Here is a 72,089-nt window from a genome sequence, read left to right as displayed (position 1 = left end):
GAATGTTGCCTGTGCTGATGAGATCATTTCCCAGGAACTGATAATTCATGCATGGATTAAAACATTTTGCAAGACTGAATATATATGCACAGGGGAAAATCATCAATGTGAAATGAGGAAAAACTGCATTGCCAACACTGTTTAGTCATGATGTATGAAAAATAACGATGACTAGTGCTTTATGCATATATAACCATAATTTCAAACCTTCATGACAAAATAGCAAGGTAAGAATGGCTTCTCACTTTAGCAAGGAAAAAGTTAAAAGTGGAAAAATCAGCAATGGAGACTGTGAAATATGCATGTTATTTATTTACCAGTGATCTCTTTGTTGCTAAGTACTGAGTCAGGATTAAAACCCTCATCCTTGATTGCCTTTTCTCACTGAGTCTGAGATTAAAGTTGAGCTTTTACAGGAAACTTCATCAGAAGCCCCTGGCAGAGTTAATCCTTCTCATCTGGATCCCCAAAATATTTTGAGAATGGTTCTATTAGCTAACTTTTACTATTCCTATGCCTAAGTCTTTTTTAAACAGGGCCAGCCCTTAAATGTAAGTATTAGATTCATTATAGTCTCTGCAGGCAGCAGTGTCTGGTACAGGCATAGTGGACAATACATGGCATTTTAAGTAAGGATTTACAAAAAGATACATATAACTGAACACTGAGGACTGTGTGATACAGGCGTGTTTACAGCTTACATAATGATATCAAAGAAAAGAAAATTAAAAACAATTAGGAAAACCTATACACTATAGCCACCATCCTAATTTTTGAAACATAACTATAGTCAGTAAATACTTTCAGTATTAATTCACAACAGTAAAATGTTTTCTTTGTAATATTAAGGGAATATTGCTGTGTAAATCATTACCTTTTGATAAAGTTTTTTTTTTTTTTTTACAAACAAACAAACAAACAAAAAAACGCAAAGGAGACTCATTTGAAGATGGTAGTTTTTGGGAAACTGACATCGTCCTACTGGACTAGATCCTGATTTTGTAAACATTAAATTTCAACAAAGTGTCTAAAATAAGACATCTTCCTAGAGATAAGCTGTTTCATTTTCTATTTAAGGAGGATGCAGCTCTGGGATTCAATTACATGGACAGTACTGCAGCAGCTTGAATTGGGATTCCAGCCATGACTGAGTTACAGTTAAGACTAGTAAACAGAGACATGGAAAGATAAGCAACAGTTTTTGAGTGCGTCATAGACTTTAAGGACTTAGCTGGCTGACAGAAGAGTCCCACCGCTACTCGGTTCTTCCTAGATCAGGGAAAAAATTTACAGTTATGGGAGAGAACTGCTCTAGCACGTAGCAGTTTTGCCGAGCTCTAGGGATGGAGATGAAAGCCCTGGAATAAAGGGCATTTGTGAAGATGAAACTATCAGAATGGGTGTGGGCAGATGTCATACAGTATTCAGATATGTGGAAGAGAATCTGATGCAGTCAAAGTAGTGTGTACAGAAGCTGGGGAAATCATCCTGAGAGTTACAGGCTGGCAGTTTCCGTAAGATTGGTGGAGGGTGGGGATAATAAGGGTTTAGAGGTGTTGCTAAATGGTAATCTGTGGAGCTTCAGTCCTGACAGGGTATGAATATAATATAACTAAGTTATTAACAACCCTGGAAATAAAATTCTGGCATAAAAGTAAGGTCACATTCTGGAGGAAGATTAAGTCTAATGCCATAGACCAAGCTTCACCATACCATAACGAGTTCCCTAGGTTAATAGCTGAGCACAGACCAAACTTAAACAATTCCATAACTTTTTCCCTTGTTCCCCAGGTTAACAGCTGAGCCCAGCCATATCAGAAAGTCTGGAGAAAAAGAAAATCAGAAGCTTCCACAAATTCATGAACAGTTGTAATGTTTAAAGCCAAGCCAACATTAAGACTAAACAGGATAGGCAGTAACTGAACTATCTGGTGAATAAGTAAAACATTTCATTTGCAATAACAGAAATCCACAGTTGCATCTGGATATCTGCCATCTACTGTGGCAAGTGATTAAAAATTATTCAACATGAGTGCATGAGAAATACTGTGTTAAAATAGAAACAATATTTATTAGAAGCTTATTAGATTAGACACTGAATAATAATTTAAAAAAAAGTATTATGCTTTGCATCTAACTGGAACTCCAAAAGTCATTCCCTACATGTTTCATTTCTAGTTGTTGACATGTTTGGGAAAAGTGGTTCAATCATAAAGACCCTCCCCTAATGAATGGATTGGTCAGTTTGATAGGCTATTGCAAGACAGAAACAAGCCTATCTGAATGGTGTAGGTCTTTAAAAACAGCATCTCACCCCAACCTTTCCTCTGCATCTATTCCCTTCCAGACTGTACTAGGTGAGTCCATTTGCTTTCTCATGGGTTTCTGCCATGATGCTTCCTCTCAATAATCTCTCTTAAAGGTGGAGTCAAGTCAGCATGGGTCCAAAGTCTCTGAACCTGTGAACCAAAGTAAAATATTCTTTCTTTTAAATTGTTTTGCTTGAGTATCCTGTCACTGTAGTAGATAGTTGGCTTAAAAACAAATGTTATCAGTGTGTTTAAGATATTAAAGTTAAAAAAAATGGAAAGGAATAAATCAATCCTGGACTCTCAGAAGAAAGAAATTATTTTTTCAAGTCTAGAAATACTAGACTATGAAATAAAACAACTGAATCAAAAACTTTCCTATAATATAGCACAGGTAGCAGAAAAAGAAACCTGTGGACATTAAGTCAAATTAATAAAAATGGTTTAATGCAGAGATAAGCAATGAAAAAATGCTATCTTTAAAATAATAGTCTTGTAACTATAATGTGGTAGTAATAATACAGTAATTAAATTCTGAGAAGAAAAGTGTAGGATTAAATCAGAAAGATATTTGAAGATATGATGGCTGATAACTTTGCAACTAATATGCAAATGCTGAATTACAGATCTAATTCAGTACAAAATTACAAACCTGAAAAGGACCATAAATAATCACTTCATCTTCAAGTCACTGGGTCATAATCTAAAATGTGATGGCTACAGAGAAACTGGAGAGAGACACAGAAGAATGCTGAAAGCTCTAAATGAGCAATCTGTGAAGCACTGAAGGAAAAATGTCACAAGTCAGCCCAGAACTGTATGCTCACAAGTACTGTGTATTCTTCAGGAACTCAGATAATAAAAACATTAAAATGAAAAGTGCTGGCTGATGATAACCCTGCACTACAAAAATGGTAAAAGATTCTTCAAAGGGAAAGTAAATGACATAAAATTAAAGATGCAGAGGTGGGGAATGAGGAATAGAGAGATGGACACAGACATCCACCTCAGAAACTTTGTCATTGATGCTCTGGTATAATAGGAGCGGTGCATAGTGGTAAGGACCTAGAACAATCAGAATTAGTAGATTTTCTGTTGTTTTTGCTTTTGTTTAATTCCAATGAATTTCCGTATGATTCTCAGACTAACAACAATCCTTTGTTTTTTAATGAGTGTGTGTGCACGTGTGTATGCATGTGTGTGTGTTTATTCATATGTGTGTGTATATTGTACTTGTTTGTGCTAGTGTGTGTGTGCACATGGATGCCCATAGGTCCCCCCCCCCAGTGCTGTGGATATAAGAATTCAGTGATACCCCTGGATTTTTCATGGATTCTGAGCATCCAAATTCAGGTTCTCACGTTTATGGGGCACATTCTACCACCTGAGCTATCTTCCCAAGCCTGTTGCTTTTAATAAGACAGTGTACCTATTTTTTTTCTGATTACACACTCTAGGATTAGAAAAACAAATTTACAACCAATGGCTGATGAGTAATATACCTGGCTTTCTTAATAGTAACTGTCTTGTTTTAAAATGTTAATTATCAAGTTAAAATATTATAGATGCCATGTGCTTTTTTTGTGGAGATGTCAAGATACTACTCTTCGAAATCAAGCAGAGAGCTAATCTTGAAATTGCATTAGATAGTATTAAACACAAATCTAAATGACTAATCCAACAGGCTATTAGAAATAAATAGCAGTAAATATGGATGATATACTAGAATTGTCACACACTGTTGGAAGGATATAAACGTTGGAATTACATTGTAAGATAATCAGAGTGGAGTTAATGGAAGTCATTTTATGCATGATATTGAAACAGAGCTTCTGCCAGAGATGGCAGCTTGACACAGGTATCAGCATAGAGCAGATGAACAATCCAGGTAGAAGTGTGACGGTCCTCTTTATTACTCCTCCAATAGATTAGGTTTTCAAAAGATTTCCCTTTAACAAACTAATTATAGCCTTGACGTTATTAAAACTCATAATATTAGTAGTTTATTATTTTGATCTTATGGATTTATGGTACATAAAAATTCATTTTAGCTTCTCTTCTTATTAATAAATGGTTCACTTTTATTGGCTTATGATGCTATTTAGAACCCAGGTGCCATTTCCAAGAACCTTCCCTTCTTTATCATGTCATCAAGCCTGCTATTATCAACTAAAAGTAGTAAGACTGGTAAAGACAAACATCTTTCTTACAGGATAGTGAGTTGACAAAAAAAACGTAAACTTTGCAGTAAAATTCATGGTATATCATGCTATACCTGGGTGCCATAGACTCTTACCATACCCTGAACTCTAAGTAGGGCACTGCTCATTAATTCAGAAACGAGTTTTGGTTTGGTTTGTTTTTGACTTCTGTTTACACTTTTAGTTGCAAAGTGGCCATCACGGTTCCTAGGAGACACAGTAAACATGAAAGTCAATGTTTCAATTTATAACAGAGGAGCCTTGGATGTTTCCAAGAATAAATTCCCAGAAGTCTCAGTATATAAAGATCATATTTTAAATACCAGACTGGGCAGAATGAAGAAATAAAATGTAAATTTAGTTTGTTTTGGTTAGTGGTGTATTTCTTCAGAAATTGTGATAGGTAGGTGAGGAGAGAGTGAAAGGGTAAAATTTCAAATCCATTCTTGTTCCAATTTCTCTAAAGTGCATACTTCATTGCGCAAGTAAAATGTGGATTAATCTCCCAACTGCACATCTGAGAGGAGATAACTGCCTTGAGTTATGAAAAGGGACTTCTGAGATTTCAGTCTGCGCTTACCTGTGCCACAGTGGGCTTGAGCCTGTGAGTATTGATTCAGCACATGCCAGAGGACAAGCTAGTGACGCCCTGGGATTGTCACTATGCCTAGCACCCGGAGAGCAGGAAAGCCCATAATCAATATCTCTTAAAAGCATGGAAAGAATTTCAAGGAAACAAGCCTTCAAGGATGTAAAAACCAAAGATTCTTAAAGGATCTTCAAATTATACTATTTGCCAATAGTAAATGAATTGGCCTTAAAGGGACTTCTGTATTTTCTGGATGCCACATCTCTACCACTGTGGCTTCAAATAGATTGGTATCACAGAATATAGGAAGCAATGGAAGGATTTTCGCTGTACAGCTGAATATATTCCGGATAGTACAGGGGCAGGACTGTGTGCCTAAATGGCAGAATGTTACACAGGATTTCTAAATGCCCCCCCAAGATAGCTAATCCTCATCCTTAGGATTGTGAAAATAATGAGATATCACGGTCAGAATCATCTTACTTTGCAAAGAAAGGGAATGTCTCTTTAGTTACTAATGTAACTAAATTAGTTACTGATCACTTTGTGTGTGTTTGTGTGTGTGTATGTGCTTGTGTGTGTACATATATGTAGATATCCAGTGTTCCGTGTGTGAGCGCATGTGTGTACATGCATGTGGATACATATATCAATATCAGATGTAGTTTGTCACAAGCTATTAATCTTGTTTTTGAGACAAAGTCTCTTTCTGGGACCTGGAGTTTACTGGATAGGCTGGTTGACTTACCAGTAAAATCCAAGGATCTACAGGCTTCTTCCCACCCCCTAAGAAACTGGTATTATGTCACCATGCAAGTCTTCTTTTAATGTATATATTTATTCCTTTATTTTTAATTATGCAAATGTATATTGGTATGTGCAATGCACTCAGAGTCCAGAAGAGACCATCGGTTCTAGGAACCACAGTTCTGTCCTCTCCAAGAGTAGAAAGCGCTCTGCACTCCCGACCCATTGCTCCAGCACCAATGCCTGCTTTTTCTTTTTCTGTGTGGATGATGGATATTAAACCCCAAACTTCACATTGCACATAGCAAGCATTTTTCTCATTGGTATCTTCCCACCCTCAACTAATCAGTCAACTCTGTGGTAATAAGATAATATGATCCAATCAACAATGAACCTTTATAAACAAGAGTTTTCTTCATCTAGTAGCAGAGAGTAGTACATCAGAGAGATTGAAAACAAACAAACACAAAACGAATCCATTTTGCTGGCCTGAATGCAGATGGATAAGGCTGCTTAAGGAAGGACTGGAAAGCGACTTTAGCAAAATAAAAAAACAGTCACCCTGCTCCCTCAGCTGGAAGGGATGAGCATCTGCCAACAAGCCAAGGGAACTTGGAAATAGATCATCTTCTGGGAACCCAAATATGTTCCCAGCTTCCCTGACATACTTACATGAGTTTTGTGAAACCTGTAAAGAAAATCCAATTGGCTTATAATCTATAAGGCTATGAGATAAGAGTAAGTGTTGTTTAAGATAGCCAAGTTCATAATAACTTTTAACATAGAAAACCAATACAGACACTTTGATGAACACTTTCTATATAGATGATAATTGTGGCCACATGAACCTGTGTCACTCTGATGCAAATGTGAAGAAAAATGAGATTCAGGAAAATCCCACAGTAACAAGGTCATACAAAACAAGAAAAAAATATAACCTGAATATACTATGCTCTTAGATTGAACTAAATTAATATTTTTATCATAAAACAGAATAGACCTTAAAATATACAATGACTTTTATTCAGGAAAACATAACAAAATTCTTCTCTTAGCATTAATGCAAAAGGATATCTTTGTGGCATACTGAATTTTTCAATTAACTATTTCATATTGCATATGTAATAGTAACAGTTGCTGTCTTAGTGTACTTTCTCTTGCTGTGACAAAACATCAAAATTACTCAAGGACGAAAGGGTTTAAGAATAGAAGACAGAAACCTGGAGGCAGGAGCTGAAGCAAAGACCATGGAGAAATACTGCTTTACTTGTTTCATGTGGCTTGCTCAGCCTGCTATATTATACCACTCAGAATGGTGTGCCCAGGGCTCTAGACTTGTCTACAGACAATAATGGAAGCATTCTCTCAATTTAGGTTACTCTTCCCAGATAACTCTATTCAAGAAAATGTAAAACCAACCATGACAGTCACTCTCCAGCCATTAAAATATATCTTTGTCAAAGGCTTGACATAATACCCTTTTGGAACACAATGGCAGATTGGTAATTACTGTTCCTAGTCGTATTAAACAAAATATAAATGTATAATATGAAAACATGTATCAATGTCCTTTTCTGTTATATATAAAATGCCCCATATTTTACATTGCTATGCCATTTCAGTAGTATTCTTGCTTGCAGGGACTTCTCCAATCACATTTATGGCAGAAAAGACATTGAAATAATAATATTTAGATGCAGATATTGACTTTTAAATAGTTCTCGGAATGCATAGTAATTCCCACTGCTTAGCACAACATATCCATTCACAGATTTTGCTTCTAAATAAGTCATTTAAATGAATTTGAGCACTTGCTTATGGATGGGGGATTTGGGTGAAGAGACAGTCACTCTTTTACTTTGCCTTTGGAATTGCACTGATGGAGTTGCTGAGTTAGAGGAGTCAGGGAAGTTTTGAGGTCTGGTAAGGGTTCATCGATTCAGAGGTGGAGATATGTGAGAGCCAAAAAAAAATCCTGGTTACAAATGAGACAAAGGAATACCAAACCTTGGATTGTCTGGCTTTTACATTTTTGATTAAATTAATATTTCTCCTGCAGAATAGAAGCCTGAAGTAGCTATCGAATTATGTTGAGGAAACAATGCAAAACAAGGCAGAGCAGTAGCCACCATTTTTTTGTGATAACATGGGGAAGCCAAGACAGTTAAGAGTCCTGAGAAGATGGCAGGGGTTAGTAAAAGTGATAGAGTGTAGCCTGGAGGCATGGGAATCCTGCAGCAATTCACTTGGTTCCTGTTAGACTTGTTTCCCTCACTATTTAACATGGTAAGAATAAGCTAGCTTTAGGTTAAGGCAGTATCCCTCCATGGGGGATGTGTTCACAAGGTCCTTTTGTGCACCAGGGATACATCCTGGTTCCACTGTCTGAGGTCCCTTAGACTGTTCAGTCCTAGATAGGAGAGAAGTTCTAGTCCCTACTTCAAATGACCTGACAGATCTACATGACCCCACCTGGATGGCATAGCCCTACCTGTGGAATTGGGGTGGGGGAATGGGAGGGGAGGGAGGTCAGGGTGCATGTAAGGGGGCAGAGAGGGTTAAAAAAAAGAAAAAGGAAAGAGAGAGAGAGAGAGAGAGAGAGAGAGAGAGAGAGAGAGAGAGAGAAATAAGCTAGCTTTGTGTCTGAAGGCCTCGTCAATTTTAACAATCTGCCACACAAGTTTAAAGATCAACTTAGTTATCTGCAGCCTATTTGTGTAATGAAAAATTCACCTTTTTCAGGGTTCCAAATATGTGTCTTTACATATATTTTGAGGGTTCAATGAAGCCAGCCTTACAGACCTGGAGCACAGTGTTGAAGAAATCCTGCTCCTTGAGGGATTTATTGAAACACTCTGGCATTTAAAAGATTAGAATTGAGGCTGGAGAGATAGCTAAGCATTTAAGAGTAATTGTTCTTCCAGAGGAATCAGATTACAGTCCAAGATCCATCACATCAGCCCACAACTGTCTATGACTCCATTTCTAGAGGAAATGTCACCCTCTTCCACACTGGTACCAGGAACACACACATGGCACATGGACATACATGCAGGTAAAATGACTATATATATAAAAATAATCAAGTAAATAAATCAAAGGGAAGAAGTAGAATTAATCCAACAGTGAACCTGCTTGTAGCACTCATAATAAGTGGTTTGAATGACGTAGATATTTAATACACTGCTGAACTGCAAGATACCACATTATAAAGAATCTTCAGGTACAATTTAAACTTCAAAACTACTCATGTCTATTTGCACAAGCATTCATTCTAGCCAATGGGTGGTATGATTCCCTAGTTTTTCTTTATCCTCCTAAGTGTGTAAGTAGACTTTTATCTTGGAAAGACTGAACACATAATGGATAGAGATTATTTGCTTTTTTGCATCATTAGGCCCATTTCTGTACTGCTGTGAGTCAGTGAACAGCTATGCTATCCACGTCCACTGAATAGGTTATCCAGTATAGGCCATCGGTTGCCACAATGAAAAGTCTATTAGTGTTTTGACTTTTTTCTCAGTTAGTAACAATGTACTTAATTCTATAATTATTCCATATGAGAAACACACACTGAAACCAATGAGTGTCTCAGAATAAATTTGATTACAAGATGTGGCCCATTGAGTAAATGAATGAAATTTGCCTTTTATTTATTTGGAATTTTTCAATTAGTACCTCAACTTTCCAAACAATATATATATTCTAATTGTATTTATTTGTATCCAAAATTGATAAGAAGAGTATTTTTTTCTACTCCTATGTAGTGTATTTGCTTCCCAAGATACTTACAAAAAAAAGCAAGTTTTCTGAAATGTTAATTGGAACTAAATTCTTAGACAAGAAAAAGGAATAAAATGACATTATTTCTCCCATTTCATATTAGTAAAATAGAAAACATTGTACACCTGCAAAGACTGTTCTGCGTTGTTGATGAGGCTTGTGATTATATTCTCCAGGTTTGGTTTGAAAAGCTAAGACATCTGTTTACCCAGTGCATACAGAATAACTCTCATGTCTCCTCATCTCTGAAGATTTCAAAGGCTTTCATTCTGGTTTAAATCCTTTGAAGAAGCAGTAATCAAAGACAAAAATTATCAGAGGTACATTTTTGTTTCCCAAACAATGAAAATAACAACACTCATCCTCCTTGGACTTTGGGTACCAGCAGAAAGCTTCAGAATTGGAGATTTGCCATTTAAATAAAAAAGTGATATGGATAAATAGCTGCCAAAAAAAAGCATACTGAAAGTGCATACTCTCTACTTCATTCTATTGCATAAATTTAAATTCAATATGTGAATAATTTAAAAAATACTATGAAGCACAACATCAAACAGCATATCCTAGCATGGTGTGACAGAATACATCTGGCTAGTTCGTTCGTGGGTTCAAAAAAAAATATTAGTTTGAGCACTAACACTTTTACCTCAGTGCATTTTGCAAGCTGCACTGATTAAAATAATAACGGTGAGAACCCAAGAATGTTAAGAAAGCAAGCTGGACCATACAATTAAAGTAAAAGGACCCAGAACAAGCTGTGGTTAGGGAATGGAGAAACAGGTATTTTAGCATCTAGGTTCTCCAGGCCTTTGTCAGCTTTGGAACATGTCATTTGACCTTCAAGATGAGTGAATTCATGCAGGATTTAAAGAGCTACATAATAATACATTTATCATCCTCTCTTCAAAGATGATGATATAGGAATAATACCTATTGCCTTTTTGACCCTTTTTCATTAAGAGTAAAGATTTTGAGCCCTAACCTCCTTCTGCATTAGGGAAATTGAAAGTAGCCCTTTAGGATAAGTGGCTGATATGACTTCCACGTGAGACAGAAGTGGAATCCATCTTGTTTCAAAGAGAAGACAAAGGAAGTTTGGAGAATAGTAGGAACAATCAGAGGCAGCCAGGTTTCCTTCCAATATTGTTACCTTCTCCAAGAAAGAGAGAGTAGTTTCACGTTGAGTGCCTCTGGGTGAGAGGTAGATTTTAGTCATGGAAGTAGCCATCAAGGTTTATGAGGCCAGAGAAAGATGTGGCCTCAAAAGAAATATGGACTGTTGGGAACTCTTCATTAATCTGGATAAGTGGGAGAAACACAGCTAGACTTGACCTCTGTGAGGTTGTAGATGAGGGACTTTAGAAGAGGGTTTCAACGTCCAACCACCAGAATGCTTTCATCAATCCCAGCTCTCAGGCTGTATGTCAGACAAACTAAATCAGAGCACTGGGTGTATATAATAGAGGCATCAGATTTAAATATATATTTAAATATATATATATATATATATATATATATATTTACTTCATGCTACGTTGGGCCATAATAGACATTTGAGATATGGTATGAACAAAGGGAATGAAACAGTAGTCCTGTCATTTCTATACTTCACTGGTACAGATGGGATCTTTAGCTGCACTCCTAGTTCTGACTCACCATAGCGTGGTCACCTGCAGGCTTAGAAGCAGGACAAAAGGTTCTAGCTTCTCACAAATGGTTCTCATTTTATATAGATCGACATGACAGATAACACCATGTTTCCACATTCTGCTTCTGGCTTTACCTTTCTCTATATTACATCATTCTGCATCCCTCTTTTATTCTAACTGTGTGACAGATGATTGCAAATTTCAAAGATATCAGACTGCTGCCTGAGTCCCACAGTCATATAAGGTAACATCTCTGGAACACACACACACACACACACACACACACACACACACCTACCTACCTGCTGTCTATATCTATAACTCTCTGTATCTTCCTGATTTTTGTTCTGGCCTTTGGCTAAACCCGAAGTAACACGATGTTAATTCAGCATACATTTTTCAGTCCTGTCCATTAAGAAGGTCTCAATTCTTCTGGGCCCTTGGAATTTTATTTTATAATGGGAAATAGTTTTTTTTTTTTTGCTTGAAGATTTGGAGGTTCTATTCCAAGAAGCTCTCTGGTTTTAGGCACTTGATGGTAGAAATAGAAGAGCATGAGTAGAAGTGTGTGGTGGAACAGTTCCAAGCACCGCAGAGTCAGAAAGAAGGAAAGAAAGAAGAGGCTCCCTCAGCCTGCTTTAAAGGCATGACCTAAGTGACTTAGACTGTGCTGACTCCTAAGTTCTCCAGTTCCTCTAACAGCATAATTCTGTGAACCAAGTATCTAAGACATGGGTGTTTAGGGGTTGCTCAGAATCCAAACTAAAGAATGCAACCACACTATTTTATGCAAGACAAATATTAAGGACACAAAGAATATATTGTTTCACCTATTTGCACACACACACACACACACACACACACACACACACACACACACACGTTTGAATTTTAAGGTTGTAGACGCCTATACATTTCAGCAGAGATACCCTGAGTTCTTTTGGTGTCAAGTTTTCTATAACATTGCTCACACTTTAACATGTGCATACATCTCACAAATGTGTAGTTTCTGATTTTGTAAGTCCAGGACATAGTCCAAGAGTTTAAACTTCCTTAAAGTTCCCTGGGATGCTGATATGGCTGTCACTGGAGCACACACTAGGTAGCAAAGGTCTAGGCATGAGTGTTACTCAGTTGAAATTCTCTAATAATATTTATAGTTTCCTGCATAAAGGTCTCATGCAATTTTTGTTCCTAGATATTAGAAAGTTTATAAATTATATCTGTTTTAAATTTTATGTTCCACTTATTGTTGATTTATAGCAATTCGATTAGTCTTAATATTACTTTATCTGGCTAAATCCACTTATTAACTCTAATAATTTATCCCTATATTCTTTTGGATTTCCTACAAATATAATAATCTTACAAAAGTAGTGACAATTTTATGTTCTTCTCTCAACATCATCTATACTTTATTTCTTTTCCTGGTTCAACTTCCCTGATAAAATTCTCTTTGGTTGAAGAGAGATGACAGACATTGCTTTGTTCCATGACAAATATTTCAAACAGAAATCTCTCTATTTTCTGTCATGGAGTTCAGTAGCTGTAGGGTTACTCTTATTTTTAGCCTACATTTTCAATCTTTGATTTTGTTCTTTGGATTGATTTGCTGGAGAGGCAATGATGACTAAACCAAGGGCCTCATACATCCTGTGCAGATGTCATGTCCCGACCTACCATCTCAGCTCCACTTTAAGACTATTATTGCTTAATTTTTATCAAGTTAAAAATTGTTTACTCTCACTTGTTTATAGATATTTAACATGAATCACTAATTTTGTCAAACATGTTGCGCCTCTTACTGAGACATTATAATGACCACTCTCCCTGTTTTGTTCATGCAAACATAATACACCTTCCAAGGTTAAATTATATCCTGAGGTTTGGGTTTGGGTAGATGTCTCAGTGTTTCTGGATCTCGCCTGGTTTATACCATTGGGCGGTTTTTCCTGGATGCTCATGAAGCTTTCCTTAAATTCTGTTTGGGAGTCTGGTGTGAGCCACTTAAGGTTGTGGGATGCCTTTCTTGTAAGTCCTTTTCAAACCTACTTAAAATAGTTTCTATGGTTGACATCAAGTCACAATCAAATGTCTTATTCCACATGAAGCCATCTGGACCCAGAATTTCTTTGCAGAGAAATATTTACATAGAGATATTTCAAGCTCCAAGCTTCATTCATTTCAATAAATTGTGCTCTGAATGGGGTTGCTGTGAGCCTCAGTGCTCACAAATGCTAGGCAACATCTACTGCTAAACCTCATCTCCAGCAATAATGTTAAAATTTTCTTTATTCATGTTTTTATTCTATACTCAATCTTTTATTCATTTCTAATGTTAATATGTATAGTATATCTTGGAATTGTTGCTATGCCATCCAATATTTGAACTGTGGGTTTACTTCACTAATTTGTGGGTGACATTTTTATTGAAGTCACAGCACTTTTATATAACTTTTCCTCAGTTTGTGACTTATGAGATATTCTATTTAACTCTTGGTAATAATTGATATAAAGATCAAATCAACTGTACTCAAAGAAAAATAGTATTTGCCCAAATTCACATTATGAACAATTTTTTTAAAAATGCCCCATATTGTTAAAAACACTGCAGTAGGTAAGCTCTCTACCAGTAGCCCAGGTGGTGAGATCAGCAAACATTATTATCTAAATTGTTTGAAATGTCTGGTCTTAATTGTTTTTTTTACCAAGTGGCTGAGATAATTTTATTAAAAGTTGCTCATAATTTTGGAATTGACTGTCCTTCCAAGCTATGTTCCTGGGTTTTCTTTAACATTTTTAAAATTTAAATGAAGAGCAATCTTATTTTATACACCGGTCTCAGTTCCCTCTCCCTTCTGTCCTCCCATGTCCCCCACCAACACTCCATTCCCCCTCCACTCCCCAGGGAGGGTGGGGCCTCCCATGTGGGATAATCTAAGTCCGTCACCTCCTTTGGGGCAGGGCCTAGGCCCTCCCCCATATGTCTAGGCTTAGAGAGTTTCCCTCCATAGTTCTTTGGTTCTTAAAGGGCAGCATTTATCCCTAATGATTTGAATGTCTTTTTGCCATTATGATGGGCTTCATTATCAATTATTTCTTTTTTTTATTTAAATTCCAAACAAGCTTGCTTTACATGTCAATCCCTGTTCCTTCTTCCTCCCCTCCTCCCCTGCCCTCCCAATCCCCATTCCTTCCCCTTTCTGCTCCCCAGAAGGGTGAGGTTTTCCATGGGGGAGCTTCAAAGTCTGTCATTTCATTTGGAGCAGGGTCTATACCCTCCCCCATGTGTCTAGGCTGAGGGAGTATCCCTCTATGTGGAATGGGTTCCCAAAGTCCATTCATATACTAAAGATAAATACTGATCCATAACCAGAGGTCCCATCGATTGCCTAGTCCTCATAACTAACACCACACTCAGGGAATCTGGGTCAGTCTCCTGTGCTGGTTTTCCAGCTATCAGACTAGGGAACATGAGCTCCCCCTTGTTCAGGACAGCTATTTCTATGGGTTTCTCCAGTCTGTTCTTGACCCCTTTGCTAATCACTCCTCTCCTCTGTAACTGGATCCATGGAGTTTGGCTGAATTTAGCCTTGGGTGGCTACTTCTGCTTGTATCAGCTACTAGAAGAAGGCTCTAGGATGGCATATAAGTTAGTCAACAATCTCATTATTGGGGGAGCGCATTAAAGGTATCTTCTCCACTATTGTTTAATTTGTTAGTTGGGGGTCATCCTCGTAGATCATCTCTGGGCATTTCCCTAGTGTCAGATTTCTCCTTAAATCTATAAGGCTCCCTCTATTGTGTCTCTTTTCTTGCTCTCCCCTATTCTTTCCCTGACTCAATCTTCCTGCTCCCTCATATCTTCCTCTCCCCTACTTTTTCTCCTAACTCCCCATCATCCCCCCATGCTCCTAATTTGCTCAGATGTTGTCATTTTCCCTTTCTGTGGAGGGGCATGTATATCTCTCTTAGGGTCCTCCTTGTTTCCTAGCTTTTCTGGCAGTGTGGATTGTAGACTTGTAAACCATTGTTCTACATCTACATATAATTGAGTACATACTATATTTCTCTTTTTGTGACTGGGTTACCTCGTTCAGGATGGTTTCTTCTAGTTCCATCCATTTGCCTGCGAATTTTAAAATTCCATTGTTTTTTTCACTGAGTAGTACTCCATTGTGTAAATGCACCATATTTTCTCCATCCATTTTTCAGTTGAGGAGCATTTAGGTTGCTTCCAGGTTCTGGCTATTATAAATAATGGTGCTATGAACATAGTTGAACAGATGTCCTTGTTGCATTAATGTGTATATTTTGGGTATATGCCTAAGAGTGGAATTGCTGGATCTTATGGGAGACTGTATTATTAAAATTTTAAAACCCTGCTTTGATATTAAATAGCTAGATCAGCTTTCATTTGTATTCTGCCCTGTGCATCGTTTATATATTTTGCTTCAATCTTTTTCTTTTGTTCTTTTATTTCAGATGTATCTTTGTAAACATCACACAGTTTTCATTTTTGATCATGGATTTCTCTTATCTCTATTTGAGGTTTTATATCCTGCATATTAAATGTAATTACTGATCTGACTGAATAAATGGATGATTCCTAATTTCTACACATTTTTCTCTTTTTTTCCTGTTTTTTCTTTTTGAAATAACTATATTATCTATCTTTGTTCGTCATCCATTTAGATCAGAGTTACATATTTGTTTACCATTGTTCTACTGATTTTATTACGTATAGCATTTAATTTAACAAAGTGTAAAGTCTACAATTAAAATTATTTTCTCCTCATAAACAATGGAAGCATTTTAGAACACCATTAAGTTGGTTTATTTATCACTTAAATAACATACCCTTAATATATGTTGTCCTTATATATTTCAAAACATGAGTTATTTAAACTACCAATAAAATTACACTGTTCAAGTATTTATCTTCTTATCCTCTTCAAAATATATCTTTAAATTAAATTCTGTCGTTTGAAAAATTTGGAAGGAATGATAAGACATCATGTTAAGTAAAATAAAGAGGAATAAATAGATAAGTATCACATGATCAGTTTGAAAACTGGAAATGGTAAGAATTAAAATAAAATTTTCAGACAGGGAAGACATGAAAATAGACACAGGTTTGGTGAATAGGTACAAGTGTGCAGAGAGATAAGAGGAATATATTCTAATTTTATATAGTACATTACAATGAATATTATTGATAATGACCATGAGCCAAAGTAAAAATTTCATTCATTAAAGTGTTTTGTTTGATGGAGAGATGGTGGGGAGGTTAAGAGCACTAAATGCTTTTCCAGAGGACCTGGGTTTAATTCCTAGCACTCACATGGCAGCTCACAACTGCCTATCTTTCCAGTTCTGTGGTAAGACACAAATGCACATTAAAAAAAAAAAAAAATCAAAAAAAGAGTAACAGCAGCCTACAGCATGTAAAAAGATCTTCATCAATGCCATATCTGACAGAGGGCTTATCCAATCAAGGTGTAGGGCCCTGCATGGGCCCCTGAGGCATTTTGAGCAAGCCTAAAGCTGTTGGCTGGACCATCTTGCACCAGAGTAGTTCTTGGTACTCTTCTTTATTTGCTAACACACATCTGCTGGGGAGGAACTAAGCCTGAGAACTTGTACGCTTAATCCTTGATTGTTTTCCACTGTGCTGTAAGTCAGTATATAAGCCTGCACCTTGGCCTCAATAAATAGCATTCAGCATTCGACATTGCCATTGAATGAATGACCCACCGTCTTCTCTCATTTCATTCTCTATGCCTTTACCCAGTTCGTGGAAGAGATCGTAGCAGGGGTGCTACAAAAGGGAAAGCTAGTTAAGACACCCTTTGTTGTTTGTCTCTCTCTATAAGTTTGTCTCTATATATGGCTGTATGGTTTTATGTATTTACTAAAAAGCAAGTATCTGAAAATGAAAGAAAACGTGCAATCACGCAATGCTTATTTCCTTAATATGATGGTTTTCAGTTGCATCCATTTTTCTAGCAAACGATACAATTTAATTTTTTATGAAATCAGCTATTGTGAAACCCCTAGCATTATCCTTCTTGTTCAGGATTATTTGGCTATTTGAGATGCTTGGTGTTTCAACGGCTTTTTTTTTTTTTTTTTTCTCTTCTATTTCTATAGAATTGCTTTGACTCTATAGATCACTTTTAGCAACATAGCCCTTTTCACTATGTTAGTTCTATGGACCATGTCTCCAATCTTACTGTGTTTTTAAATTCTTTCTTTAGTGTCTTAAACATTTCTTTCACTTCCTTGACTAGGCTTATTTTTGGATATTAATTTTTAAGCTATTGTGATGGTGTGTTTTGTGATTTCCTTATCAGTATGTGTGTCACAAATAAAGATAGTGATTGAATTTTTAAATTTAATTTTTATATCCTTTTATTTTTCTAAATTTTTTAAGTCAATTCTAAGAGTTTTGAGGGTCTGCAAGGGTCTATTTTTTTTAACACAGGATCTTATTTTCTGCAAATGGGAATAATTGGCTTCTTCTTTTTCAAACTGTACTCCCTTTATCTCCTTCTCTTGTAGTACTGTATTAGCTAAGACTACAAGAGTGGAGACAATAGAACTTTCAATGTCCTTTATCATTTTAGTAGAATAAATATTTCCAGTTTTTTTTAATCTTATTATTGAAGTCCTACTTCATAGAAACACAGAAAGCAAATAGATAGGGCAAAGAGAGGATAAAACTTTCAATTTAATTATATAATGAAAACAAAAAGAGTAAAGAAATGTAAAAGTTAACTTAAAACAATCCTGGCACTTGGAAGGTTGAGGCAGGAAACCCTAAATCGCAAGCCAACTTGTATTTATTGAGAAAGTTAAAACAGAAAAAGCAGATAGAGAATAGAGCAAGGCAAATTTAGTCCACTCAATTTCAATTAGATATTTTAAATGGAGATGTAAAGGAAAGGAAAGAGAACTGTGTTGGGGTATAGTGTATGTATTGTTTGTTGCCTGGCATGAGGTGTAGATGAGTCTTTTCAAACTTTAACAGCAGCAGAATGTGGGTACCAAATTGTCCTTGTGTCTTTCCTCAGGGGTTTGGGTATAAGCACAGAGATTGCCTTTGTTCGGTTTCTCAGATGGGTGGGACACAGATACTGTATCTACCTCTATGTGATCATTTAAGCTTATAGTTCAGACAGTATTTTCTCTCCTAACTTCCCCTTAGTTGTGTTTTCCATTGTTTCTTTTCTTACTACTGAAATTAGTGCTTGTGCATCATCACCAACTTGTATGTTGTTGGTTCTCCTACTATCCCCATTTCTTGCCACCACTACCCCAGAGACTACAGCAGTCTCTTCACTGGTGTTGTTCTTGTGGCATTCTACTCGGAGCCTTGTGAGTCTACTACTTTAAGTCCTATGTTAGGTTTTGATGTTTCTTTTCCATTGTCTCATCAAAGATGCTTTATGCCTACATTTTCTTTCTTCATTCTGTGTGTTTTATAAATATACATGATAGACCTCCTCATATAGTATTTACATCCTATCTATCGTATTTTCTGGAGGCAAATTTGCTAGATATTTCCCCTAATCTATCTTCCATTTCACCTATATTTTCTTCATTTTTGTTGAATGTGATGTTAAATACCAACTACTAAGCTCCTATTTAAAGATGTTTTATATTTCCCCCATAATTTTTCATAATTATTATTATTTCCTTTTCAAAGGTTCTGTTTTCTTTTTCCCTTTTTTTAAATTTAAAATTGAAACAAGGTTGTTTTATATGTCAATCCTAGTTCTCTCACCCTCCTATCCTCCCCTATCACCCCACCAAATCCCAGCCCATCCCCATTCTGCTCCCCAAGGAGGGTGATCTTCCATGGGAGATCTTCAGGGTCTGTCATATCATTTGGGACAGGGCCTAGGCCCTCCCCCCCCCCATATGTCTAGGCTAAGAAAGTATCCCTTTATCTGGGATGGGCTCCCAAAGTCCATTCAAACACTAGGGATAGATACTGATGCACTACCAGTGGCCCCATAGACTGCCCAGTCTTCCTAACTAACACCCACATTTAGGGAGTCTGGGTCAGTCCTATGCTGGTTTTCCTGCTATCACACTGGGGTGCATGAGCTCCCTCTTGTTCAGATCAGCTGATTCTCTGGGTTTCTCCAGCCTGGTCTTGCCCCATTTTCTCATCATCACTCTCCCTCTCTACAGCTGGATTCCAGGAATTAGGCTAGTGTTTAGCTGTGAATCTCTGCTTCTGCTTCCATCAGCTACTAGATGAAGGCACTAGGATGGCATATCAGGTAGCCATCAATCTCATTATCGGGAAAGGGCATTAAAGGCAGCCTCTCCACTATTGCTTAGATTGTTAGTTTGGTTCATCCTTGTAGATCATCTCTGGGCATTTCCCTAGTGCGAGATTTCTCCTTAAATCTATAATGGCTCCCTCTATTATGGTATCTTCTTTCTCCCTTTCTCCTCTATTCTTTCTCTGTCTCAATCTTCCTATTCCCTCATGCCCAACTCTTCCCTTCTCTTCTCCCTTTCTCTTTCTCCTAATTCCCTCTCCCCTCCCTCCATGCTCTCCCATTTTGCTCAGGATATTTTCTCCCTCTCCCCTTCTCCAGTGGACCATGTATATCCCTCTTAGGCTCCTCCTTGTTTCCTAGCTGAAAATCTTTAACATTTTCAGCTCAATATGATGCCACTTTATCTGTGTTATTATTGACAGGCTTCCTAAACAATCTAAGTAAACATGTCACTGAAGTTAGTTCAACTCCTCTCTCAGCCTCTTTCCTTCCATTTGCATGCATCGTTTTTACCATCTTTTTATTTGGTATGTTAACTTCTGAATCTTTCAACTATGTTTGCTACGAATCATTTTTCTACATCATTTGAATGAAATGTAGTTGGAATTATATCATGCTATTAAAAGAAAAATCCGTTTCTCTTTTCCTTACAAATGAATTTACAGACTTGTATCTACCCTAGAACTCAATTTAAATAAGTTTAAATAAAACTGAAAGCCTTTGGTACTAGGTGAGAAAGTTAAGATTAAATGAAATGTCAATGGACTGAACAAGTTCAGTTACACGGATAGATATCACATTTTTAAACTTGTGAACTAACATCCAAATGGTTGTTTTCACCGGAGAGCATCCTTTTGAGTGAGCCTTGGTAAAGTGAAGGACCTTCCTTTTCCTCTTCTTAAGACAGCTTAAGGGTAGTCTCTAATCTCCATCTACTGGAAACTGAGAAAAAAAAATGTGACCCCCCTCACATGTTCCCTCCCTCTGGTTCTGAACTTTAAGTTTTTTTTTTAAACGTGAATGATAATAAAACTGAGGACAACTAGTAAATCTCTGGTGCTAAAATTGCAATGTTCAGAGCCTGAACACAGAAAATACATATGCAGTGTAGAACACCAACATCCGATAACACTCAGAACCTGGATACAAGAGATGTATGCATTGTTGAGCGCCAACATCCTCACAATATCCAGAGCCTGGCCTCAGCAGATGTATGTAGTACTGAACACAGACATCCTGCAATGGACAAAACCTGGACACAGTAGATGTATGTAGTGTTGAACACCAACTTCCTACAAGTATTCAAAAGTAGTTTCTAGTGATCCAGGTACCTAACTTTTCCTTCTGGTGAATAGCTTCCCAAGACTCCTAAGTACTGTATATTGCAGAGCTCAGTTGCTCAGATTTCTGTCTGGTATCCTACACCAAATTGCTTTTATCTTTAAATTATTCAGCATGCTTCTATTACATTGGAATTAGTGAAGTAGAGATCAATTAACAAAATTTGTACTAAAGGATATAAAGTAACTCAGTATTAGCTATAATGAATATATTTAATTTAATAAGATGTATGTGATCTAAATTAAATTAACATTTTTCAGTAATTCTTTTCTTCTGATTTAATAGAAATATATGACTTCTTAAGAAGCTCTTTTCCACATAGTTTTAAAAAATCTTTTAGATTCTTATTTATGGATCTTGACTAATTAAAATTGAGTTGAGACACATAATCATTCATTAAAATAATTTCCCCAGTGGCGTGGCTTATTAACAATTGAAGGTATAGATTCAATAAAAACAATTAAGACACATTAAGTTCCATTTCTTTAAACACATTACAAAATCTCATTTTAGACAAATCTTTGTGTGAAGTTCAAGCTTGAAGGCTTTGAAGTTGAACTGATTGAAAGCTGTCAATGAAGACCTAAAATGCTAGCATATTTCAGCTAATAGGACAGAGAAGCCTGAGCAATGAAGGATGTGAAATAAGGGGTTTCGCAGAAAAGGAATATGTTCAGTATTTATAACATTGCTGAGGTATCATAGACCACATGATGCTCCATAGAAGTAGCTTATCAGCCAATGAGACCACTGGGAACCTAGGCCAGGATCCAATGTTAAGTGCTTTGGGATTTATGGGATTTCAATCAATATAAACAAAAATCTGCAGTGAAAATTATTCCTTGCAGATTGAGTGGGGGTGAGAAAAAAAAGAACAAAAATATATCTTTGGGAACATTGAAAACCTCAGCTTCCTTTATCATATTCTCATCCAAGGATGCACTGGAATGTTTTGCAAAATATGTGAAGTGTTTAGATGACCTGGATTCTCACTTATGGTAAAGACCAAGGGTTTCAGTGAGCATCACCAGCATGGAAGACTTACTACACTGATCTAGAGAAAAATATCACTGAAATCTTCTGATGACTAACACTATCTCCTATCCTGGTCTGTATCAGGCAGCTTAATCTATGAGAATCTCTCTCTGATCCAAGGATCACCATAGAGGGTCCTCTGCTCCCTGATCTGTATCTCTTTTTATTGATGACTCTGTGAGGAGGGAAAAACAGTAGGGAAGGAGCCAACAACCTTTAGCAAAATATACCCCTTTCATTTTTTTTTTAATTAGTCTTTGATGTAAGAATGATAGATCGAAACAGACAATTAGTAAAGCTGAAAGGAGTGGGGGAGTTTAGCTAAAACCTAATCACTACAGGTGAGGTACAATGTATATCCTAAGCTTGCAGTTAATGATGAGTGTTGTTAAGTGTAATACTGGGTCGGACTTGAGGCATTCCAATTAGTCTGCATCTAACCCTCTTACCATCTCAGAGTGATAAGACTGACAGCTTCCAGGAGCTTTATCTACATAACCTCCCGAAACAATAGAAATTAATGCAGAAGGCATTATCAGAAATCATGGGGTGGCTAGTAAACAGCTCTGATCATTGCAAATGAGGTTTCAAATAGACCTAGGAGCACTTTAAGTTCTTTTGAAGTGTTTTCTACATCAGCAAATCTTTCTCCTAAAAGCCTCCCTCTATATTAACATGATCTTGACCAAGGATGGTCTATTTCTTCCCAAGAAAGTCTTTTTCTCATTAGGTTATATTAGGAATTTTAATATATATTAAAATTAAAAATATCAAATTGGTTTTATCCGAGTCCTACTTATATGCGCCGGAATATAAGAACAGTATTGATAAAAACACACTTACTCTAGAATTAAGAAGTATGTGAATTTTTCATAAGGACTGTTTTCCCTGAACATAAAAGTTTAGGACTAGCTAAAATTCTAAGGTCTTCTTCACAGACATCCAAATACTTCCAATGAAGTTACTGACATGTATGTGGGACATTGTTCAGTCACTCAGACAATTTAATTAACAAAAAACTGTACAAACTGTGATTTTTCAAAGATTGTTTTCATTACAATACATAGTATTGATATTTGTTTTTATTTTATTGTGTGTGTGTAAGAGAGAGAGAGAGAGAGAGAGAGGGAGAGGGAGAGGGAGAGGGAGGAAGAGAGAGAGAGAGAGAGAGAGAGAGAGAGAGAATATGTGATTTAAGTACAGGTGCCTAAAGAGGAAAGGGTTGAGAGCTGATGTAAGGAGTTCGGGTTTTCCTCCTGCCACCTGGTCTTGTCCCGCCACCACACCAGCCCTAATTATCACACAGAGACTCTGTATTAGATATAATTCTGTTGGCCAGGTACTAATTTCTTATCGGCTAGCTCTATCTTAAGTATTAACCCATTTCTGCTGATCTATGTATTTATCTTATGAGGAGCCAGCCAGCATTCTGCTTTCTCCAGACTCTCCATCTTGACCCTCCTTACTACTTCCTCTTTCCTCCTTGTCTCCTAGTCCCACCTATCTTGCTTTCCTATTGGCCAACAGTGCTTTATTCATTAACCAGTATGAGAAACATATATACATAATGGCATCTCCCATCAAGCTAGAGCTGTAAGATTTTGTGTGGTGGCAAACATGGCTGCTAGGAGCTTGACCAGGTCCTCTGTTTTTAACTGCTGAGTCACCTCTCCAGTGCTTTGCTTTGGATTTGGAGACAAAATGAAAATGTCTTTCAATAGAGCTCACGCTGGCCTTGTGATTAAACTGCCTCTATTTACGTAATGCTGAGATTATACGCATGTACCACCATGTTTGATAAATAACTAAAAATGTGAAAAAACCAATCACTATTCTATTATTCCATTAAAAAATGATATACCTTAAAGAATCAATGGTTACAAATACATTCTGCTTCTTTTTGAAACAATGATAGAGATCAGTAATGACTCTAAAACATAACGTTCTAATAGATCATAAAATATCCATAAACTGTGTCTTCCTTAGTGCTCATATGAGGAGTATGAGAACTTTACATGCATTAACAATTTAAAAATTCATAATATTATAAACACTATAGTCATCTAAATTTCTCAAATTAAAAAAAAATGTTTGTCAGCAAAGACTGAAAAATCTCTCCCATAGATTGTAATAAAAGAGATAGAACTAGGAGGCAAATTCTGCCATAATGATTAATTATTATTTCTTTTATTTTTTGAGATGACAATGCAGTCACATTATTCTAATCTGTCCCTTTCTCCCTTTGAACTCTCACGTCTAGTCCCCCTTGCTCTCTTTCAAATCCATGGTCTCTTTTTTCCTTAATTTCTCTTACATGCACGTAGAGAATATATATTAGAAATAGCTATATATGCGTATATATTCTTATATATAAGCTGCACAAGCTGTAGAATGCCACTTGTGTATATGCTTTTTTTCCAGATTCTAAGCAATTGAAGCATCTGTTCAATGTTGTATTGATTGATATTTCTGCCTTCCATACTGTTGAACAGATTGTTTGACAATGTCTAATAATTTAATGAACTTTTGTATTTGAGATTATTGAATTGTTAAATCAAAGGATATGTCTCTTTTATGCTTACAAATTATTTAAGTTATTGTAGTCCCTAATGTTTTCTTTTATGATTACATCTATTGTTTTTCTCTACTCTTAAATCACATACAACATAATGCAGGATATTGTAGAGAGTGCAAGACGTTCCTAAGCACAGAAATAGGTAGTTCACGACACCATCAGTCCATCACTGCATGTGTGATTACACAATTGGGCATGGAACTTTATAGAGAAGAAACATTGCCAGTGGATAAATTACAGCACATATGCCATGACTAGAAGTCTTTCTTGTCAGTATTTGTATCTACTTTTGAAAGGGCCACTATTCTCAGAGCTCATTCACATTTGGAGGTTAAGTATATCTCTGAGCCTTGAAGGAGGCTTGCCAATGGTGAAAAATTACTGAAAATATTTTTTTTCTGTTAGGATTCTTTAGTTTCATTCAATAGAAAGAGAAGGATTTTATTGAAAAGATGCTATGTAGTTTCATGATTAAAAGAAAAGCTGAGCAAATAAACATGAGAATTAAAAGGAATTAGACTAGCAGGCTTGGGAATTCCAGGCAAGAACTCAAGGATACTGTCTTTTATAATCTGATAATGTAATAAATTTGAACATCTGTGACTTCATTACAAATTCAGATTCTTAGGGGGGAAAAATGTGATTGACTTATCTTGTAACTGAGCCTGGGAGAAGAAAAGGCTGAATTAAACAATCCCAGGGCTAGTACCCAATTTGAGAAAAGCTGAACAAGCAAGAGCGACAGACGCCAACTTTGACTTTCATCTCAAAGTGCGCAAAGGAGCTCAGAAGTCAATAACTCCTCAAACGTCCAGAAAGTAATCTTCAGGGTGGCGACTCCATGCCATGAAATGTCTTTTAATTTCTAAACATAGGGCTTCTTGTGAAAGACGCCTATCCTGTAGGTAAGTAAAATAAACATATGATTTTAGTCCTACCTCAGGGGAAACACCATGTGAACCCATTTGAAAAGGTTTTAGGGCAGTGCTTGAGATTGTTTAAATGGTTTACAGTTCTTTTTATTTGACTTATTTTTAAGTGGGAGGGCGATATCTAAGTATTTCCATGTTCAGATGTCCTATAAGCATGCCTCCAAAGTTATACCCTACTCAAGAAAGCTACACAGTCTAACCTCCAGTGAGTATACAAATAAGGGAAAAAAAATAGTGACCAGATATTTGTTAAATGCTTACAATGAGCTAGGATATGTAAAAATCAAATAAATAATTATAAAAACAGAACATAAAATCAGATTGGTTTTACCAATAGTACTTGTTATGAAGAATGTGCTTCCTACTTTCAAATACATTGTTTTCCCTCTTGGATCAAGCCTCATTCTTGTTTAAAAGAAGAAAATGCCTAAAATACATTCCTTTAAACACCATGTAAGAATTGGCATGACAAAAATATAAGACATGAGCAAATCAAAATAAATAGAAGTAGAAACGAGTTGTCGAGACCCCTTCCATGTCATTTTCTTATGGTCACCACCACAAACTTCATCCTAATCATTGCTATCAACGCCCTTCATATCCAGTTCTCTATGTGTGTTCTAAGCAGAACCATGAATTGAGATTTTTTTTTTACAACTGTTTGGACACGAATCAAAAGAATCAAAACCCAGGCACCTCCCAATGGTGCTCTGATGGGAGGCCTGACCGTAATTGATGGTACCCTCGAGGGCAAGTGAAGCCAAAAACAAATCCTATACTCCAAAAAAGACTTCAAAGAAAGTTACTTTGAATCTGAGCAGAGCGAAGTTGGAGTGTAGGATGAAAGTTTATGACTCAGATTCAAGATCACAAAGTCGTGGAAAGGCAGATGCCTAAGGTTGGCATAAACCTACTTTGGCCAAAACACTCAGAAACTGGCTGTCTTAAATGGTCACAAGGGGTGGTATTATGATGTGTGGGGGAGCTCAAAAATAAGAAACCTCTCTTCTGTGGAGAAATAGATTCCTATTATATATTTGAGAGAATCATCATGATGATTTTCCAAAGACAATCCCCATAGAATATCATCCAATGTTTAAAAAAACAGCACTGAAATTAAAGACTGGTTTATTTGGGTGGTTTGTGCTTAGTTAGTGACAGAACCTCATGCAGCCAAGAGTGGCCCTGAATTGAATTCTTGATCCTCTGTCTCACTCTCACAAGTTCTGGAATTATAGATCTTCCATACTACAGCTTTCTAGAGCTTTATATGCTGAAATAAACATGATTTTGATTATTAAAATGAAAAGTATCTATATGGAAAAATCAACTCAACAAAAACATAAAGATTAAAGTATCATAGAGCCCCTATCTAGTAGCTGATGGAAACAGAAGCAGACACCCACAGCTAAACACGAGGCTGAACTCCTGGAATCCAGTTGCAGAGAGAGAGGAATGATAAGAAAGGGGGTCAAGACCAGGCTACAGAAAACCACAGAGACAGCTGACCTGAACAAGAAGGAGCTCATGGACCCCCAGACTGATAGCTGGGAAACCAGCATTGGACCAACTCAGACCCCCTGAACATGGGTCTCAGTTAGAAGTATTGAGCAGTCTAAGGGACCTCTGATAGTGGAACCAGGGTGTATCCCTGGTGCACAAAAGGACTTTGGGAGCACATTCCCCATGGAGGGATACTCCCTTAGCCTAGAGGCAGGAGGGAAGGCCTAGACCCTACTCCAAATGACTTGACAGATTTTTGATGATCCCTGTGGAGTGAGGAGGGGAATGGGATGGGAGGGTGGTTGCAGGGCATTGAGGGAGCGGGAACTGAGATTAATATGTAAAATAAGAAAAAAGTTATACATATATATATATATGAATTAAAAACAGATTTCTAAAATAACTAGAGATAACAAAAATAGAACAACAGAATAAAAAAAGCATGAGCTTTGAAAGTGGAAACCTCCAAATAGCTCCTTTGGAAGAATTAGATGAATATTTCCACATTCTCCTATACTGGGATTTTTTTTTAACCTCCTCCCATTTTGCAGATGAAGCATAGTTGAGATCAAATCATTTGTTAAGGACTGCACAGCTAGCAATGAGATAACGTTCATGTGACTCTGGCCATGAACACCTGGGTTCAAATGATGGGTTTGTAATGTGTTGGCAGTACAGACTTAAAGTGGAAGGTCAATAACACGTACAAAAATAGGCATTAACTTTTAATTCAGTACTTCTACAGGCTTCCGTGCCCCACCACAGGGTCACACATAAAAATATAATCAGTTTAGTGAACTATTTCTAACATTGTATTTGGGAATAAAAGATGGCATGCCAAAATGTATACTATATAGGTACATGTATAGTTAGCATACTATAATGGTTTGAATCAGAAATGTTCCTCATAATCTCATACCTTTGAATACCTACATGGTTCCCAGTTGGTGCTGTCATTTGGGGATTGGTAAGTGGAATGGCCTTGCTAGTGGAGGTAAATTCCGGGGGACAGGTTTGAGAATGAAGATCTTCTCCTACATCGAGATAACTCTCCCTGTTGTATGCTTGTGGTTGAGGATGTGAACTCTTGGCTTCCTACTCTGGTTGTCATGCTGCCATATTTTCATGCCTCCTTCCATGATGGCTCTTACCCCTTTGGACTTATAAGCTTGAATAAAGTCTTTCTTCCATAATTTGCTTTGGTTTGTGTATTTTATCATAGCAATATAAAAAGTAACTAATAACATGCCTAACAAATGTTATGATGAAGGTTGATATTAGGCTTATTTCTAGAACTAGAGCGATAGCCTTGCCAGGAGGAGGGTGGTAGGAGGGTAGACACCACACTGAAATCACTGAAATAAAACTTCAAAGGTCACATTAGAAAACTAAGTCCAGGAAATAAATGAGTGTCCAGGAATAAAAGGAACAGATGCAAGAGTGTATTGAGTTACAGAGCTGTGAAAAATGGTAAAATGAAAGGAAATTAATAGAAAAGATGTAGCATATGACAACAGACCTCTGCTGTGTGTTGGATTTTTCCAGAAGATGTGGTGGCTGGATTGGAAAAGTAGGAGTGGAGAGAGTTTATTCATGTATGAATTCAGAACTCATTTTTATGTATGTAAACATGCTTTTACCTGTACTACACATATCATTGCAGGAGGACTTCTGGAGTGGACCCAGTTGCCTACCTTAGAACTGCTCATGAAGATAACTTATCTGCACAACTTGTAAATGTAATTAAGTTCTAAGATGATTATAGCATTAAGGCTGTTTTATATACTGATTCTGAAGTAAGCAGACAGAGATGAGATTCTGCCCAACATGCAGGGGATGGGGAATTGGAATTCCTCTTGAGCTAAAAAGAAAAATATCATGGGCCTCTTCTTGCTAATTATTTCCACAATCTAGCACTGAAAATCAGGAATTGGAAAGGAAGAGAGACTCAAAATAGTCCCCACAGAATTAGGAGTTTTGCCTTAAATTGGCCTTGATAAAAAGATTCAATTTGTCTGGGAGATGATCTTTGGCAGGTGAAAGATAAGGGTGAATTTCCCAAGAGGAGACAGGTTACTGCTGGGAAAGAGAGCAAGCTATACCGGTATTTTGGGTCCTAAGTTCGATAATTGTGGGCTAAAAACCCTATAATTTGGAAAAGTAATTGTGATAATGATGCTTGCATTTCCTCTAATCATTTTTCTTTTGTTCCTATTTAGCGTATCATAAACTCCTTCAGAAATCACAGAGGAACTCAGTGTTGCAAAGGAGAACTGAGGAAGATCTCATGCACTTTCTTTCAACAAAGTTGGCCAGCAGAACTGAGGGCATGAAGTATGATACTTAGGAACGTTACCACAAGAAAGCAGAACTGGAGAGTCTCAAATCAAGACATTAAAAAAAAAATGAATATCACACTCTAAAGCCAGGCATGGTAGTGCAATGCTTTGCCAGCATTGAGGAGACTGAGAGAGAAGATTCAAGAATTCAAGGACATCCTGTGATCTAAATGAGACCCTATCCATAAACAAACAAATAAAGTAAGATATCCATGTCTTGTCCCCACCACTCTGATTCATCCAACACACAAAAAGTTGATGGGTAGCTATTTGACGAATACAGATGGCTTCATTGTTAGCAGTAATTCTTTATTCTGAGAAATATTTGCCTGACCTTTTTGCCTCTGAGAGAGCAATACTAATGGATATACCTTGGAATTCAAAAGTTCAAGATGTATTTGTTGGATAAAGTTGCTTACACGTGTAAGGTGGCAGGGAGGGATGAATTCAGCTAAATTTGAATTTTTCAACGTTGGTACTGGCATCAGTGGCACTTGAGGCACAAGTGTTACAAGCAAGAATAGATCCAGCTATGATTGGGCAACTAACTTAGCTGTGAAAAAAAGTAGTCTTTTGTTGAATATCTCCTTCTTTCTGGGAAGAGCAGTCAAAGCTTTCTGTGTGTTAATTTCAATGCAAACTTAAGTACACATGCAGTTTGATTATATTTAGAGCACCTACTAGTGACTATATTCAATAGTTGATTTCAGATTCAGGGAAAGTATTCAGAGTAAGATACTCAGAGCTGAATATAGATGATAGCTGAAACTATGAGAGCTGATACAGTTTTGTTTTTAAGGTACATGTCAAATAAAAGAAAAGAATTTGCCAAGAACATCCAATATAGTATATCACACAAGGAGAAATCCAGTTGGTTAAATCCAGTGGAAATTTTTGTTTCTTGTAAACCTCTCAAGAGACCATCTTTCAAAACTAGCTTCTATATTCCAGTTTCAATGAAAGTATCTTATTTAATGCAAACTCTGACTAACTTTACTTGGACAGGAATAAAAATCAAGGTTCTAAGAGAGGGTGTTTAACACTGAGCTGAACTCCTGGAATCCAGTTGCAGAGAGGGAGGAGTGATCTAGACAAGGCTGGAGAAACACACAGACACAGGTGACCTGAATAAGAGCTGATAGCTGGGAAACCAGCATAGGACCAACCCAGATCCCCTGAATGTGGGTATTAGTTAGGAGGACTGGGCACGTTATGGGGCCTATATTTATCCCTATATACGTGGACTTTGGGAACCCATTCCACATAGAGGGGTACTCTCTCAGCCTAGACAGATGGCAGAGGGCCTAGGCCCTGCTCCAAATGAAATGATAGATTTTGAAGACTCCCCATGAAAGGCCTCACCCTCCCAGGGCAGCAGAGGATGGGATGGGGGTTTGGAGGGGGACTGGGAAGGAGGTGGGGGGGGGTGACAGAACTGGAATTGACATGTAAAACAAGCTTGGTTCAAATTTAATTTAAAAAAGGGGGTGTTGAAGGTTATGCTATGCATTTGGTCTAGGTGACTGAGAAGTTAATTGTCACCTCTCCTGTTCCATGCCTTTATAATGAGCACACTAGTCACAAAATGTGAGAAAACTAGGATTATCATGAAATTGTTGGTTTAGACGATTGAGTAATTCCTCCTGAAATGCTATAAAGCCACCTGACTCCAGAAGTTTCTCTTTGGTAAACTTGAAGGTGTTGATAACAAGGACAGCAGATTAAAAATGTGAACACAGTTGGGACTGAGAAGACATACCAAGAAAGGGAGTGTTTTTATGTTAGGTGAAAATCTCACAGGAAAGGTGTGCAGAGAGCAGAGGCGAAAAGAGGAATAAGCAGATGTGCAATGGAACTAGATTTATGCAAAGACATTGCCCAACCACTGAGTGTCAAGGGGTTTGGGCTTTCATATATTCCCTGATGAGTGGGATGACTATCTGATGGGAGATGTCATTCTGTAAATATGTTTTTCATAATGATTAATGAATAAAGCACTGTTGGCCAAAAGTGTAGTTGAGATTAAGAGGCATTCTTCAAACCTTTCAAAGACCTAGAGAATATGGCATTTACAATTGTTTAGGGTTTTTCATGACAATGAGGCACAATTGCTCCTGGCAACACCACCTGCATCAGAAAGGAAGATGGACATTAAAGAAACTCATAATGGAGTTTGCTTTCATATGGCAAGACTAGCCATTTGGACAAGATACTGCTCTTGCCTGGACTGTTTGACTTTATGCTGTATAAACGACATGCAGGACCCACAGGAAAGTGATGGCTGATTCAAGATGGATATTGCTACAGAGTTCCTGATTCATGGAAGAGTCTGCCAGACAGTATGCAAGACACAGAGTAAGGAGGAGTCAGCATGGAGAGACTGGGTAGACCAGACACCTGCCCCACTCCCTGGTAAGGAGACCACATGAAAATACATAGATCAACAGAAATGGGTTAATATTTAAGACAGAGCTAGCCCATAAAAAACAAGTAACTGGCCAACAGCATTATATCCAATACAGAGTCTCAATGTGTTAATTGGGGCAGGTGCAGTGGCAGGACAAGACCACAGCAGGTGGGAAAACCTTACTCCTTACAAATATCCTTTAGAATGAATCCAATAATAAGTGACAGTAGAAACTACTTAGTTTCTTCTCTCTGACGACACACACACACATATACACTGTCCTATCTTATGGCTACAGAAACAGTGATCTGGCATGCCAAACTGCATGGTAACGTAAGAGGAAGAAATCTTCATTACTTCCACCAGTCATTAGGAGGTAGACTGTAAGCCTGCCTCTCTTGCAAACCTCAAAAAGCAAATCTCTTGAAGATGTCTGTGTATGAATTCCTTGGGAAAAGCACAAAATCTCATTGCCCCATAGAGTTTAGTTTGTTCATTCCCTTAGCTAATGTCCTGGTTTGCTTTTATTGTCATCTTGACACAATCTGCAGTCATCTGGGGAGAGGGAACCTCAATTGACAATTTACCTCTATCAGATTAACCTGTGGCCATGTCTGTGAGAAGTTGAGTGACCGATGACTGGTGTAGGTAAATGATATATAATGTGGGAGGGTCCAGACCACTGTGGGAGGAACATCTCTAGGCACTTAGGCTTGTACTGTATAAGACAAACAGCAAAAAAACAAGCCAGAAGAGAGAGAGAGAGAGAGAGAGAGAGAGAGAGAGAGAGAGAGAGAGAGAGACATAAAAGAGGGAGCCATTATTGGATTGAAGAGGAAGACTGAACCTAAAGAAAGGTCTAGAGACCTACAAGACTGCTGCCAACTAACAATTTGAGCAACCATGGAAAGGCTACCATAAATGCCCTTTCCAGATACTGAGATCAACAACTAACTTATCCACCATCCTGGAGCCCTCATCTAGTACCTGTTGGAAGCAGAAACAAACACCCATAACTAATCATTTAGTCGAACTAGAACCCAGATGCAGATGGAGAGGACAAGCTCAGGTTGCAGAAACACATAGATACAGCTGACCTGAACAAGGAAGAGCTAACAGCCCCCCCCCCCAGACTGATAGCTGGGAATCTAGCATGGGACTGACTCAGACCCCCTGAGTATGGGTCTCAGCTAGAAGGACTAAGCAGTCTAAGGGACCTCAGACAGTGGAACCAGGCTGTATTCCTGGTGCACAAAAGGACCTTGAGGACACATCCCCCATGGAGGGATACTCCCTTAACCTAGAGACAGAAGAGAAGTCCTAGTCCCTACTTCAAATGACTTGACAGATTTACATGACCCCACCTGGATGGCATTGCCCTACATGTGGAATTAGGGTGGGGGGATGGGAGGGGAGGGTGGTCAGGGTGCATGTGAGGGGAGAGGGTAAGAGGGAGGAGGCAGGGAGGAAGGAAGGGAGGGAGGGAGGGATGAAGGGAGAGGGAACTGGAATCGACTTGTAAAATAAAACAAAACAAAACAAAAAAACAGAAACAAAAAACAAACAAACAAACAAAAAATCCAGTATGTATTTCTCCATGGTTTCCATGTCAGGTCCTATTTGAGTTCCTGCCCTCCTGACTTCCCTTAGTGAAGCCCTGTGTCTTAATAGTATAAGACAGAAGAAGAAAAGAAGTTGCATTTAGTATTGCTGTTTAGCATAAGATTAGAAAACAAAGGAGACTAACCAGGCTCAGAAAAAATATTACTTCAATACTGCAAATATTTTGCCAACTTTTTCAGTTATTCTTCTTATCTGCAATGCTTTACAGATAAAATAACATGCTTTTTAACAGTGAATAAGTAATAGCCAAAACTTATTTTTCAAAATATGATAAAATAAGAATATTTTATTTACATTAAAAATATACTTTCCTTTAAAAATCATAGTTGAATTTTGGTATAGGGCAGAAATTGCATTTGATGATCTTAGGTGTAAATGTTTCATTTTATAAAATTTATAAAACACCATTACCTTGCTATCAAAAGTTCAATTCTCTTGGTTTTTAGCTGTTGTGCGTGGGATGAAATAACTTACTATACCCTTTGGTGGTTGTGTATGCATAGTGCATTTATATGTGTTCAAAAGGACATACCTGACTTACAGGGTAAGGAAATCTGCATCCTATGTGTTTGCTACCTTACTTTGTATATGAGTTCATATGCAAAGTGGCATTTGAAATAGAGATGCTCTTTGGCTCCAAGGCAGAATCTGATATCAGTTATTTACCTTTCTGGACTATGACGGCTTTCTGCTTTGAATATTTTATTTAACTAAATTCTTAGTCTATTATCCAAATGACAGTGTTCTGGAATTTGAGATAGTTGATATCCACTTGCTCTCATCTTAAAATCATTTACTCCTCAGAGGTCTAGGTGAGGACCAAGGTAGATAGAATTTGAGAAAGATAACCTAATATCTGAAAATAATGAACTAAAATGTCAAAATATAGAGAACAAGGGTTATATAAGCTTTTTTGGTTTTCTTTTTTTGGATAATCTACAGAATCAGAACTTGGAAAACATAACCTGAGTTCAGAACCTCAAGATTATCTCCTTTGACTAAAACAATGTACTTACACTTTGTACTGTATATAATTCCTTCCTTTTTACTGTAAGAGTTACCTTACAGAATATGTATGTATTTAGATGTATTTCAATATATTATTTAAGAAATCCAGAGCTACACTTTAACAGTGAGATTTTTGAAAATATTATGTGTATGACTGTTATGGCTGAATTGACATTTATGTACCACATTCATGCCTGATGCTTAAAGAGGTCATAAGAAAGTGTCAGTCTCATCCCCTGACACTGGAATTATGGATGATTGTGAGTTACCATGTGGGTAAGTCACATGGGAATCAGACCCAGGTGCTCTCGTAGTACAACAAGTGTTCTAAGTAGCCAAGCCACCTCTCCCACCCTCTTAATAATAGTGGGTTTGAATAGATGCCAATGTCTGTGGATTCCTAAGGTATAGTAATTATGAATGATGTCTACTGTGGAAAGGGTGAGGCATTGGCTGGAGAGAGATAGGGCAGATCTGTTTTCATTCACTCATTCTGTAAGTATTTCCTGCAAATCTGTCAGGTGACATGTATAATTCTCAGTGCTGAGATACTAAAATGTCTATACAAAGAGAATTATAGAATTATATTGCCAAGATCAGTTCCCAAGGCTGCTACAACAAGATAATTGAGCTTAGTGACTTCAAAACAATACAATTTACTGACCTTTTTTTTTTTTTTTTTTGCCTCACACAGTTCTGTAGGTTAGAAAACTGAAGCCAAGGTAAGGTATGCAGAAGGCCATGTTCTCTCTACAAACTCTAGGAGCAGATTCTCCCTTCTCCCCAAATTCACAATTTCAGGCCTTCCTCAGTTTGCTTCAGGGGAAATGAAATATCTGCCTCTGTTTCTCAAGACCCTCTACCCTTTGCCTCAGATTACTTCTTCCTAAAAAACTCCCAGCCACCCCACCCATTTGATGCATTAATCCTGAATGAGCTGGTATTCTGGAGTCCACTCCCTATGGTGGGATGCCTTGTTTAAGCTTGATGCAGGGGGGAGGGGCTTGGTCCTTCCTCAATTTAATGTGCCAGGCTTTCTTGACTCCCCATGGGAGGCCTTACCCTTTCTGTGGAGTGGATGAGGGTAGATTTGGAGGGAGGTTGGGGAAGATGAGAGGAGGGAAGGGGAACTCTGGTTGATGTGTAAAATGAATAAAAATATTAAAATAAAAATAAATAAAAACATAAAGTCAACATTTTTATAAAAAGGAATTCGTTACTAAGTGCAACTACTGTCACCCTTTCGCCCAAGGGGCTCACATTCTGAGCTTTTGAGCACAGATGCATTTTGAGAGGGGATCACCCAGTCAAGACAGTAATGTATAAAAAAAAAAAGTGTTTCAGACAATACTTTGAAAGATTCAAACAATGGATACAGAGTGCTGCCAAGCAACTTTAGTAGAGAATCCATGACAGACAAGGGGGACATTAGGAGGATGTCTTGTTCTGCTTATATTACATCCTAAGAATCTCACTTAGGCTTTATGCAGAGGAAGGCACTAGCAGGAACTATGGGACTTATGTAGTAATGTGTGATACCTCATAGTTTGTCCCTACTCAGAATAAAATCACCCCTCAAGATCACCCCTCAAGCTGTTGCTCATAAACTTGGCCAAGGGTTGGTTGGGCAGATAGCTCAAACTAGGTCATCATTATAGTTTTCTGGACTCTTATTCTTGCTACAAGTAGCAAAAAGCTACAAACTTTTGCTATTTTCAAATCAATGGCACATCTCTCTCTCTTGATTTCAGCGTCTATTTCTGTTCACTTTAAGCCATATAATTTAAGTCACCCTGCAACCTACCTTAGAAGTTTTCCAGAATCCCATGCCTGACTAGAAAGTGAGTCATGGGGGCTGAAGAAATGGCTTGGTGGTTTAGAAAACATACTGATTTTGTAGGGAACCTGTGTTTGGTTCACAGCACACACATTGGATGGTTGTCAACTGTCCACTGAGGCTCCAGCTCCAGAGGCTCCAAAGTTCTCTTTGGCTTCTGTGGTCCACTATATTCACATGCATAGACCAACACACAGATAAATGTCAATGTGTGCAATTTAAAGTAATAAACAGAATCTTTAAAAAAAAATAGTTGATGATTTATCTTGACACCAGATGATACTTGCCCATTTAGTTAATGGATGTCAGTTACAAAACTAAATTGAGGGGCTGAAGAAATATGAATGGACTTGGGTAGCACTTAGGAACAACAATGAATTAAGCATTAGAATTGGTAGGTAGAACATGATGTCTAGGATGACTTTAAGGTGAAAGCAGAGCCGTTAAGCAGATCATATCAGGTCCAGGGAAGGAGACTAGTGTACTAATATCTAGACAGATGTTTTCTAGGTCCCTGCAAGGCATCAAGTTGAAGGTAACCAGTAAGATGTGAATTTAAGTGGGAACTTCAAGTGCGGGAAAACAGACTATGGATGTGAGTATTATTGACCCACAGGAGCCCATACAGATTAGCCTGGTAGCATAGCAATTATAGAAGCACAACCCTACCCAGTAGGCTAACCTGTCACGTCCAAGTCTTAATAGGTCTGTCATCATATATACTGGGTTTTTAAGCCCTTGTTTTGATTACATCATTTCCTTTACATGGAAACTTTATATATATAAAAAAACCTCATAGTATTTCACGGAAAATCATATCCACATAATATACACTATAAATAGAGATCACAGAATGTCTCTGTTCTGGCCAACACAAGTTTCCTCTAAGAATATGTCTGCTTTCCAGATAGAAAACTTGGACAAGCTTTTCTTGTATCCATATGAACTCTTTATTAAATTTGAAGTCCAAAATTTGGGGTGCTAATTTGCTTATTTAGTTTCAAATAGGAACAGTTAAAAAACAAAACATTCAATAGGTATCTGTAGGTTTATTGATGACACTGTTAATGTGTATCCGAGTTGAAATGGCACCAAGTTAAAATACAAATATGATTCCAATTTTCTAAGGCTATAATTGCAATTACATACTATAAAGAGGGGCTGGAAAGAAACATCAAACACAAATGTGATTTTTCTTTCTTTTGTAAATAATTTTTCATGCACAATTATATCCACCCTCTCCTGCATGTAATAACTGCATTTTTTCATGCTGAAGGATGTTGAACAGTGGATAGAATGTGAGAAAGACATTTCTATTGCAAGCTGAGGAGCTGGAGGCTCTCCACTTCAGAGCAGCAGATAAGAGAGAAGAAAAGTGTGACGAGTTTTTCCTCTGTATTTGCTGATCTCAATTATGTTGATTTTTTTTTTTTTTTTGCTACATGTTTCAAAAATACAGTTTCTTCTCACGCAAAGCCAACTTTATTTTTTTCTGTTAACTATTCCTGCCTGGTCTTAGGTTGGTGATTATAATTTAGCACATAAGTCATTTTCTTCAACTTCAAAGAGTATAATAAACACTAAATAATTATTCTTGACTATGCCTCTGTAAATTAGGTATTTTTGTTTCCATCCCATTTTATAGACCTGAAAACTGAGGGACAGTAGCCAAAACAGGTATCCTATGATCCCAAAAGATTAAAAAAATACATAATAACAACCTTTCACATCTCAACCATCTTTTCTACTTATACTTTTGTTCTCTCTGAAGACTTTAAGATATAAGAAAGAGATTAGGGAAAAAATTAACTCTGTGATGTTTTCAAAGGGAAGAAAAAATTTCACACCTTTTAAACTGCCAGTTCAGCTGCAGGTAAAGAATTTAACAGCTTGTGGAGTGCTAATTAGAGCCCATTAGAACTTGATTGGCCTGCATTGGCAGCAACACTGCCTGAGTCCTCACAGGGGGGAGATTTCCATGCTCTGTGTAGTTGATTTGGGTAACTTGTGTTCCTGGCTATGGAAGCAATGATAATTCAGAGTCAGCAATCAGAGCTGAGCTGTGTCAATCAATACTTAAAATGGAATTTTACCTTTGCATGCTTGGGGAATAATAAACTCCAAGTTCTGTTCAATATTTCAAATGGCCCTGTGTTATCACCTTCAATTGCATGAAGAAACAGAAAATTGAGCTTCATTATCTGCCTTAACTTCTTAATTAACAATGTTCAAAGAATATCTAAGAAACATTGTATCTGTAGTTGGCCTTTGTGGCATTTGGTATTTACTATTTGCAGAGGAAATCAAGTATGTGTATTTACATGGTAAATTCTTTGCACTCAAGTGGCAAAATGAGCCTTTCTGAATGAGTACATATTTGGTCCAAAAGTGTTTTCTTTTTGCTACATTTGATTATTTTCTTGATGACCTAAGGGGATTTCTTCTGCCTCTGATAATTAAGTTTAATGATGTTCTGTACATATAGTCACTCACGTCTCCTCTGAAACCACGTTTCTATTTGCTGTTTGCTTAGGAAGCTGCTGTGTGTAAAGGGTCCCCCACTTCACTCACCCTCTCCCATGCCAGACTGAATGCTTGCCTTTTCTTCATTTCTAGCACATCACTTCTTTGTCTTTAGGATAGATATCTGAACAAATATTAAGAATGAACAATAACAATCTTAAAAGATTATTCCCATTTTTTATAATTTTTCAGAGGTCCCATAAACTTCCCAGACCATCTAACAGAGACCCACATTCATGTGTTCTGGGTTGGTGCTATGCTGGTTTCCCAGCTATCAGTCGGGGGGTTCATGGGCTCTCCCTTGTTCAGGTCAGCTGTCTCTGTGAGTTTCTGAAGCCTGGTCTTGACCGCTTTGCTCATCACTTCTCCCTCTCTGAAACTGAATTCCAGGAGTTCGGCTCAGTGTTTAGCTGTGCCTACTGCTTTTGCTTCCATCAGCCACTAGGTGAAGGTTCTAGGATGGCACATAAGGTAGTCATCAATCTCATTATCAGGGAAGGGCATTTAAGGTAGCCTCTCCACTATTGCTCACATTGTTAGTTGTGGTCATTCTTGTAGGTCTCTGGACACTTCCCTAGTGCCAGATTTCTCTTCAAACCCATAATGGCTCCCTCTATTATGATATCTCTTTTCTTGCTCTCCTTTATTCTTCTCCAGAATCAATCTTCCTGCTCCCTCATGTTCTCTTCTCCCCTTCTCTTTTTCCTAACGTACTGCCCCTCCCCAATCTCCCAATATGCTCAGGAGATCTTGTCCCTTTCCCCTTCTGTGGGGGGATCACATATGTCTCTTTTAGGGTTCTCCTTGTTTCCTAGCTTTTCTGGAGGTAGGCTAGTCATCCTTTATGTTATATCTAAAAACCATATATGAATGAGTACATACCATGTGTGTATTTTTTGTGATAGGGTTACCTCACTCAGGATGGTTTCTTCTAGTTCCTTCCATTTGCCTACAAATTTCAGGATTCCAATGTTTTTTCTTCTGAGTAGCATTCCATTGTGTAAATGTACCATATTTTCTCCATCCATTCTTCAGTTGAAACATGAAGATATTCAATTTCCTCAGAGGAATTTGCTGATAAGACTTTCCTTTATCCATTGACTGGTAGTAGCATCCTTGTTGAAAATGCTTTCACCATGGATACAGATGTTAATTTCTTCACTGTGTTCCACTTCATCAGTCTACCTAGCCCTTGAATGCTACAGTGGATGAGAGGCAGGACCAAGTCTTTAACCTGCCTCTGGCAATGATGGTTGGGACAGGGGGTATCTCTCTGCTGCCTATGCTGCCACAGGACAGATGAGTAATGGGGACAGCTCTCCTATGCCAACAGCTTCAGGTCTGGTTCCCCCATACCTTTGCTAGTAGGGCTGGCACTATTGTGCTGCCTGCAAAAGGTGCAGGGCCAACTCTACTGATTGTTACAGCATGGGCAATTCTCCTATTTTCTGATCTTAGAGCTAGCTCTCCCACCTGCCTCAGGCATTGAAGAGTGTGCAGTGGGGGTGCTTCTTATTTCTTTTTCTTGTCTAATTGCTCTGGCTAGAATTTCTTTTCTTCTTCTTCTTCTTCTTCTTCTTCTTCTTCTTCTTCTTCTTCTTCTTCTTCTTCTTCTTCTTCTTTTTCTTTAATGATTTACAATGTTGAAAAAAACAATGGTGTCTTGAAATTCACAGGCAAACAGATGGAACTTGAAGAAACCATCCTAATTGAGGTAACCCAGTCACAAAAAGAGGAACATGGTATGTGCTCACACATATATGGATTTTAGACATAGAGCAAAGGATCACTAGCCTTTAATTCACAGCGCCAGAGAAACTAGGATACAAGGAGGAATCTAAGAGATTCATACAAGATCCCTTACAGAAGGGGAAAGGAACAAAATAACCTGAACATATTGGGAGTGAGGAAGGGCTTGAGTGGAGAGGGGGCTAGGAGAAAGAGAAGGGGAGGAGAGAAAAACTTGTGGGACTAGAGAGATTGAGTCAGGGGAGGAATAGATGAGAGAGGAAAAAAAAGAGAGATACCATAAAAGAGGAAGCCATTATAGTTTGAAGAGAAAAGTGACTCTAGAGAAATGTCCAGAGACCTACTAGACTGACCCCAAATAACAATTTGAGCAACAATGGATAGGCTACCTTAAATGCCCTTTCCTGGCTAGAATTTCTAATACTCTATTGTTTAGAACTAGCCAAGGTGGAAAGTGGGTACCCTCACTGTGTTGCTAAATCAAAGGGATTGTTTTTATTCCACTGATGAATGATGCTTAATACTTAGGTATTCTATAGGCTATGTAATGATGAGGCATCTTCTTTCTGTTACTAATTTGGTAAGATTTTATGACAAGAGGATATTGTTTGGGGAAAAATGTTTTTCTTGAAGTAATAAAGATAAGTGTGCACATTTTTCCCTTCATTGTATTTTTCTGGTTTAATACACTGGCATTTGTATGATGAACCATGTTTGCTTTCTGGTAATAATGATCCTATAGTGATGGTATAATAAACCTTTAAATATGTCAATTTCTAGTATTTTTAAATAAATATACAAAGGAAGATTTATCTGTAGATTTTGTATGTGTCTTTGTTAGCTTTATATGAGTAATAGTTGAACAGAATACCATGTATTTTTTTATAGTGCTAAAGAGGACTCAACTACATGGAATCAGCAAAGGTTATCATAATGTCACTCTCCAGGAATAGCAAGGAAATCTAAACAATCATACACATTACATCTTTCTCTCACTTGACATTGTCAAATTGAAAGCATCACTCTAGTATTGAACAGAGGAATGGTGGTAACATTAGCTCTGCTTGTGTAGGCATTTATTTGTCATATGAGACATCTATTATAGCTAATCTGGCACAACACCCCTCTCCTGTAGCAACAAAATGAACATCCCCAATCAGTGGGGTCTGTAAAATAAAAAATAAAAAAATATTATTTACAACAATTGACACACATGTCTAAGAAGAACCTAAGAATACACACTGAATGTGCAATGGAAAAGTTATTCCTACATGAAACTATGAGCTAACTGTAGGCCTCTTTATCTCCTGGTGAGCAAGTATCCTGTTCTGTGCCAGGGGCTAGTGTATGAGACCCAGTAGATGTGAAACACTGCATACACAGAACTTCCTTTTCCAATGAAAATATTAGCCTTAGTTCTTTAGAAATCTAGGTAGGGCTGGCCTTACTTCCTTTGATGCATGACACAAGTGAAACCTTCAAATCAAGAAATCTCCAACATGTTTTCAATGAGTGATTCGATCTTCTTTTTAAGAAATTGTATTCACTTTTATTGTGTGTGTCCATTTCTACATGTGTGGAGGGGTGCTTATGGATGTCACAGTACGAGTTAGTGGGGTTGGCTCACGACTCACTCCAGCCACCTTTATATGTGATTCTGGGATCAAACACAGTTCTCCAGATTTCAACAACAAGTAACGTTATTTATCAGCTGAGCTATCTTGGTAGCCCTGATTCAATTTTCTTACTACATATAAGTCATTTAAGATTTTTCTATTTCTTAGTGGGTTAGTGTCAGCAGGTTTTGCCAGTTTTATCTAAGTCATCCAATCTTTTCATCATACAATTGTTTCATACATTCTCTCATAAGCCTTTGTTTCTTTGAATTTGGTAGCAACATCTACTTTAGAAAATTGAGCCTTTCTTTTTTTCCTTTTTTTTTTTTTACAATTTCATTTATTTCAAATTCTACTGACTCTGGAGAGCTTTTCCAAGAACTGTCTTTTGTTGTGTTTCTTTCTTTTCCCTATTACTTTTCTATCTCCAATTCCATTTATCTTTGTCCCAATCTTCATTTTTTTCTATCCTTTTTAAAAAAGATTTCAGGTTAATTTGTTTTTCTCTTAGCAGAGAGTTAATTTGCCAGGTTAAGTTATGAAGTTGAAGTCTGTGTTGTGTGACTGCGTGTTTATAGATATAAATATCCCCTTTAGCACTGCTTCTCCTACCTAATAAATTTCGGTATTTCAGATATAAATTTTCATTCATCTTGAAGTCTGTCCTGCTTTGTCTTAAAATTTCCACTTTGATCCTTGGCTGTGGAGAGCATATTGTTGGCTTGGAAACATGTGCCTGTAATCTAGTACACAGGAGAATGCTCAAGACAGCCTGAGTCATATAATGAGTTTGAGGCCATCTTGGGATTGATAGCAAAACTTTCTTTAAAAAAAATTAAAACATTGCTATTTTATATTCCACAGACTCTGCCCCGTTAACAGTGATGACCCAGTTACTTTCCATTACAGACTTCATAAAATTACATCTACATATATTAGGTCCAAAATATAAGCTATTGCTTTAACAAATTAATCTGTTAAATTTCATAGACAACACAAAGGTGATTTACGTTATTATGATATCAGTTTTATAATTGACTATGTTCTTGTAGTTTCTGAATCATTTCTTTTTAAACCCCAGGTTACTGTAGAGTATATTTTTCTTCTAAAAGACTCCCTTTAGTATTTTCTACATGGTAGAACTTTTAGCAAAGTTCTGCTTTTATTTTCATTTTTTCTTCTTTTAAAGAATGGTTTTGCTAATCTATGGGGCCTTTGGTAGTGGATCAATTATGTATCCCTAGTATACGATTAGAATTTGGGAACCCATTCCACATAGAGGGATACTCCCTCAGCCTAGTCACATGGTGGATGGCCTGGGCCCTGCTCCAAAGTATATGACAGACTTTGAAAACTCCCCATGGATGGCCTCACCCTCCCTGGGGAGCAGAAAGGGGATGAGATGGGAGTTGGTGGGGAGAACAGGGGAGGATGGGAGGGTGGAGAACCTGGGATGGACGTGTAAAACAAACTTGTTTCAAATTTAAATAAAAAAAATATAAAAGTACATAAGTAAAGGATGGTTTTGCTAAATATAGGATTCTTCACTGACATGAGTTTGTTTTCTGATTTTGTTTTCACTTGTTAGTCCACTGACTTCTTCTTGTCTCCAAAATTTCTGATGAGAAATATTTTTGGCAGTCTGATCAAAGATTCCTTGTTTGTGATAAGTCACTTCTTGCTTGTTTCAAAAACCTTTTAACAACATAATTATTATGTGCTATGGTGTAGGTCTCGTAATTCATCCTATTGAAGTTTGCTGAATTTTGCAACATTTATATTAAAGTATTCACATTTGGAAAGTTTTAAGTCTCTTCAAACCAGTTCTCTTTCTATACATTTTTCCCCCTCTCTTACCCCAAATGTATGCAATGGTTTTCCAGAGGTCCCACAGTTCCCTTAGACGTCACTTATATTCAAATAATTTTTCTTTCTGTTCCTCAGATTCAATGGTTCCCACTGTCTCCTCTTCAAGTGTGCTGATTTTCACTTTTCTGGCTATTCAAAACTATCTTTTAATCCTTGCAATGAATGTTTTCTTACGGTTATAGTAATTTTCTTTTTATTGCTTTTAATTAGTATACAAACTATTAGGCATTGGCATATCATTAGCAAGCAGAGTTGATATTGTTTGTCACCTCCTTCCCCATTGCCAACCCTACCTTATATTCTTCCCCTCCTGACAGCTTCTTTTCCACTTCCATGTTACTTACCTGGTTGGTACCTTCCTCTCACTCCCTCAGAACCACTTTCTTCCCTTTCCTGGTATAAGTGGCACAGTCACACCCGGTGTGTGGGCTGTTTGCTCTCCTCCTCCTGTCCTTTGCCACGCAGAAGCTTTTGAATATTCCCATTTGACAATTCTTGAGGCTATTTATTTATTTATTTATTTATTTATTTATTTTTTAAGACAGGGTTCCTCTGTGAAACAGTTCTGGCTGTCCCAGTACTCACTCTGCAGACCAGGCTGGCCTTGAACTCACAGAGATCCACCTGCCTCTGTCTCCCAATTGCTGGGATTAAAGGTGTTCACCACCACTGCGTTTTCCACCATTACAATTAAATGCAGCATTTTCAAGTTTTTTGTATTCTTCAAATGAATTGAATGATTCTTCCCATGGTAGATAAACCAACTAGTACATAGTTAACCTTATAGTAATCTTTGTCCCAAGGTAAATTTGTAGTGACTGTAAATGTATACCAATATCCAATAATTTTTGAATAATTTTGAAAAAAAAAAGAAAAATAAGGCTAAAAAGTAAGTGTTTAGAATTAGAGAGACATTAATAGAAAGTTTACTGTTTGGAATGCCTGCCACAGTCTGTTTTATTCCAGGAAGCGTGAGCCACAAGATCCAGGTTCCTGGCAACAGATCTTTAAAGAGATTCACAGATTCACATCCCAGGAAGACCTGGACTTTCTACGGTGTTACTATCTTTCTGACTCTGCTCTACCAATTCCCATGAGTTGAGGGCAGGGAGCAGAGTGTGACTCATTTATTTTGAATGGGCTGGTGATGAACTTGACCCAGACCAGGATTTATATGTAAGGGAGACACTGAGTAATTCATTCATTGTAAGAGACATGTAAACCTCCGCTGTCCAAGACAATCATTACAGTTACTTCATTAACCAGGTCATGTGGCTTGTTAGTAGATTGTTGTCAGAGCCTTTATACCTTGGGTTCCTTCTATTGCTGATATTATCTTTCAGTTTTATTTTTAGATCTGATTTTTTTTAGTGGGAAACTCAAGAGTTTGTTACAGTTTTAGTATGTCAAAGAATAGCTAGAAAATGTAAACATCTAAATGGAAACTGACTTTTATTTCAATGATTTAAGTTTAAAATATTTTCAACAACACTTTTCAAATTAGCTGTAAAGCTAAAACATTTATTTAAATGCTTAATTTCTAGCATTTAAAGACAAATATTAATTTGGTGAGAATAAAATGTCATATTTATTTTAGTCAAAAGTATACCCACAAAATAACAAAAATATTATCTTTCACAGAAAACAGTAACTTAAGGAAAGTTTGCATAAGACATATGACAGGAAAATTCATCATAGCACCTGCAAGGCTTTCAATCTTAACTTCTCAGAGGAAAACACCTCACTGTGTATAGATGCATTTGTATACTGTGTGTTTGTAATGACACGGAATCACTACTTTGTAATTATACCTGCCTGTAATTTGCTCTGCCTACATACATGCTTATTGTTACATTTGCTTGGGACTTGGTAGACAGTTTAGTTTATTTCCTGTGCATCTTGTTAATTCTTACCCAAGACTTGAAGCTGAGGTAGTCATCATTCTAATACTCTTATGAGGTCAACATTAATGGATAATGAATGTCAGAGTCTTATAAAATGCACAGCAAGGTAGTTATTAATACTGTTTTTATTTTCTAGAATCCATTCAAACCTACAATAAGATGAACCATAGTCTGCATATTGAATTTATTAGTGGACTCAATATCTGTGTCATTAAGATTATTTGTAAAATTTGGCTTTAAATATTTTTTGACAATTAGCCTCTGTATAACTTCAAACATCAAGAAAATGTCCATTGAACTTGATGGTCTTCCTTTATTCTTTCTAAGACATTATCCTACATTGTATAAATAGGACATTTGTAGTAAGAGACCAAAGTAATCTAAAGTAACACACATGCACACACAGAGGGTTATTTGCTTGGGAATAAGTTAAAATTAAATTTCTTTTGGATATTAAACACACTACTTTGATGTTGGTAATTACCAAAATTTGCTGTATCTGATGACATTCATTCCTTCTCCTTTCCCCTCATATGTCTAATCCTCTCCCTCCAAATTCAGGGCTTTGTAGTATGCAAATGTTCTTGTTATTTGTATTTTTTAAATGAATCAACATATGAATACAACCTGAATCCACGATTCCATATATGCATTTTTTGATACTGCCATTTTCTTCATTTTCCTTTTTTTTTTTTTTTTTTGCTCTTGATTTATGCTCTGTTTTTTCAGTCTTGTCTTCTTTAAGCACATGTCTTTCACTCCGCACGACTCTGAACATAATCTGATGTTTATTGTATTCTTTCTTCAAAAATTCTTTGTTTCCACATTTTCCTCAACATCACTACCATCTACTCCACCAACTCCTAACATTCAAATAATTAACTACAAACACTGTGCATGTTAAGTCATAGCAGATGTGTCCACTGAATTATCTCTCTTTATGCAGATCCTTTAAAGGCATCTTACAATTCTTATCCCACCATGAGTTAAATATCTCAAAGATGGGATTTGGATTTTAAGATGATTCTGCTGTGTAGAATTCTTCACCAAAGTTTAGAAAGGCTTATGTGTCAGTCAGGGTTCAGTTAGTGAAGCACAGCTTTAAGAAAAAGAAGAGAGGAACATGTATTGTGAAGAATTGCTGTATGATAAATATTATGTAAGATGTGTAAGCAAGTCCTTCAGTGTATAGGCAGGAAGGACAGACAAGTGGAAGAGAGAGAGGGAGATAGACAGAAGAAGAGAGACAGATATGAATGGAAGCAGAAAGGAAGAAAGGGGGAAAGCAACAGAATCAGGCTGGCTGGCAAGAGAGCATGGAGGATCATGAGTATCATGCAAGCAGAAGTGTTTATGCAATTTATCTAGCAAAGAAGGTCTCCAGCAAGCAAGAATCCCAATAACAAGAACATAACTTAGAAGCCAGATTAAGGAATGTTCTTGAGCTCATGTGAAGGTCTGCAATTTATTTCAACATTGTGCACTGCTGGTGAGTTAACCAAGAGAGATGGGATCAGTGTAGGAAAACAAAAATTGAAAAAGAAAATAGTACATATATTGCCAAAAACTCTAAACAGAGAGAGAGGGGAGAAGAGAGAAAATAAGAGATGAGTTGGTCAGTCTGGCTGTCTTTGTTGATTTAAGATCAACAGATGATCAACTATTTTTAACTGTACCTGGCAAGTCCTTTCAGAGAAGCATATAGATTAATCTATAGGTTAATAGCTAGAAGAGGTAAACATGCTACAAATGGCTGCCTCCCTCTCATCTGCCCCCTATTCTGAATGTCTTGCTTGAGTTTAGGGAGATGACTTAGTGGTTCAGAGTACCTTGATGCTCTTAGAGGACCAGGATTCAAGTTCCAACACCTACATGGTACACACACCTGTTTATAATTCCAGTTGTAGGAGATCTAGCTCTCACTTCTGGCCTACAAGGGTACCTGGATTACATGCCGTACACTTTCATACATGACAGCAAGATACAAATATACATAAAATCATAATAAGTAAGTATTTTTAAGAACTATCTTCTTCTTAGATTAGTCTTACCAGAAACCCACCAGAGAAAGCAATTCAGAGTACTGTGGTTCAACTTAGCCAAGCATACATGTATATCACAAGTCATCAGTTTATAGGGAAAGGGTTTGGCTAAATGCAGCCTTGTAACTGAGAGATTTGCTGCAATAATTACCCCTAAAAAGAAAATACAGCTAAAGAGTGATTAAAAAAAACCCTACCATTTCTAATTAAATTCAGTATTTACTGAACGAACAGGTATCCTACGCCAGTTATTATTTTAAAGACCTTATATGCCAATGCATTATTAACTACCTTATGAGGTAAGATACTATAATTAATGCTATTTTCTATATGAGACACAGAGCTAACGATAGTTTGAGTAACCTGCCTTTAGTTCACAATGCTTGTAAATACACAAATAAGCTTTCACTGAAAGGAGCTAGCTCCAGAATCTATATACATCATGATTTTGATGACCCTGTCCTACTACAGTTTCAAAAATTTTAAATTTGTTGCAGAAAAATATTTTAACTATCCTAACTCAGTTCTAACCTTAGGTACTGTGACATCCTACTTGTTTCTTTACACAATAAGCTATCATCTTAGGGAAAGGACTCATCTTTCCTGCTCTACTGCATCTCACTCCCAAATTGTTATATCTTGTGCACCTGGGCAGACATCACTCAACGGAAAAGGGCCCCATTCAAGGACCAAGAAATATTTGTAACATCCCCAATATCCAAGGGCAGGCACGGTTCATACTTCTTTGAGTTCCTTGCAGCATGTAGAGAGTGCTATGTGTGATATCATTCATTCTGGTGAAGCCAGATGCAGACATGCAGTGAAGGATGAAGGAGACATCAATAAGCTGAAAATTTTTGGTGTAACCACTTACTTAAGTGTGAATGACTAGCACAAAGAGGCTGATAACCTAAAGAGCATGGAGAAATCGCTAGCTTCCACTGTTCTCTATCACTCATACTTACGTTATTCCTGCAAATTAATGCATTGGTGAGGCCAAGGATTTCTTTCCATAGGGCTTGAGCTATTAAGATATTTGGAAAACGGGGGTGTGACTAAGCAGGAACTTAGGGGGAGAACCAGTTCAATCACCTTCTGTCACAATACCAGGATATACAAGGATTAGTCTTTAGTACAATAATTAACAACCCACATGTCTTTCCTCCCCCCCTCAGTATTTTTTTTTCCTGGAAGCAATACACACAGTTGATGTCTGAGTTCTCAGACAGTAAAATGGTTGCCATAGAACAGGAGATGTGAGGGGCTTCTTATGGAATAATGGAAAAAAATGGAAATTACTGTCAAAATGATGTCATGGCTTCAAAACATTGTTGGTACAAGTGTCTGACAGGCATCCTTGACACAATCTGTAATGACACAGTAAGAAAGCAAAAATAATGTGACAATGGCATTCTCTCTAGGACTTTTGAAGAACGACTGGGTGGGTGCTTCACTCCACGTTCTGATCTCTAGCAAAAGATGCAGTTCCTCCCTGGGACATCAATATTTATGAGATTTATTGATTGTCCTGTCATGTTTAAAATATGTGCTTAACAGTATATTTAAGGGTCAATTGGAGTCACAGGGACACATATGAGAGAACAGCAGCTGCTAAGAGAACAGGACAGACATTGTGACATTCTTTGTCAGTTCTTATAGCTTATACAAAATGTCTCCCTATGTCTAAATAAAGATGTCAGTACAAATTTGAAATAATTCTCTCTAAAAAAAAATGTCACTCAGTCAGGCGCTATGGATAGTCAGAAAGCCAACAATAATATTAATCTTACACAAAGTCTTTAAAGGAATAATTAGTGTATTGTTTGGGAATGGCTGGCTTTTTACCAATTAGTTCACTATATTAACCATAAGGTCACATCATTTTAGATCCAATGGAAACTTGAGCAATATGTAGCTCAAGCCTAAGAGACAAAGGCCTTGTTCAAGACAAAGCTATGAAATGTTATTGTTGGTACCTATTCTAGCTACTATAGCACAGTCACTTCCTATATGCCAGATAAAATCAACTGGAAGTGAATTTGGTAAATAGATCACATGCCACACAATCTAGCACTGTGCAGCTCTTAACACTACTGTGAATTAATGACTTTCCCTATTTCAACAATTAGCAAGCATGTGACTCACACACTCATTGGAAGACATCAGTCACACAATTTTATAATTTAAAGTGAAAAACTCAACTTTTGTACCTATGGGATAGAAATATCAGGGCCGACGAGATTGAAAGCACAAGTTGAGTCAGACCAGCCTATAAAATCTGTGATATTAGTGGTGATACACTGAAATTTGTTCCTCCCAAGGTTGGTCCCCTATGTTCCCACAGGAGAAAACTGAAAATAGGAGGTACAACCAGTGTTGGAGAATATGGTCCTCCAAAACAAAAATCTACCACTGTCTCCATCCCATTACCTGTGTTGCTTGCAAGAAAACATCACCAGCTAGACTCTTAGTGACTGACTCAGACAGAACAGGTGAGAACGGTTGCTGGACTCTCATCCGGGAATTTCTGACCAGACACCCCTTTCTGCACCCTACAGCCAGTTGTATAGATTCTGTATCAGTAGTCCTGATTGCACACAGCTTGGTCCTCTTAAGCAGTGCTAGAAAACATCATACGGGGAAAGTTAACTGAAGGTGGAATATCCATCCCCTGGGTACTATGAGGCCACCATCCATGCTAGATGAAAACGTTCCAGAGCAGTTGCCTTGGAGCACTGTTGCTCCTGTAAGCAGGTAGAACCATACCACCTGGTGATCCTGTAAGGAGGGGAAGACAGACAGATGGAATTACCCAAAGAGCAGGTGAATAAGATTAAATAAGGCCACAGAAGGTGAACCACTATCCCATACAACTATGACTGACAAAGAAAATAAAATGTACAATAAACGAATTGTCAAGGAAGATGAAGAGAAAGAAAAGGAGAAGGGGAAGGGAAGAGTGAAAGAAGAGAGGAGGTGAAGGGGTAGATGCACCCACATTGTCTTCTTCCTTCTCCCCTCCTTCCCCTTCCACTGTGCTTTTTCGAGCACAACTACATGGTTGTCAGCTAGGAGGAGACCCCTTACCAGACTCGGAAGACAAGGAACGGAAGCCTTTTGGCACTTTGACCTTGGACATCTTTGCATCCAAAACTGGACAAAACTGATCTCTAGCCTTTATTTATTTGCTCCTGAGAAAGAATCCTCTATGTGTTTCAGACTGGTTGGAACTCACTACACAGACCAGACTATCCCTGGATTCATGAACTTTCTCTCCTGTCATCCTAAATTCAGAGATTGCAGGTATGCATCTCAGTATTCACAAAAGTCTCTATTTTTAAATGGAAACATTTGTCTTATTTGAATCAGGATCTCAATAAAGTCCACACACTGGACTTTAAAAAAAAAAATGAGATTGTACTTTAATTACAACCCATCTTCCTAAACAACCTATTGAGTCCATTTGATGTTACATGTACACATGTATTCAGGGCTGACTCTTTGGGACTGGACAACCAATAGGTGTGCTCTTCCCTAGGGACAGCCACCTATCCCACTCTCAGCTGTAGCAGCTCTCTGTTTAAGGTTGCATCCTCTAGGGCTTTTTCCCCACCTAGTTTGGCAAGCTTGTTCATGTCCTCATTGCTCAGCTCATGTCTGGGCAGTCATGCGCTAAAACTTTACAGGTATAGCGTCTGATGTAACTAGCAGACAAAATCTCACAGAACAGTCCCGATCTTTCAGCTCTTCCAATTGCTCACCTCCTCGTCTGTGACGCTACCAGAACATAAGGTGCAGGAGTGTGTTTCATGAATATATTTATTAGACTGAATTCCATATCTCTTCATTTTGATCAGTTGCATTTTTATGTAGTAGTCTCTTTTTGTTGCAAAGAAAAGTTCTGATGATGAGGAGTGATAATTACACTTATCTGTGGGTATAAAGACAAATGTTTATAAGTTGTTGGGGATTATGATGGTTTAATAAATTACTCGTGAATTCACTAACACTGATGGATTAGCAAGGTTTCTAGTACCAGGCATGGTATCCCTCTGATTGTGTCTTAAGTCTACTCATAGAGCAGTTGTTTACCTCCAAAGTACCATGTGGGGTTGACATGCCATACTTGGCACTGATGTCCACAGGCATTATAGCTGGTTTGGGATTGTTGGTTGCCTGCCTCCTTTGAAAGCTTGTATGATGCTTTCTGGTGCTATGAAAGCTAGTCCTCAGGGAGGGGGTACTCAGATCATTTCCTGATCAGGGGCCTTTGGGACCTGTTCCTGAAGAGCAAGTTGTCTTCAGCAATGGGGACTTACTTTCTACCTGGTGTGTAACCAAGGGGGAGCAGCAAAAAGCTGTATGTTTTGGGTGTCTCTTAGATAGCCTTGGCAAACAACTCAAAAGAGGGCTTCCCATGTCCCATGCTGGGGTTTTTCTTAGGTGGTATTTGACTCTTGTAGGGAGAGCCATCAGTCCAGATAGAAAAATTCATTAAATCTATGTATGTATGTATGTAAAAAAACTGTATGTGTATATTTATACACTGAATTATGTACATGGTAAGGTTCTGTTTTTTTAAAGTCATATTCCCTTCTTCTCCTGTGTTTAACCACTCCCCTTTCCCTTTTCCCTATCAGATCATTTGTATCTTGCTATAAACCTTCAAGCAACGCAATCTGCGTTATTTAGTTGTGCTTTCCTGGACTGATACACTAGAATATGAACAAGACATTAACATCCACTCACTGACTTAATAAGAATTTGGCCAACACCTAAGATGTTGTAATTACTGAGAACACATATACGGAGCTGAAGTAAGTGGGAAGAGACCTGTTTACTTGGCAGATAGTAAGGCACACAGTCAACAACAACAATTGTGCAGAAATTGGTTTTGAAGGTAATTGTATATATTGCTCTTGGGTATATAGGATAAGTGAGCAGAGGCTTCATCTGGAAGCCTAGCCATGTGGCTTCAGAGAGGTTTCTTAAGAGTTAGTGACCTCTCAAGAACAGACTGACTACTTACCATTTATAAACTTCAACAGAGAAAATTAAAACACGAATCAAAGCAACATGATATATTTGTTGCCCCAACGCAATGTAATAAACCATGCTAATGAGCTAACGAGCTACACCACAGTGACTGACATCCTGTAAAATTAACGAAAGTGTAATCACACCACCTTTGTTCAGGGGTCAGTAGTCCTTTTCTGTAATATGTCTGATGGTAAATACTATAGGATTTTCAGATTCTTTTGTCTCTATTGCTAATAATAACCACCCTTTCCATTGTAGTGTGAAATCAGCCATAGATAATACATAAAAGAATTAGCATGCTGTATCCCAACAAAGCTTTATTTGCAAAGACAGATGACAGACAAGACTTTTAGAATATTACCACAGGTATGTAATTAGAAATAATTTAAGCCATTATTTTGAAAGATTTTCTATTTGTCTTCAAAATGTGTCTTTTCAGTAAAGTCAGAAAAGATGTGTGCCATATAGTTGTATATGTGTTTTGTCATAAAAGAGGTTATATTTATGAACACCTGAATGTTCAAAGATACTTTACTTGTTCTAGAATCATGTCACTAGTATCTCTCCATGGTGAATGTGCTCCCAAAGTCCTTTCATGCACCAGGAATACATCCTGGTTCCATTGTCAGAGGTATCTTAGACTGCCCAGGAGTTTTAACTGAGACCCATGTTTAGGGGGTCTGAGTCAGACCAATCTGGTTTCCCAGATATCAGTCTGGGAGTTCATTAGCTTCCCCTTGTTCAGGTTAGCTGTCTCTGTGGTTTTCTGTAGCCTGGTCTTGTCCCCATTTTCTTATCACTCTTCCTTCTCTGCATCTGGATTCCAGTTCGGCTCAGTGTTTAGCTGTGGGTGTCTGCTTCTGTTTCTACCAGCTATTAGGGCTCTATGATGGTAGATGAGTTAGTCATCAATCTCATTATCAGGGAAGGGCATTTATGGCAGCCTTTCCTCTGATGCTCAGATTGTTAGTTGGGGTCATCCTTGTAGGAAGGCATCAACCTCCCTTATAAAGTGTGTGTGGCGGGGGGGGGGGAGATGAGGGGGTGGTAGGGAACATGGAAGGAGAAGAGGGAGAGAGAGAAGAAGGGAGGGTGGGAGGGAGGGAGAGGGAACTGGAATCAATATGTAAAATAAGAAAAATAAATAAAAAAATTAAAAAAAATCATGTCACTTGCAAAAGCTGTAAGCTACTGTTTTAGGTGAGGCCGACTTTCATTAAGTTTAGATTGTGTGTCTGTGTGTGTGCGTGTGTATGTACAGTCTAAAATATAAATTATGCTCTCTCCCAAAGCCTCAGGAAGCAAAGGAGTTAGGGAAGATAGGGTAATTTTCATTTATACTTATTGTTCATTTACATTTATTGATCTGGGTTCTATATTAGGAACTGAGAAAAGGAAGGCACGCACGCACGCACACACGCACACCCTGCCCTCAAAATTCTTCCATCCTTTTGTAGGTTCAGGGAATGTACTATTTGCTTTCTTAGAGAAAACCAAATGTGCTGTCTACCTTCTCAAGAAACCATTTTAACTTTTCTTCAAAGCACCTGTACTATAGCAGTTACAATGTCAGCCCCTTCTGATGACAAAGGTTGAGGGAGGCTTTTAGTGGTGGGCTATAATTTCATCATAATTCAAATGTTGCCTGTTCAATTTTCAATCTCATAACTCCACAGTTCTTTTCCTTCAATTAGCAAAATAAATCACTGCAGAGCAGAGCTGACAACTGGAAATTTCAAACTTGAGCCATCCATCTCTTATCCAGGGGGGACCTTGACATTCTCTTCTCACCGGTCTTAATGTCCTTTCCCTCAGCACACCGCTGAAGTTGTTTTCCAAAATACTGAAGAACCAAGGATAGAGTAAAATTGTAGGGTAAGGCCTCCAGGTAGAATGTTATTATCTCAGGAGACAACTAGCTGGGGATTCGCTTTGCTCTCTTTAGTACAGAAATAAAGCTCCCATTCACCAGCAGTCCAGATGCTCCTCTGCTTTTCCTTTTGATGTATATGTGTTTCTGAGAGCTTCGTTTCTTTGTTGCAGTGAGTGGGGGAGTTCTATCCTATTAGCACAAAGAGTCTGCTTTCATTTGCTTTATTGAAATGGATGTGTATCCCAATGAGGATGGCCCATATTTATTTCTGGGTCTTCCTTTCTCCATATATGAATCTCCTGGTTCTATCTGTTTTCTTTCTTTTTTTTCACTAGAAGTCCACATGGCAGGCTTCCAGTTGTGTTTATCCACTCCAGCTAATTGACAGTCACATAAGTGCAAGTAACGTGACGAACGATTGTGAGAGATTTCTGTTTGGCTCTTTAATTAAGGAGTCGTTCACAGGTGCATACAGTTACAACAAAATTAATTGATAGCTTTCTATCGCACTGCTCTAGCCCACTGCTATTTGATGTTTGCAAACACAACTATTAGATTTGTCTTATCTTGCATATAGGGATTATTTTTCATTTTCTTCCAACAGAGGTTAGGACAGGTTGCTCTAAGTACTGAGAAAATATATCAAAGCAGTAAAGATAATTTCACTAAGGGGGAAACAAAGTGAAATGTTTATTTATGAAACATTTTATCGCTGCTCAGAAGCAAAAAGAGAAGCCCTTTATGTTTTGGGATATACTGCAAGTTTCCTGAATGTCAAAATTCATTGCTACCCAAGCCAAATAGCTTCCTGGGAAGTCTGTGTGTTTATTTCCCAGTGATACTTGGGAGTTACACATATTTACAGCAGCCAACTGGAATGTTTCAGAGATAAATTTATTCATAGTCAGTTTTCAGGGTTTTTTTTCCTGCATTTTTATCTGAGTACCAGCAAGGCCCCTCCCCCTAACCAATTCATAGTGTGGCTCTTCTCCTAGGAAAATATAAATGGATGTTCTGATATTGGGTCTCCTGCTTCCTGAAAAAAAAAAAAAAAAAAAAAAAAAAAAAACAGCTGAAGGTTGGAGGAAGATGGAATCTAAGGCTCAGTCCCCTTGTATTGGATGCTGGAAGGTGTAAAATGCAAGGGTGGATGGTAGGAGACTTCCTGAATCTTCCTTGTTGTTTATAGTCTGTGTGTTCTGGAAAAGTAAAGGACTTATCTACTCTGTTCCATGATGACTTTATGCAAGAAGGTGTTAGGGAGGCCCATGAACAATGACTGCAACTATTAGGTTTAGGAGACTTCTGACTTGAGCTGCTCTGTCAGCTGTTTCCATCATCGTTTTGTCACTATCTTTTTGGATATCAGTTCTGACTTGTTAATCATATGAAGGTCACAAATATTAATGATTTCATCGTTGTTCCTCTGAAGATTTCCTAAGATTCAGACTCGTCTGCATACTCTGCTTGTAGGGGCATGATGACTGTTTACCGCTAGCTGCTATGAAGAGTAGTTCGTTTCTAACACCACCTCTTATCTTATTATTTCTCCTCCCCAACTGCTTTCCGGCCTGTGGGTTATGCTGATGTGGCTGGTGGTGAAAACAGGTGAAACAAAGGACTTACTATATGTGGAGCGATGGTCCTTTATTGATAATGACTTCATTCCTCAAGGGTTGTCTGCACTTCCAAATTACTCGTCTTAGTCATTTAACTGACATTTTAACACTTTATGATAAAAATGTAGAAATAATCAAGTTAAATATATACATATTTAACCCTTTGGAAAAGTTCCACTAGTTTAGGAATTGAAGATACACTGAGATTGCATTATCAGATCAGTCACTCACTTAGAAAAGGGTAGAGCATTAAGGGAGTATGAGGCTGAAGCAAAAGATTGGCTTAGGCGAGAAAGAGCTTACTTATTACGACTTCAGGATGGCAGGGCGTTTAATTCTGACTACTGGGGCTGAGTAGGCTTCCACTAGCAGATTTTCTCTGGAGGGTATTTACTGGGAGTGTGTGTGTGTGTGTGTGTGTGTTCACACAAATAGATAAAGATACTGAGCAGGATAAAATCATACTTGAGATGGGAACACAAAAGATCACACAAGAGCAGTAAATCTGTCATCAGCTTTAAGGACTGGATTCAGGATCTAGAACAGACGATAGAATCTTAAAGGCCAGGAGCTTGGCAAACTCAGGGATGGAATTAGAGCTAAGGAGTGAGGAAGATGGGCCAGAGTCCAGGCCTTCACAGTGAACAGGTCATTTTACTAAACTTTTTTCAGTATTTTTGAGAGAAAGTCTCATTGTACTACCCAGTCAACACATGATATTCTTGCCTCCGCCTCCAAGTTCTTAGATTATACGCATGCCACCTCGCCTTGCTATAGATTTCAGTCTTGTTGTTATGTGTAGGTCAAGTCTGGTCTGGTAAACTAACATTATGCACAGAAAAGTTACATCATCATGTTTACCATAAGTAGGATACTGGTACCACATCTACCACACACCTCAATATCTCAGAAGAGGGAGTTGAAAGAATTGAAGAGCCTAAAGAGGAGGAGTGATGCAAAATGCTGTGTTTTGGATATGGTATGGCCATCGCATCATGAACTCTCAGTAGTTATAGCTATCTGAATAAAGATCAATCCAATCAAAATTCCATCATAGATGAAGGAGGGTCTCACAAGGCCCCAGACCTAGTTGAGGAGCCATTGACAATTGATGGCTTCTCTGGTAGGGAAAGTCACTATCCCACTCTCCTTTGAGGATTGCGGCCACCGATAGATTGCAGTGACGGTCCATATCTAAGAATACATGAATGAGGGTTGGAGAATTTCTATTTTCCAAAACGAGAACCCTGATACATTATACAACCCCAGGTAGTCAATCTTAAACACTTATACATAGAGCAACACAAAATGGACTCAATAGGGTTTGTGATGTCTGTGTGTAAAAGAATAATAATTATAAAATAAGAGTTCATGAATTTATCAGGTAATGCCCTTCCCTGATAATGAATAGATGACTACACTATAAGCCATCCTAGAGCCTTCATCCAGTAGCTAATGAAAGCAGAACAACACACCCAAAGCTAAACACTGAGCTGAACTCCTGGAATCCAGTTGCAGAGAGGGATAAGTGATGAGCAGAGGAGTCAAGAACAGGCTGGAGAAACCTGCAGAAACAGCTGGCCTAAACAAGGGAGAGCTCATGGAGCCCAGACTGATAGCTGGGAAATCAGCATAAAACAGACCCACAAACCCTGAATGTGGGCAGTCTATGGGACCTCTGAAAATGGAACCAGGATGTATCCCTAGTGCAGGAATGGATTTCAGGGGCCCATTCTCCATGGAGGGATACCCCCTTGGCCTAGAGACACAGGGGAGGGCCTAGGCCCTACCCCAAATAACTTGACAGATTTTGATGACCCCTCATGGAAAGCATCACCCTCCTTGTGGAGTGGATGGGGGTTCTGCTGGGTGGCATGGGAAGATGGAAGGGAGAGGGAACTGGGATAAATATGTAAAATAAGAGAAAATATTAAAAATATTTCCTATTCACAAGAAAAAAAAAAAAGAATTGATGAATTTGCCATGGAATGGAGGAAGGACAAGGTCGACATTGGAGGTGGTAGAGAGAGGGGTGGAAATGATATAAATATAGTACTTGTATGAAATTCTCAAAAAGTAAAACATTAAAAATTTTAAAATGGCCAGATACTTTATTTTAAAAGAAAATAGAATAAGGCTAGAAGAAAAGTTATATAGGCAATGAGAATATATCTAGTATCTTTTTAAATTTTTCATTTATTTATTTATTTATTTATTTATTTATTTATTTATTTATTTTTCATGCCAATCCCTGTTCCCCCTCACTTCCCTACTCCATATACTCCTCAGAAGGACCATTATGGGGTTAGGGAGTAACCTGGTGCTACGGAAATTCTCAGAAATCTACAAGGATGCCCTCAGCTAAGACTCCTAGAAATAGTGGAGGCAGTGCCTGAACTGGCCTTCCCCTTTAATCGGATTGGTGACTGCCCTAACTGTCATCATACATCCAGGAACTGACAGAAGCAGATTTAGTGACCCACAGCCTAGCACTGAGAATAAGTTTAGTTTCTAGTGGTGAAAAGGAAATTTTCATCAGGGTTCCTGAAAAGGAAACATGATTCTTGCAAGGGAAACATAGTGTTATGTGATCTCCTTTATGTGTGATAAAAGTGAAAATGTCCTCAGTATCCCTAGGGCTAGTCCTGCTAATGATTGTTGTTTCTTATTATGCTTTTTTTTTATTATGTTCCCTAATGATGTCAGTGCTGTTCTCATGAGAAAATGCAGTAAAATTAATCGTTATTATACCAAAACAATGTGTTATAAGTATGCAGGTTGCTTGACCTCAGAATTAAATTATAGTACCTAGAATAAACTGTGGATTATATATCTTCATGAATATTGTGTTTTGAAATGAATCCTTGAGACTTGGACACCAGTGTGTTCAAGGTCAATACTATTTGACACAAAAAAAATGTAGACTATGAGGATTCAGTACTGCAATTTTAAAAGTGAAGCTGTGTGTTTGACACTGAAAGTAACATAAACAACACTTAAAATATGCTTTTGAAAATAAGCCATGTTGTTTTTGCTTGGAAGAGGGCCAAATCAATGACAAGAAGGGTTGAGATCATCTTCAAATATTTTTCTCCCTCTGCTTCAACAAATAAACATATAATGGAATCGAATTCCAAGCTAGTATTTACCATTATCTCCACCTTTTTATGACATAAAACATCAAGCTGTATCTATAAGCATATCACATCTTTGACAATTAACTTCAGGTGAAAGAAAGATTAATTTGCAAAATGAATCCATAGAAATATGAATGATTTGACCTGCTACACAGAAGTGTTGGGCATAATCCAATTACTCTGAAGAACATCTGCCAGGATCATGATTTGAGTTTTGAACAGCTGATCTTAGGCTACTATTCCTAACAAGAATTAGAAAGTAAAATCAATAATATATTGAGATCTTTTTCAATACATGGAAATGAAACCATTTCTTTAATGTATAAGAGATTCTTCCAGTACATGTTATTGGTTATTGGGGTGACATATAAATGTTCATAAATTTATTCAGGCAATTTCTCAATAGCACAGACACAATGTCTACATGGTGAGCCTAGAGAGATATGAAGGTGTTGATTCTTATAAAATAATGAACAATCTTTCTTTCATGCGGCATTTCAACATGACACAATGGTTTTAGATCATCCCTGTGCTCAATGTCACCACCACTCAGTGCCCATGCCAGTTCACATAATTAAGAGGTTAAATATTCTTTGGTTAAAAAGAAGATGACTTTGTAATACATTGTGAATTTCAAAGTCTGAGGATCATTCATTCTTATGGAACATTATGTTGAGTAACTTCAATTAGCAGTGTATCTAAAAGCTTACCAGAACAAATTTTAGAAAGTATTGAATGCAAATTCACTTCCTGCATTTTAGAAAATAGCTTGTGATCATGATTTAAAATACAATAAGTACTCTATATTAGGCAAAGAGTAAAAACAAAACAGATAAAGTATCAAGACTGAGTAACTATCAGAGAATATTCATCTTAAATAATTCTGAGTATGAAGACTTCTCCAATATTTTTAAACTTGAAGGATTTTTTAAGATCAGATTTTTTATAAAGCAAACAAATTTTAGCAAACAAAATAAATAAACAAACAGGAATAAAAAAGGCACTAGAACACAAGAAACACACATACACATATACTATGAAAACACAAAATCAGAAACCATAATGACCAGTGAGGAAAAAAATGCCCAAAGAAAACAACATGAGTTTAAAAAAAACAACCTATAGAAATATCAATGGGTTTGTTTAATGTTGGCTATCTACTACTGGACATGAAGCCTATCATTAAATGTGATTAATATACCCAATGAGATTCTGTTACAGAAAACTATTTTTTCCTTTCCAAGTGAGTGTTTTTTGTAGATAGCTTCCTGATTGGGAGCTTGATTTTGTGTTCCTCCCTCCCTCCCCCTTCCCCTGCTCAGCAATGGGACCCCATATGGCTTGAAGGTGTGCAGATTTTGTGTGTGTTGCCACAGTTTCTTAATAAGTTTTCTCTGCTTGAAAGAAAAATCCTCAACTTTATATGGAAAAACAAAAGACCCAGGATAGCCAAATCAACCCTGGACAATAAAGGAACTTCCAGGGCCATCACCATTCCTGACATCAAACTCTATTATAGGGCTATAGTCCTGAAAACAGCTTGGTATTGGCACAAAAATAAACAGGTAGAACAATGGAATCAAATTGAAAACCATGATATTAACCCACACACCTAAGAACACCTGATTCTTGACAAAGAAGATAAATGTATACAATGGAAAAAAAGAAAGCTTCTTCATCAAATGGTGGTGGCACAACTGGATGGTGGTATGTAGAAGACTTCAGATAGATCCATATCTATCACCATGCACAAAACTTAAGTCCAAATGGGTCAAAGACCTCAATGTAAAGCCAGCCACACTGAACCTCTTAGAAGAGAAAGTGGGAGATACCCTTGAAGAAATTGGTACAGGAGACTGCTTCCTGAACATAACACCAGTAGCACAGACACTGAGATCAACAATTAATAAATGGTACCTCCTGAACCTGAGAAGCATCTGTAAGGCAAAGGACACAGCCAACAAGACAAAATGGCAGCCCACAGAATGGGAAAAGATCTTCACCAACCCCACATATGACAGAGGACTGATTTCCAAAATATATAGAGAACTCAAGAAACTAGTTATCAAAACACCAAATAATCCAATTAAAAAGTGGGGTACAGAACTAAATAGAGTTTTCTCAATGGAGGAATCTAAAATGGCTGAAAGACACTTAACAAAGTGCTCAACATCCTTAGCCATCAGGAAAATGCAAATCAAAACAACTTTTAGATGACATCTTACTTCTGTCAGAATGGCTAAATTTAGAAACACCAAAGACAGTTTATGCTGGAGAGGATATGGAGAAAGTGGCACACTCCTTCACTGCTGGTGGGAATGCAAACTCTGACAGCCACTTTGCAAATCAGCATGGCAGTTTCCCAGGAAAATGAGGATTAGTCTACTTCAAGACCAGTAATTCCAGTCTTAGGCATATACCCAAAAGATGCACATTAATGCAAGGACATTTGTTCAACTATGTTCATAGCAGCATTATTTGTAATAGCTAGAGCCTGGAAGTAACCTAGATGCCCCTCAACTGAATAATGGATGGAGAAAATGTGGTACATTTACACAATGGAATACTACTCAGAAGAAAAAACATTGGAATCCTGAAATTTGTAGACAAATGGAAGGAACTAGAAGAAACCATCCTGAGTGAGGTAACCCAGACACAAAAAGACAAACATGGTATGTACTCATTCATATATGGATTTTCGACATAGAGCAAAGGATCACCAGCTTACAATTCACACTGTCAGAAAAGATAGGAAACAAGGAGGACCCTAAGAGTGACATACATTTGCCTCTGTTGTTAAATAAAGGGACTATAAAATAAAAAGCCAAAACCTTTTGTTTTCCAGTGGGATTATGAAGTAAAATGAAAAAAAAATACAAGGGATATCCTAAACCACCTTCTTAAAAAGTCTTTATAGAAATTGCTGATGAAGCATAAAAGGCTAAAAGTATTTTCATGTATAAAGAAGATTGAGAAATTATAAAAAACGTTTATTATAAATTAAGCATATTTTACTAAAAATCAGATGTCCTGTAAGGGAAAGAAAGGTGTTCAATTAAAAAAAACAATTCCAGCCTGAAAGATAAAGGGAACACATTTGTATTGTTAAGCCAAGAAAAATAGACATTTCCTTTCTGAGAGTTCAATAGACATCTAACTTCCTTATCCACATTCTCTGGGGTTATGTCATAAGAACAAAAATCTCAGAAAAGGAAATATTTCTTATCTAAAAGACAATATTTAGTTCATTCTGTGAGGATTTATTGTACTCAGAGCTTTCTGGATCAAATCAGGTGTGTTTTATTAACAACTTTGTACAAAATTAGTGCAAGTTAAATTTCATTTTCATGCCTTTTAATGAACAGCAGAGTTATTTTACTTTCCAGACTGAGCCTCTAGCTACCTTGGAATCATGTAAGGTCTTTCTAATGGGTACATAGTATAGGTACTCTAAGCATGGCTTAAGGGAATCAGTCTCTAGATTGTACTTTTATGCACAGTGCTTTCTATAATTGACTCATTGAAGGGGTGTTATTGGAGAGTTACATCCTTTCCATCTCTTCCCCTTTCAATAGCTAGCTTTACAAGAGTAGACCTATGTAGTGAGATAGTCCTTCTGTAGCACTGACCACGCCCATTGGGGGGTGTAGCGATGGGCGGAGGTGACCTGAGGAAGGAGGTCGGAGGGGGCCAGGAAGGCGCTCTCTCTTTCTGGCGTGACTCGGACAGGAGAGGATCGGGTTGAATTTCCTGGTGTTCATCTGTCTAGGTTGTAAGTTATTTCTCCCTGAATAAACATCTATTCGGCCTATTTGTTTATCCTGATCCTTATTTACCGCAATAGACCTACCTGCCATTGGCCTTGCTTCTCCACATTGTTCCAGGTGTGAAGGCTGCCAGGGCAATAAGCAGGAGAGTGATTGGGTGTATTGGGTTTGCATGTGTGCCTCTGGAAATGAGATTACTTTCAGTAATTGTTATAGAAAGACTTCACAAGGTCAATTCTAATCCTTGCCTTTCAAAAAAAACAATGAAAAGCTTTTGAATTTAGTGCATGTGTTCTATGTATAGCAGTTACTTGGTTATGCCATGTACCACGTGTCCCCCAAGTGAACTTCAAATAATTGAACACTATTAACAAGGTGCATGAAACTAAGTCTACACAGCTGAAATTCTACTCCACTAACAGCCTATGCTCAGAAGTGTGTCAGGCTGAGCCTAATGTTCTGCTATTTCCCATGAAATTTTCCATTAGTTTATCTCTAAACTGGTGTCTTATATTGAAGTCTAATCTCTAAAGACAATGAGACACATGAATGAAGAAAGGGAGTACACAGTTCTTGCCGCCATTTATTTGTGTGTGGGCAGGGAACACAATACGAACATGCCTGTCAAAGGGCACTTGTGTGTGCCTGCACGTTGAAGCCATACCAACATTGTCATTTTTTCAGGCACCATCTTCCTCATTGTTGGATGAAAGGTCTCATACCGGTTTAGAGACTGCCACCAGAGCCACAGCTGGCAGGTCTATGAGACTGGGTCTGTTGCTCTAGTGTTTGAATTACGATTAAATGCCTCTGTGCTTAGTTTGTTGTACTGTTGGTTCTGGAGATTGAATTCAAAGTCTCATGCTTTCGCTGAGCACCTTACTGAGATAGCTCTGCAGCTCCTCATACAATTTCATGCAATCCTGACAGGTACCTCAGCCCAGAATTCCATGACCTGGCAATATCTGGGAGTTCAAGAACATGAAAAGTAAGTGCAAAGGACCAGCTTCACTTATGGAAAGGATCACAAAGAACATATTATCAAATATAAAGGACTAAAGAATATGTATACTTTTGTATCCATGTCTGTTCTCTATACTAGTGTCTGCTGAAAATGGTGACTAAGGACAAGAAAAGGTAAGGAATCCATATCTCCCTTACATTTCAATCTATCCTTACTTGTAAGCCAGTTAGAAAAATGTATGCATACCAAAGTAAAAACCATGAAAATATGGTTGGATGAGTTCTGCTCAGTTTTCTCATTTCACTGGCAAGAAGAAAGTTCACAGGTCTCAAAATAAACTGGTTGCCTAATTTTTGGTTCTTCTGTATGTAGGTAGAAATGCTTTCAGATTTGTGTTTAACACAGAATGTACAATATAAGACTAAATGATCAATATATATAAATAACCTAAAATTTTAATGTGCTACTACTTTGATATAAAATAACAATTGTAAAATTCCCATGCTAAATCAAGAGAAACTCAAGAAAAACACTTTATCTTTTAATAGCTTCATAACCATTTACCCTGCTTTTTAAAGATAGGGCTCACATAATCATTTTATGCTGGGCAGGAGAACTTGCTTTTCTGATTCTGAGCATCCGGTAACAAAACACCTATTTCTACTTGCATATATGTGTGAGAAATCAGTCTTGCCATGCCATGCAGCTGATAAAATCTAATAGTGTTAAACACTTCAACCTTACAGCACAGATTATTTTGTTTCTAAAATGTGTAATAGAGTATAGTTACAAATGTGTATAGCTTTTACTGTGTGTGTGTGTGTGTGTGTGTGTGTGTGTGTGTGTGTGTAAGCTAAACTTTTTCCTTCTCTCTAAATGGCTGCCCCATCAGAACACTTAGAATCAGAACAGTGAATGTTGGCTATTTCACTAAGCATATTTTGTTATGATCTATTGCTGGATTTGAGAGTTCTTCTCAATTCTATTGCATTACTCACCTTGCCCCTGCCTTTCTCTTCTTGGCAAGCAAACAGCCTCACCCTAGCTCTGCCACACTGTTTAGCTGGCCCCTTGACTCCAAATAGTTGGTGAAAGATGAGGAGGGCCACAGCTCCAGGGGCTTTGCAGTGCACTTGGGGATGTTCTTTGTCCCTCTCTTAAATGAGTTTTACCATAACTGCCATCAAGTGGTAGACTCTGAAACTACAGCATGTCATGAAGAAGCCACATTAGATATGTGTATGACATAGGTATGTGGAACATATGTTAGATTCTGTCCATCATTGATGAGTCATAAAAGGAATACAAGGAAGAACTTGGAAGGATGGTAACAACACATGAAGTTCTGCTTCTTTCTACCAAAATATAGCCTGCTATGTTTATGTTAGGGCGTCGATCATAAAGATGTTCTGCATGGATATTCTTGTGACTTTATACCGGTTCCATGAGTCTACAATATCTTAGTGGGAGACTTCTCCATCAGCACTTTGAATTTCTAACATCAATAATTCCAGTAGAAATGGTTACCAACAAAGAAGTATAATGATCAATTAATTTGTTGATAGTTCTCCCTTCCCTTGAAAGTTGTTTAGCTTTGCAGGTAGATACCACAAAATATAAGCATGTATGTAAAAAAAAAAATACAAACAGAATTAGTTTAGAACCACACTCTAGTTTATGGAAGAAATATGTTTTTTATGTTTAAAGAGATCAGATTTTAGTGAAAACAGTTTGAACTTCTCTCCATTTAGACTGACGTTTGCTGTGGGCTTGCTGTAATTTGCCTTTATTATGTTGAGGTATGGCCCTTGTATCCCTAGTCTCTCCAGGACTTATCATGAAGGCATGTTTGAGTTTGTCAAAGAACTTTTCTATATCTAATGATCTGGTCATGTGACTTTTTAACTATTCAAAGTTTAAAATGGTATTTTAGGTTTTGTCAATTGCACAATATGATTTCTCAAAGCACATTGATTATGTGTTTGATTACAAAGATATTAAAATATCTAAGCCTTCTGTCCATAGATACATACATTATTGTTTTGTTCATTGTGTAGTTTGAATGGGAAAGGCCCGCATAGGCTCATATATTTAAATGTTTGATCCCCAGTTTGCTGAAATCGTTTTTGAAGACTTAGGGGTTGTGGCTTCACGGAAGGAGATGTGTTGCTGAGTGTGGGCTTTTAGTTTTAAAAAGCCCACCATTCCCAGTCAGCTCTCTTTTTCTTTCCTCTCGCCTTGGATCAGGATTGAGTTCTCAGTTAGTGCCACAGTGCCAAGCCTTCCTGCCTATTACCATGCTCACCTCCATGATAATAGACCCTAACCCTCTGGAACCACGAGTCCCAATACATGTTTTCTTTTACCAATTACCTCGGACATGGTCTCTTTTCACAGTAATAAGAAAAGTAACTGATAAAAGGTCTGCTCTTCTGCCAAAAATCATCACAAGAAATATGAGGATCAAAGTCATTTAACATGCACTATTATACCTTTCTTTGCCAACAGTGCTGTAAATGTAGTGTACTTTTGTTATAATTTTTATTGTATGCATCTAGTATGTGCAGCTTGCTAATTTGGTGTAAGGCAAATTATTGGCATTGTCACCACAACCAAGCCAATGAACATATCCGTCATTCGATGTAGTGGATATATACTGTGGCTGTTAGGATTGTGCATGAATGTATTCAGTAACAGTAATAAACACCATTGCACTTTCTGACTCTGAATTTTACATTTAAATTCGATTTAAGTTAGACATGTTTTTTAAAGCTTTGTTTTCTGACTCTTTGTTTTTTGTCTTCTACAGGAAGCATAATTGTTTAGATCGATACTCAGACTCAGTATATAAAAATATAACACTGGATTAAAAATCACAAGGCTTTACTTAACAACTGCCAGTTGGCAGCTTTTCACCTCCTTCTAGAACTTGGGGGACAACTGAACAAGAGGGGAAAACATTCATTTGTTTTGATCACATTGCCCATCCCCCCGCCTCTGTGTACACAGGTCTGGTTTTCTGCTGGTTATGCATGCAGATGCACTTTTGCTTCAATCTAGAGTGAACTCACCACCTTTTCACTTCATTCAGAACAACCCTCATCAGCGTTTCATCCATTACTGTACCCTGATGCAATTTTTCTTGCTCTAAATCTACAATCTTCCATTAATACCCTTCATCCTCATCAGCCATTAAAACTTCTCAGATTCAAGGAAAAGACTCTTCAAAAGCAGTTATGTGGTCTTAGTGTCTGATCTCTTGCCTCTCACTCTCTCTAATTTGGCTTTACCTAATAGAACTGGCCAGGTGAAAGGTCATGAGAGTACATCCTATGGTCAGCCGTGGGCTTCTAAGCGGAATTCTACAGCACCAAACCCTCTCCCTTCTTTGGCTGCTGGTATTTCATCTGGGCTTTTCTTTATTGTGTTCTCTTGTCCTTGGCTGATTTTTCTTCTTTTCACGCCTCTTCCAATATGGAACACAGAAATTTAGACTGGCCATTTTATCATTTTCAAACACTCCTCTATTTTATTTTTCTAAATCTTCTATAGTGTCTAAACATCAACCATTTGCAAATCCCCATGCCTAACCTACATATGTCACTAGACTGACATGTCCACCTGTTTCCTTGACATATCCCCTACTCCACTTAACAGAAATCTCTAACTCCATATGTCTAATTATGATCCCTTAATGACCTTTTGCCCCAAATCTATTCCCTCAGCAGCTAAACACGTCTCAAATGATGGAAACTCCATTCTTCTAGCTGTTTGGCCAAAAGACCTTGGAGTTAGCCTGCTCTTGGCTTTATTGTTTATACCTTATATCCAATGAACCAGGAAATTAAGGTTTATTATTAAAATATTTCTAGAATTTATCATTTCTCACCACTTCTATTGCCATCATTTTGTTTCAGGTTTGCACCATTTCTTTCTTGATTTTCTGTGATAGTATTATAGTCAGCCGCATTTTTCAAACTTATCATTATGGACTGACTTGTGTCCCTGGTAAACTCATATGCTGAAACTTAACCACCAATACGACTTTATTTAAGACATAGCCGTTTAAGAGGTAAACAAGGTCAAATAGGTCCTAGGATGTGACTATAATCAAGTAAAAGAGATTGTGGCAGTATGCACCGAGGGGAAAAATGCCTTGGGAGCACACAATGAGAAAGAGGGCATATCAAGCCATAGAGACCAGGAACCAACCTGATCAAAGCACTTGGTCTTGGATTTATAGTCTTCAAAACTGTCGTTTCCAATGAGTAAGCTTCTCAGATTCTGGTATTCTACGGGGGTCTTCAAAGGTGAATTGAAACTTGATATCCTCTAGTGAACTTCCAATGCAGAAGCAGAGTGGTCCTATGACCTCACATCAAACATCTTGCCACACTCCTTACCCTGTGCTGACTTCCTTTTCTTTAAAAAGGCCTACTTCCTCATATTGGCCACTTGGGCCCTATGTGATTTGGTATCTCAGCTCCTCTAAGAATTCTCTGCAGCCCTCACCTCACTTCCTTGTTCCACCAGCACAGCCTTCTTTTGAGGCAATGTGTGTACCTTATATTGTTGTTCCTTCTGCCCTATTCCCTTTTTTTGCATAGGTAAAGCCAGGTTCTTACCTCCTTCAGCCTGAAGTCAAATAGCCCCTTCTCAATGAAGGCTACCCTGCCAACGACTTCTACAACCATTCACTGCACCATCTACATTGCTTACAATTTTTCTTGTCCTTATAGCCTTACCATTACGTATATATATGAGAATGATTTGCAGCAGAATCTTTGTTTTGTTTAGTACTGCATGATGAAGCTCCAAAAACAGGGTCTAACTCCATATAAGAATGCAATATTCTTAAATGGTAAGAAGAAAATGAGAGGGAGTGGGAAGAAGACAAATGTATTAAATTCATTGTAACAGTTATTCTTTAACACTCAATTGTCAATTGTTAACTTATTTAAGGCTGGGTTTTTATGTGTGCATCCCTGTGCTTAAATGATAGAATAAAATAAGAAAAAAAAAAACAAGTGAGAATGGATGATGATTGTTAATTACACACATAGCTGCCCTTAATTTTATTCACTCCCCAGTTGATTCTGAATAGGAGTTTGGAGATTATATACATACAGCTTTCAAAGAACAAATTTCACTCAGAGACAAGTACACTACAGGACATGCTTGGCAAGGCAAGAAAAATATAACAATAAACATACTTGGGCATTTTTCATACTTACAAGTCTCTAAATTTATGTTTAATTTTTTTCATCAATACTAATAATAAAATTCAGTAGCTATAGATGAAATTTTACACAGGACAGTCATTAATTTCTGCAGATACCGTCTCATAATGACCTTGGAAAATTTGGTTTCCATTGTTATTGGACAAAATTTTATAATGCAAAAGTATTACACTATATGTCAAGTTAGCTTTCGATTAAGGTTAATATTACTGAAATAACTACATCTGCTTTCCTCTCACTGTGATGTTTATCACCTAATAAAAATGCTAAAGTTACCAAGAAAAGATGTTTAATTTGTTCTCACTGCTCAGTTGTATGTTGCATCCTATTTTGTAGTAAATGGCATAATGTCCCAAGTGGGCTGCCATACTGTCAGATACATTATTTATACATAACATTACTGGTTAATCAATGAGCAACAAATGCAGTAGCCTTCTCTTTCCCTTTTTATTTTTAAAGAGATAGCTAGTTGAAATACATAGAAAAAAGATTCTAATTTACTGATGTTAAATATTTTTGTGGTGATAAACAGTGAATTGTGCAAATAGGAACATGATTAAACAACACTGTCGCGCTCGCCAAAAGAGGACAATTAACTAATCAAAGATAAATAAGCTTCTGATTTGTTCCAGCCAAGAAGTGGAAAACTCCTTTTTTTTTTCCAGATTGCATACCACTAAGTATGATTTCACTTGAATTAGTAAAATCCATTTTAGAAAAATCGACTTAAAAAGATAGCAATAGTCCACTTTGAATCATTTGTTATGTATCCATCCATACTATATGACAGCAAACAAAAGGGTATTGGTATGCCTAGATAAAACACCTTTATTATACTCTTACCGATAGTTTCATAATAAATCCAAACGTGTTCAACTTCACTTAGCCTATGGAAGAAGTGTTAGCTCCTTCTACAGTTCCTTCTGTGCTTGTGTTTTGCAGTAAGCAAAGCATGATTAGATTAAATTTTTCATTTTTCTTTTCATGCATTCTTCTCTGAGAAATGGCTGCATAAAGTCAAGGGTTTTTAGTGAAGAAAGCTGTAATAAATTAGTTACTTATAAAAATCTTAACTCATATGTGGAAGAATGTCTGCATTAAGTCATAAAACATTAGGTATCAGTAAGTCATTTGTGTTGTGAAAACAGCATTGTTGTTTATACTGTATATAAAAAGTAAGCAATGGACTGGTATCCAGCTGTACTGTCATAGAATATGTGACCTCTTCCTCTCATAAGGGACTTGAATTGTCCAAGTGCCATATGCCACACCAGCACATTTGAAAAAAGAAAACAAAGAGATATTTATATGTACTCTCCCTAGGAGATGGCTTTTACGGAGCCCCACTATGCGCAGGGCACTGAAGTCATCTATGTACACTTACAGATGGAGTGTCAAGTCTCCTGATTCTCAAATGCCTAAGTGTGCTAGCTGTGAGAATTACAATGACATTCATCAGCACACATTTAAAAAAAAAAAAAAGAGGAAAGAAAGAAAGATGGTTTGTTTTTACTTGAGCTCATTCTGTTGGGTTTTTATTAATAGAAGTTTTAGATCAATACCAAATATTCTTCTCCGTTCCAGTGATTGAATGTGAATACATTATGTGCATACAAAAATAGTGATAATCTAAGTTGATACAATAGTTCATTTTGCATTAGTGTCCTAGATGGGACAATGTTAAGAAGCAATTTAAATGAAATTCATTTAAATGTCAGCTCTCATGCTTGCGATTTTTCTATAATTGGTTATTTAATTAAAATAATTCTCATAGTCATTAATTTAGACTAAAACTTGCTGTGCACTGACATGTTTTAATTACATGGTATTAACAAAATTGATATGCTTTAAAAAAGCATGGTTAAATTTTAAACAAGAATAAATTAGAAATCTCATAGATCATCCTACTTAGTGTATTTATGAGAAAGTCGGTCATTTTAAATGTTTATTACAAACAAAGCCACAGCATTATTGTGCACAGGCTGCAGTTTATGTCTCACGTCCTTCGGAGGAGGATTTGATGAACAGGCAGGCCCTCATTCTTGGATGTCTTAAACAACACACTAAGAGAACTAAATAGTAACAGGAAACCACAGATTGCTCCATAGTACACACTGATGAAGACGGAAAGCTATGGTGGTATTGAAACTCACGAGGACTTTGCAACTAATAGGATGCTAGCCAGAAGGGCAGAATGACTAAACATATATTAACAGGGTAAGGTCAATGTTTCTGGTTATAACCATCATTTGTGATCCTCCTCTCCAAGACAAAGACATAGTGTACCAGCCAAGCCTTTAAAAAAAAAAAAAAAAAGTCTTCATACCACATCACTCTTGTGAGGTCATGTTTGTGAGGTTACATTCATGACCAGTCACATTCTCATTTCAATCTCTGTCAAAGGACTAGATAAATATTTTACCCTTTTCAAATTGCAATTGCAATCTTTGCTGGGAGTATGAGAAATCAGAATTTTAGTGTTTTCTATGAATTAGAGGACTTCTCTATTGCTTTGACCTTTTTAATATTCTGTGATTTAATTGGATGGACAGTCTTCTTTTACCGGGG

This window comes from Phodopus roborovskii, unplaced genomic scaffold, assembly GCF_943737965.1.
Source record: "Phodopus roborovskii unplaced genomic scaffold, PHOROB, whole genome shotgun sequence".
NCBI lineage: Eukaryota > Metazoa > Chordata > Mammalia > Rodentia > Cricetidae > Phodopus > Phodopus roborovskii.
Note: the sequence above shows the minus strand (reverse complement) of the source record.